We start from the raw sequence: 72,089 nt of genomic DNA, 5'->3' as shown, positions 1-72,089 counted from the left end.
CACTGGTGATGGTGATGTCTGAATGTACTAAGGCTTTCAAGCGAAAAGGTCTACTCTTGGTACACCAGAGAAATCACACTGGTGGGAAACCATGTACATGTTCTGAATGTGACAAGGCTTTCAAGCAAAAGAGTGACCTAGTGAGACATCAGAAAACTCACACTGGTGAGAAACCATATACATGTTCTGAATGTAATAAGTCTTTCAAGGAAAAGCATAATCTATTGGTACACCAGCAAAATCACACTGGTGAGAAACCATATACATGTTCTGAATGTGACAAGGCTTTCAAGCAAAAGAGTGACCTAGTGAGACATCAGAAAACTCACACTGGTGGGAAACCATATACATGTTCTGGGAACCCGGACCCGGTACATCCCCGGTACATCCCCATTCCCATTTGAGACCCCATAGGGCTCAATGGGAATTGGGAGGATGTAAACAACGGGCCCATTGTTTGCATCCTGGCCTGCTTGCGGGACCCACTAAGGACACCTGTTTTTACCAGGCGTACTTAGTGGGTCCCGCAAGGAGACCTCGTAATGAGGCGGTAGGGGGTTAACAGGGCCGGCAGCTCTACCGACCCCGTTAACCCCCTACCGCCAGGGTCGTAATGAGGCGCATTGTCTCTAAAGCTCAGGTCCTCTCTAAGTGGGCTAATGCAACAGCCTCTTCCACAATCTGGCTAAATCCTACATGTGCCCTCTTGAACTAATCTAGAATAGGACTGCAAGATGTATCCTTGGCCTCATGCCCAGAGACCGCATCTCTGAAGCCCTAAAATCTCTACTGTAGCTCCTGATTGTTGCGAGGATCAATTTCAAGACTCTCTGCATCATACCCAAGGCTTTCTGGGACCTGGGGCCAAGCTACATCAAAATCACTCTCCCGAAATACCTTCCTGCCAGATCCCTTCGGTCTTCTAGCTCCAACTCTCTGAAGAATTAATGCTTTTCCAAGCAGAGAGTGAGGCTAGATCTCCCTCTTCCGCAGGAGCCTCCCTCTGTAATGGCCTCCCTGCCCATCTCAGGCTTGAGTGGGATCTCCTTAAGATCCGGAAGCTTCTCAAGTCCCTCCTTTTCAACCTTGACTCTCACCCTCCCCTGCTAATATCCCCCTCTGCCACATTTGAATGGCTGCCTGGTTTTTCTGAGTCTTACAGTGCACCAGGCCCTCCTCGCCCAGTCCACTCCATCACCTCAGTCTCCCCTGACCCCCCCTGCACTTGCTTTGTTGGGCTCCCTCCCCCTATACTAGCATGGCCGGGCCTGTACTCCCACTGAGCACAGCCTGTCCATTCACTTAGAATGTGAACTTTCTTTCCCTGCATTCCCATGGAACTTGTCCTCCTTGCCTCCTCTAGCACTTATCTAGCCCCAGAGGCCCTCTTTCCCCCCCACCCCCCTGGCCTCCTTTAGCACTCACCTAGCCCAGGGGCCCTCTTTCCCAGCCTTCTCCGCCCTTCTGCACTTGCAAGCTCTCCACTCTGACCTGCACTTCCTTTCAACCTAAGCACTATTGCATTCCTCGCCTACTGGCACTCCCCCCTACCCGCTCCCCTGCATTTCCTGTTACTGCACTTGAATGATCCGAATGTCACGAGATCTAGTAGGCCTGTTGTTGTTTTTCTCATACCTGTTCCCCTCCCCTTTTGTCTTGTGGCGCCTTGAAACCCCATTTGCTGTATAGGTCCATTATAAATATCCAATAAATGAAATGCTTACAAGAAAAGGGGTAATATAGTTATAAATCAGAGAAATCACACTGGAGGGAAACCATACACCTGTTCTAATTGTGAGAAGTCTTTCATGGTGAATGATAGTCTTGTGATGCATCAGAGAAAACACTGGAGAGCAACCATATGCGTGGTCTGAATGTAATCAGCCTTTCAAGGAAAAGCATGGCTTATTGATACAGCGGAGGAATAGCACTGAGGTAAAGCCATATATACGAGTCCTCAATGTAAAAAGGCTTTCAATAAAAAGTGTGGCCTAGTGAGAGCTCAAAGAATTCACACTGGGGCGGATGGACATATACATGTTCTGAATGGTATACACTTTCAAGGAAACGCATGGCCTATTCATCTTCAGAAAATTCACAATAGGGGAAGCTATTCTACATGTTCTGAATGAAAATGAGTCCATTGAAACATTTCAGAAATCTCACCGGGTAGTGGCCATAGACATGTTCTTAATGTCAGAAAACTCAACCAAACACGTGACCTTTGGCGACATGGAGGAATTCATAAAAGGTGTTTTACAACTCAGATGCCCAAAAAAATCTGCAACATACTAGTTCTTCTGCAGTGCGCCTTGATTTTTTTGGAGAGTAAACTTACTAAACCTTTTTTTTATCAGACAGGCACTAGTGAAATGAGATTTATGTATCCAATAAAAGGAACATGTTTTATTTGTTTTGCCCTGTTGTAATGTCTTTATGTGTTTATAGATTGTGCAAGTTAATAATTAATTAAATATGCATTTATGAGAAATTGATAACTCTCCAATGAAGTGATTTCTCAAATTTTGTATAAAGCAGAATAAATTGGGCCTCATTACCACTTTGGCGGTAGCCGGAGTCGTGAAATTACCGGCACCCAGCAATGGGCAATTACCAGGGCATTCCAGTCCCGGCGGACCCAGTAATTTCCCATTGCCGGGTGCCTGTAATTATGACTCCCCATTCCCATTGTGCCCCATAGGGCTCAATGGGAATGGCGAGGACGGTAGCACCGGCACTGTTAATAACGTGTTTGTCTGCGAGCCGGTGCCGGTGCTGGCGGGCTGTAAGGAACCTGCTCGCAGAACTCGTAGTATGACGGAACGGTAGCAATGGTGCCGGTAGCTTACCGGCATCGTTGTTGCTGTACCACCATACTTGTAATGAGGCCCATTATCTCACCATAAGAACAAATTATCCATTATGACAAAATTCATGATTGGTGAAACCTAAACCAGAAAGCAACCTGTGCATATGTTTTGCACTTGGGGTGTTTCCTCGGGGAAAACATATTAGATTGTGCAAAATACTATTATTCTTACATCATCATTACTATATATTTAGGGTATTTATTGAGCGTGGACCTAGCTTTTAGCTTTAGGAAGCAACGGAGCACTTTATAATCATATGGGGAAGAACACAGTGAGGGAAGCAGGGAGGAGATTCCAGAGTCGTGACAGAAAAGACCTGTGTTCTGGTTCTTTACTTCCTGCACCATCAGAGTTCACGTTTGCACATTTCTTTACTTCTTGTAGATTGCAGGATGTTGAGTTTCTCAGTGAGGTAACTTGGGCACTTCAGGGTGACAGCCTTGTAGATGATGCTACAGGATTTGAAGATGCGACTGGCTTGCAGCGGGAGCCAGTGCAGTACGATGGGGGTCGGAAGATGTGGTTGAATTTGTGGAGTCCTTCAATGAGTCTTGCTGCAGCATGCTGGACACATCTCAAGGGTGCTAGCGTAGTTGCCCGAACTCCTTCCAATAGAGCATTTCCACCATCCAGATGGGAGACGAACAAGGCTTGGACAGTGGCTCTGCAGTTGTTTTCTGGGATGAATGGCTTGATTTTCCGTAGGAGAGAAAGTTGCTTCCAAGCTGTTGGTGTCTTCCTTGATATGTGCTGTTTGAACATGAGGTGTCTGTCGATGTTGAACCCAAGGGACTTGCACATCTGGGGTGTGACGCCCTGTAGATTCATAATAGAGAGCCAAGTCTGGATGTCATGGTGTTCAGTGTTGTTGGTGAGCAGTAGGAATTCAGTCTTATAGGGGTTGAGCCTGTGGATTTCTTCGATGGAGGATATCTTGAGGTAGATCTGTGTGTCATCTGTGTATTGGTGGATGTGGATGTTGGGAGGAGGGTTCCCAGCGGTTCCATGTAAAGGGTAAAGATCACAGGAGACAGGATGGATTCCTGCGGGACTCCACAGATTATGGGTACAGTTGGTGATCTTGAGAAATCTATTTGTACAAACTGTTGGCCATTAGCAAGAAGTGATTATAACCAGCGGAAGACAATCTCGCTGATCCCCAAGCAGCAATGTAGATTGTCAGTGAGTGTCTGGTCATCTACTTTGTAGAATGACGTACTTGTGACATTCTGTTATAGATTTATCCTTATTAAGTCTATGATCCTCCTCTTGCATAAATGACAGTAACCTGTTTTATGGCCAGACTATAATAACAAAGTTTTCTGATAACATGTGGAACAAGCCTTTTCCATACAGAAATGCTACACTTGACTGAATTCATGAAATAGAGAAGCAATAACAGGTACAAGCAACATTAAGATATAAGTCATTTGGAACACACATTTTCAGGATTTTAGTTTAGACCATAAAATATTATAACTGTCATTTATAATAAGAGGAGGACCATATGATGGAAAGACCTTAATCCCCAAAGGTATTCAGGCTCCTCACTGAATTTGGGCCCCATTACACGTTCAACAGTGCAGTAAAAAAGGTGGTAATTCACTTACCCCCACATCTCTTTGGGCAATAACTGAATTACTGCTGTTTTCACCTGGGTCAGCACTATCATTGAGAATTAGCTCTATTTGCCATTTTCCCTTAACTGTTGCGGGCTGCACAATCATCAAAACAAGAGGCTGGCGTGGTGGCCACATCGTGAGTTTTACTCACCACCTTCTTAAAACCAGGTACTGTTTGTTAACATTTTTTTGCAAATACAACAAAGAGGATAGATTCTCCTGCATAGTTTCTATTGTTATTGTTATTTTTCATTTATATAGCACCTTATATACCATTGGTATGGTCTGAAGGCGCTGGTAGGTTGAACGCCCTTGGGAACCGAAGTTCAGATCAGTAGAGGGAGTAGAGAGAGTCAAAGGTGCGTGTGGGCACCATGTATGTGTGCAGCTTGTGCGTTATTCATGTAATAGCTGCTTCTTAGCGGTAGGTGTGGTGGTTGAGGGGTCAGGAGTATGTGTTCGTTCTGGCAGGATTTATCCAGACCGGATGTGGCTGCATTAGGCCTGAGGAGAACGCTTGGCTGGGGGTGTGTAACCAGCAGTGTTTACATAGAGTGATGTGGAGTATGTGACAGATGTTGGTATGAGAACAGTTATACCGAATGGTGTCATAGTATCTCTGTGTTCTAGTTGAGTGGTGGTGTAAAGGAGAGAGTAAGCATATGGTGGGTTATATGGTCATTCAAATGTTTTCTAAAATGTTCTAAAGAGGCTATTGGGAACACTTCTAAATTCTACTTTCACAAAGAGGCTATCGGGCACACTTCTAAAGTCAGTTTTCACAAAAGGCTATTGGGGACACTTCTAGGTTCAACTTTTCACAGAGGCTATTGGGCACATTTCTAAATTCTACTTTCACAGAGAGGCTATTGGGGACACTTCTACAGAGACATTCCTCAAGGGGGCCTGTAGAAAGACACTGGTAGCTGCTGGGAAATATCAGAGAATGGCTTCACAGCATGTTTTTTTCTATTTCACTCTCTTGTCCCTCTCTGATCAAAATGTGTATGCATGAGTGTCTCCTTGTTCATGAGGGGATGCTATAAATGGAAATATATGCCTATAATATGACCACTCTTCACTCCAAGCCAGGTCACATCAGCATGTAGCAACTTATGAAACATTCCTTTTAATGTTGGAAGTGATAGGTTTCACAGATGTGCATTCCATCTATTGACTTTGTAGCATTCTCTTCTCAAAACAAAATTTCAAAAATATAGAACTTTATTGAAACTATTTAGAATGCATTATAGGTTTAATGGGCCTCATTACGACCCAGGCGGTAAGTTACCGCCTGGGCCGTGACTTTACCACCATGGCGCAAACTACGTTTACGCCATGGTGGTTGGCGGACTTACCGCCCCATTCCGACCTTGGCGGGGCGGTAAGTCCCCAATCCCCATTTACCCTTCCCCATTCCCATTTTTGCCCCATTTTGCCACCATACGGTGGCGTAATTAAAAGCAGGTGTTAAAAGCGCCATGGCGCTAAGGGACCTCGTACTCAGGCGGTAAGGGTCGGCGCTGTTAACGCTGCCGTAAACCCCTTACCGCCTGGGTCGTAATGAGGCCCAATGTGTTCACTAGAAACCGGAAAGGTTGACGTGTTTAGAAAATGTATGTCTTTATTTCTATGCTGCATGCACAATATAAGAGACTGATTAAACAGCAAATTTATCTGCAAAACTGTCAACGTGCATGCGCTAATATTAAAACAAAGCTACAGCGTGCACAGAGAATTCAAAAACATCCACTGAAAAATATGTTTTTTTTTTTAAAAAAGCACAAGTCCTTGTCAACAGTGATCCAATAGTAACAAAGCTTGAATGCTTGGTTATGGCACGCAGACTATAGAACATAGCACTGACATCTTTTAATCATTTGAAAAAAGATAAGTTCCCTATTAGGGAACTCCCGCCCCAAGCACACTATCAAATGCAGCCAAACATGTTCAGGTAATGATTTTATACTTTGTAAAAAGTTCTTTTGAAGGTTATTTTCGTAGCACACATTTATGAAAAAGCAGATAAGTAGTAAGAACACGTTATCTGATTTTGTGCAGAATATATGTATTATTCACAAGAGGGTAATATGCCCAACGTGTTTTGAGATGTGCTCTCTTCTTCAGGGGCCAATACAATTTCAGATTTTTTCAATCTAATCAAAATACAATCAAACATGTATGTGATTAGAAATCAACTGATTTAAAGAGTATACATATCAACATTCAATAATGGCATTTCTCACAGGCATGTTGAACAGACAATCATAAGTTTGGAGAAACGGTCATTCATGGGATCATCATGATATAACAAATAATATCTTAAGAGGTTGTTGATTCATAAAGATAAAGGTGTTTAAGGAATACATATATTAGTTTTGCAAAGGGAAGGATAATGTCATTCTTACCGTGTGTGTGTCTAAAGGATACACATAGTAAAGAGTGGCATGTGTACTCATCCACAATAGTGGCAGCTTGGATCTACAAAGGAAAGTTAAAGGATCCAGATCAGGAATGTTACAGTATTTTAGGTAAAGAACATATTTATAAGTAAAGGAAAAAGAACCTACCAGCACAGGAGCATAGGTGCTTATCAGAAAAATCTGTATTTGTGGACCCAAGATTTTACCCTCGTGTGAATAATAAATATATTCTGCACTAAATCAGATAACTTGTTCTTACTACTTAGGCGCTTTTTCACAAATGTGTGCTACGAAAATAACCTTCAAAAGAACTTTTTACAATGTATAAAATCATTACCCGAACATGTTTGGCTGCCTTAGCCTTTAATAGTGTGCAGGGGACGGGAGTTCCCTAATATGGAACTTATCTTTTTTCTATTCATTATACAGTCCATATGCCAGGGTTGCACTTCTTGTCCCCTGCACCTCAAAATCTCTAAGTAATTCTTTCAACCTATTCTATAGAACAAATAACACTCAAGCTACAAATGGTGTGCAAGTAATGGAGATTTCTCTTGCTATCTTTTAATCATTTAGCAAATGCCAATCTTGTTACAAGATGCTTGTTCATACATACACAACAGATAATAAGATTAGCTACAATTAAAATATGAATAAAGAGAATGTTTTGCTTCAATATTCCTACTGATTACATGACCAACATCATTTTCTGTTAGAATGTGATTACCTAACAGGCCTGTGATTTAGCCTTTAAAAAAATAAGCTGTTTTAGCAGCCTGGAAGGAGTTCCTAGGATTTCACCGAAGGCTACATTCCGCTGAACCACAACGAAGCAGGGCATGGAGGACACTGCTGAGCCACAAGATCTTGGCTTACCTGGGTAAGAAAAGAAAGAAGATTTAAAGAGTAAGCCAAGACTGTAATGACAGTTTTTGGGTTTAAAAGTGGCACCTTGCCAATTCTCCAGAACTCTGATTCATAGTACTTGCTTCAATAGTTTAGAAGAAAAACTATTTTGCAAAGCTAAACTGTCTTGTAAACAAGCATCAAACAACTTTTGCATACCTTAAGCCTGATGCAGTAAACTGCTAATGGTGCAAAAATTGGTACATGGCCAATTTTTCAAAATTCGAATATTTAGATATATTTTGATGGCTGAAATAAGCAATTTTTCCAAACATGTTTTCCATGTGAAGACTATTATGGGGCACCGTTATGTATGTTTGTTATGGTCATCTTTCAATCTTTCCTGTGCTGGTGACACACTGATGTTTTTGTATATGAAAGGATCCACCCCTTTGCCCTACCCCACTACCCTTCCCTTCCCCCCATCACCTATTTCCCTTCTCCTCCCACACGATCCATACATATCTTGGTCAGTATGGAAATTCGCCAACATGGTATTTTATATAATGCTTCTTTTATACTGCACATGTTTTAAAGTGCTGAGCCTTGTCCATGTAGAGAAAACATTTGACCTCACCCAGGAGAGCATTGAGACTGGTCTGCAGGATAAAAAGGAAACTGGTTCAAGGAGAGCAGGAGATGGGAATTCAAGGAGAGGTCCTAGAGACAAAACTATGTAGACTGAACTCAAAACATGTAGGGAAATGAAAACATGAGTTTTAGTCATAGTGGTCGCTGGGATGAACGTATAGTTTTTAATGTTTTGACAAGAAGAACGTGTAATCAAAAGAAGGGACCAGAGCTTCCCTTTTTCGTCCAGTAGAACGATCATGGAGACAGGTGCTGGTGTGGTGGTGATATCACATTAAGTCATGTTGTGGATGTGTGATGATTGAGATATGCCTAAGAGGTCCTGAGAGTTGCTAGGACTATTATTCAGTAATCACATTGGACTCCTTGCTGATTGCCGGAAGGGATTCTGGTAAAGCAGTGACTGACACAATTCCCTCATAGACAACAACTGGAAAACCTTACTATGCAGAATTCCTCTGCTACTTGACTTGCTGTCTTGAAATTACTTGATAAGGCTATCGGATCCTCTTGATTCAAAGCCATCACAATTGATAATGCTTATTAAAACTTCAAAGATTGTTATTCACAGTGATTTCAACCTCCGGTTCAAGGATACTCGGGACTGTATGGTGTGGCGTGATGGATTAAGGAGGCTGACAAGGTGTGCTGGAAAAGGTGGTTCTTGAAGAAAGGTTGCACATTCAGGAAAGTCTCTCCCTATAATAACCTCTTCCGGAAGTCCAGGGATAATGGCTGATGATACTAGCCGGGATACCCCTCTGATATTATTGTAGACCTGTACTCGGGGATAGATCTCGTTATATCTGTGTACACAGGTGACTCTAACCATGGTTGCATGTTCTAGATCTGCCGGAGTGACCAAATTGGCTCTTGTGTCTGTCTGTTTACTGCCAGAATCAATTAATGCTTTCACTACTTTCCCATTTACCAAAGCTCTCTCATATGTAAACACAACTGAGGATCGGCAAAAAAATATGCTAAAGGTGAATTACACCATTACTGCTCTCCCATCTATGCAATTCCGAAAATGTCGACTTTGTTTTTATTTCGACCCCCTTTACACCATATATATAGGTGGGGTAGTAATGGTATATAATGCAAGTAGGGTGAGCTGCAGGGGCTCTCCCCATGCATATATTTGTTGCAGCAGAGCGGAGTTGGAGCTGAGTTGTGTTTGAAATCTGCGTACTGCAAGCATAGTCTGTCCTCACTGTCCCTCATTGTGCTGTGTGAGGAGGTGGTGCAAACCATCAAAACCCTTACCTTCCACAGAGAGGCCAAAGAGTTGCAGCTGAGTTGTGTTTGCAGTCTGCGTACTGCAAGGAGAGTCTGTCCTCATTGTTCTGTGTGAGGATGTGAGGAGGGGGAGCAAACCATCAAAACCATTACCATTCCGCGGAGCGGCCACGGAGTGGCAGAAGAGTTGTGTGTGCAGTCAGCGTACTCCCTGTCCCTCATTGTGTCATGTGAGGAAGTTGAGTAAACTATCAAAACCCTTACCATTCCGCGGCCACAGTGTTGCAGTTGTCGTTGCAATCTGTCTACTGCAAGGAGAGTCTGTCCTCACTGTCCCTCGTTGTGCCATGTGAGGAGGTGGAGCAAACCATCAACACCCTTATCATTTCACGTAGCAGCCGCAGAGTTCCGGCCGAGTTGTGTTTGCAGTCTGTGCAGTTTGCACGGACTGAGAGGATCAAGACTAAGTGGGTATAACATACGACGCACTGGGCTGCTCTGAAGGATTGCCATTTTTGCAGCTCCCACTAATAAACCCCTGAGTCTAGATGCACGCTATTTTGTCCCCATAAACACTGCTGTCCTTCAAGAGTGACTGTGGGCTTGCCGTTGAGCTCTCATGTACAGCAGAACTAAACTATTAGCTGCTGAAACATTTTTAGACAAGTGTTCTGTGACTTTATGCGACTACCATTTCCCTCCTTATATTGTCTGCGATTTCTTTTACAACCCATAGCGACTGAGGGCCCTGGTACCTTTGAGCTCTGTTTGTAAAATTACATATATGGACTCCCGCAGACTAAACCAGGAATAAAGGAACAGCCTGTCATTTGATTATGAGTTATATCTGGAATTACTTTTCACAAAGTTACTGTGGTCGGATAGACCTGATGCTCTGCTTGCTGATTTTAATCAACACTCTCCTTTCCCACTCCAGCGTTCGCTTTATCTCCATTAACTTATTATCATCTACGGAGCTTCAACTGAGTACCTTGAGTGCTCTGTTTCCTGGTTGGTGAGGTGAATCTATTCTGGATCCTTAGCCTCCAGGACTAGCTGGTGGCTATTTTGCTTATTTTATTAATTACAGCAGACAGGACACAAAGGGAATAACCTGGTTCGCCCTATTACGGTTTTCTTCAGCCCTAAAGCTCCACCAGCTATTGTTGTTTCAGAAATTAATATGCAGCACATCACCCCTACTAAAGTAACTATGAGTGATACTCTACACTCCTTCCAATAATGGGTCACTCCTTAACCTCTGGAACAACTTAAAAAGGAATTCATTGGGACCACCCTGTACCGACTTGGACTATATAAAACCAAGAAATGTATCTGCAAGTCCCAATCTGACTGACTTAATATGATACTCAAAGGAAACTGATTATGAAACAGATGAAGAGCTAGATAATCAGAGCCTGAAAGCACCAGTTGTGATTGATAACAATAAATTGGTTAATTTTCATTCAATTATACTCTATGCTTCATTTCAACTTTGCACAAGGCTGGCAGAAGATCAGCAAGACTTCAAATCGTTAGTAGTCAGAAAAGTGGATGGTATGGGTCCCATTGGTGTTTATGCACCCTTAACGGTTAGCCTCAGTAGCCTTGTTGACATTCCTAATAAAGATTCTACCGTAACTACTGAACCACATGTCATACAGTCTTCAGAATTAAAGTCATTGGCTAATAAGAGGCAATCAAGATCTCTGACTAGAATGACAAGGGCTACTGATGAACAGGTGGTAGTTTATGCTGCCAATGTACCGGATGGCATTGGCATTCTATGTCAGGAAATCTCGATGATGGAAAAATCCATGTCACAAAAATCAAGGATTTCCAAGGGGAAAAAAATCGAACTCCTCGTTGTTGCGTACACATCTATCTGCTTTACAAAGAATTCTGTACAGTACTAAAGATCAAATTGTACATGATGGTAATGATAGAGCTGATTCACTTACCCTATTGAAATCATCTAACACTGTTATTACATGAGTCACAGGCAATGGGGAAATCAGACAGATTGACCTTAGAGGCCCTCTGGATAAGTGGGTTACGAATTACTCTGTTTCTGGTAAATCAGCACAACCATTACAAGAGACAGTTGGTAATACTATAGAACAACTACAGTCTAAAGCTGATCTCAAGTTAACCCCCACTCCCGTTGAAAGAACTCTTACAAAAATAGCTAACACAATTGAATCTGGCTCTACAAATACATCTGTAATCATCACTGTTAGGGGTAACAATGCTCAGAATATGTTGAGTCCATTTGCAAAACTTGAGGAAATTAACCCTACCAATGACAGCCCTTTCCTAAACAGAACCTGATTATTAGCCCTATGGAATTCCATTCCTTGCGTCTCTCTGCTTAGAAATGAGGATATTTTGAGATTGGAATTACCTAAATGGGGCAGTAATACCAATTGGGTACTGATGGAATGTTCCTCCTCGTCAGTCACTGTGCTATTGTACTCTTGCTTAGATTTGCTATCAAAGATAGGGTATAATCAATCTTATAACAAGGTATAAAGAGCCATTCACTGGGCATAATGTCTACCTGCATAATATTGAACCCCATAGTGTAAAACAGAAAGATAGGAGTTATATACAGTACAAAGATCAAACTAATGGGAGTGTGCCCTCCTCTTGCACCAACTGACCTTATGATAATATTACATCAATTAATGGTTATGTTGGAACACAAGAGGACATAATGCGGGAGCCCGGGGCGTGTCTACATTCAAGAAAGGGACGACGCGGTTGCCGCTGCGAATGTGCTCAGGGGAGAAACTGGAGGAGTGAGACGGCACCCGATGCTGGACTCACCATGCTCTCGCCGGGGGGGGAATGAGGGCAGAGAGTCACCATAAGGAAAGAAAGGAAGCAGCCGCACTGGGACCAACGGTGCAAGGCCGCGCTGAACATAATGTTCCCCTCTGGGGAAAGCACTGCTTTCACCACTGGAACCCGGCAACAATGCCCTGGCCACAGCCCTGGTCCGACAGGGTGCCTGTGCGGCCAGGAAAAGGGGACATTGGTATACTGCTGCAGGAAATTAATTAATTCCCAATGAAGAAGGAAAGGCCGGGTGCGGCGCCTGCCACAGCCGCATGCGCGGCAGACAAAGGCTCCTTCCTGGGGGAGGCAAAGGGAAGCGGCCGATGCCACCACAGAAATACACGGCTGCCCCCACAGACAAGTACAGCGGCCTCCTGGAAGGAAGGAAATGCGGCCTGCCCCAGCTCCATGATGATTTCTGTGGGTGCAGGTCCAAGAGCTATTGTCCAAGTTGCGGTGAGTCCAGAGACCGCTGAAGTACTTTTGAGAAACGGGATTCCTGCGCAGAGGTGGTGTTCTTAAAGTGGACACAGTGAAGGGTCATCCAGAAACCGAAGCCTGTGAACTACCTGTGGGCTTAATTTGGGCTCAGCAAAAGCAGCATCCGTGAAGCAACATTTTTCCTGGACTAATAAAGTATTTTGTGTGTGTGTGTGTAATGCACAGTGCTCCACTGGCTAGGATTTTAAATGTGCGTGATTAGTGTTTGACACCTGGTGACCCATTGCCTAATAATAATGTATTTACAAGTGTGTCAGTGTAAAATAATGTTGGTCGAACATTTACCCTTGGCATTGGAAGTTGTAACTTAAGCCCCTCCTGGGCTTGTGCGGAGTCACCACGTGCACACACAGTGGCACATGGTAGATGTGTCACAATGTTATTAAAAGGTGTGCACAGCCGCCCGTGCGCCAGTCTTATACCACCCTGACTCCTGCCTGCAGTGTCGTTCTTAGTGCAGGGCCAGCACGCCTCTCAGGCAGCAGACCTTCTCAACGTGGCCCTGCCCATCAAATGCTGGCTTCCCCGGCATTCCAACACGAGGACACTGCCGATCCTTGCGGCTCAAGGTCCACAAGCCTGGGGCCGTGAGCGAGTCCTACACAGGGCTATGCCCCGACACTGTGGCGCTGCCCCGTGTGGGACACGCATGCGGCAGCGTGACGTTGCATGCCACCACCTGCTGCCGCCTGCTGCATAAATAAATGGGGCGTTCCCGGCCACAGCAGAGCGACTGGGAAGCCCGAACTGGAAGGACGTGTGAGTTGTGTGGTCCTTTCAGGGTGGGGGCTTGCGGGCACGCATGAGGCCAAGGACAAACCCCCAACGGGCCCTGCGGTGAAGGCATTCTGGAATTTTTCCCTGAAACGGAACGTTCGGATGTTTCATTTCACGCCGTGGCTGCGGATCGTACACGCGGCTGGCGGCCATTTTGTCTCTGAGGCCGTGGAACTTCATCAAGCTCCGGTTTGGAGGTGAAGGTGATCCAGGTCTAATTTTTTGATATTTTGATATTCTGCTTGCAGGCAGACTAACCTGCACGCCCATGCCTGGTTTGTGAATTTTACTCCAGTTTTGGGAATCCTACGTCGAGTGAAAGCTAGGGGAAGGACTAACATGGCAGGGCTTGTCTAGTCCACTCCACAATTGCAGCTTAATTTTTGGAACATCCACACCCCTGTGGACTACGGCAAGGTGGAAACACAGCATTTTTCTTTGTCCTCTTCATCAACATGACACTGCGGCTTCTTCTTTGTCCCCTTCATCATCACGAGGATGGCTGCAGTGGGTGTCTTCTTCTCCTCCATGGGTCTTGTGGCTGGAAGCTGTCCCAGGTGAGCGAGGGACAAGTCACCACCGCTTTTCCCCCAGGTTGGACTGTTGCTGTGCCTGGAAGAGGGGGGGAGGCTTTTGTCTGCATGGTGGTGGTGGGTGGTTGAGTTGCGGCCCTCAGGACACTAGGTGGGGGTGCCGGTGGCACAGCCAGGTGCTCAGCAAGGACTCCCCGTCATGGCTCAGGCACGAGCCCAGGCTGCCCTGCAGCCCATCCCCGAATTTGATGCATCGGGCCCACCTTCCAGCATGGGGCCCCGGTGGAGGAGGTGGGTTGGCCGCCTGGACATGTATTTCAGGGCTGCTCAGGTGACGGACGACAACAGCATCGTGGCCACTATGCTGTACTCGGCGGGGCCTGCGGTCTAGGAAATTATTGAGTCGCTTACTCCGGTGGACCAATCATATGATGCGGCCAAGGCGGTGCTCCTTGCGCACTTTCTGCCCCTTGCCAACGTGGACTATGAGAGATTTGTTATGCTGTCGGCCAAACAAAAGGACGATGAGACACTGGACACCTTTTATAGTCGCCTGCGCCGCCTCTCCCTGGGTTGTGCATGGGGGGACGCGGAGGATATGATGCGCACGATGCTGATTCAGGCGTGTTCCTCCGGCAAGCTCAGGATGCAGGTCCTGAGAGAGCCGGGCATCACTCTGCCCCGCATATTGGAACTGGGCCGATGTCATGAGGTGGCAGAGGCTCGCGCAAGCAAGATGGAGGCGGGGTCCCGCTCAATAAAGTCGGAGGAGGTGTGTGCTGTGTGGCGAGGTGGCAGAGGAATGAGAAGGCCTGGCAGAGGACCCCGGGACAGAGCAGGAAGATCAGGGGAGTCGTGCCAGAAGTGTGGCTATGACCTTCCCCAACCGACGGAGTGCCCCGCAGCGGGAAGAGCATGTGGTAGGTGCGGCCTGCCTGACCACTTCTCTAGAGTGTGGAAGGCAGCCCTGCCCGTTATGGTACCGAGAGGTCCGGCTCAGACGTGGACTCCGCGCCAAAGCCGACCACCAAATGTGGCCCAGGTAGAGCAAGGTGAAGAGGAGGCCTAGGTGGACGAGGCAGATGAGGAAGAGGAAGAGAACATCTTCTTTGTTTCGAGTGTGGAAGTCCTGAAGGGGAAGAGTAGGAGGCAGCCGAGGTGTGTGGTGGAGGTTAACCACTCTCCGGTCCCGGTGCTGGTGGACACGGGGGCATCGGTCAATATAATGGTCAGGGGGCACTATGACTCCCTTGACCCGCCCCCGGACTTGCCTACGCCGAGAGCCCACATATTCGCTTTTGGAGGACAACCAATACCGCTGGACGGTGCCTGCGTGGCAAGTGTGGAGCATGAGGGCTCCCGGATCAGGGCTCGGTTCTATGTGACCCCTGTGAGTAACAACACTCTCCTAAGCTGTGCTGCTGCCGAGGCTCTCGGAATTGTCAGTTTTGCGTACTCGGTGTACTTGGAAGACATCAATGACCTCCTTGATAAGTACGCTGCCCTCTTCAACGGCATTGGAAAGATGACCGGTGACCCAGTCAGGCTACACATTGATGACTCTGTACAGCCCATTGCCCTGAAGCACCGCAGGGTACCGTTCCATCTGAGGGAGCAGGTGGACAAGGAGTTAGACAACCTGGTGAGTCTGGACATTATCGAGAAGGTCGAGGGCCCGACGCCCTGGGTGTCCCCCATTGTGGTGGCTAGAAAACCTAAACAACCTGACTCTGTCCGGATTTGTGTGGATATGAGGCTGCCCAACAAGGCCATTAAGAGGGAGCGGCATCTCACCCCTACCATCGATGACATTATCGCTGAAGTACAAGGGGCCCGTTTCTTCTCCAAGTTAGACCTTCGAGCAGGATATCATCAGGTTGTCCTCCACCCCGAGTCCCGGTACATAACAATGTTTACCACCTACCGTGGGCTATACAGGTACAAGAGGTTAAGTTTTGGGGTGTCATCGGCTGCAGAAGTATTTCAGAACATTATACGGGGCGCCCTAGCAGATCTGGAGGGTGTCCTTAATATCAGCGATGATATTTTGGTGTTCGCTAGGACAGAGGTGGACCATCTGTTGAGGCTTGGAAAGACTTTTGAGAGGCTGCAGTCACTGGGCCTCACCCTTCATAGTGAAAAATGTGAGTTCCTGCGCCCCTCCATCGAATTCTTCGGGTTTGTGTTCAAGGAGGGGGTGTCGCCCGATCCGAGGAAGGTTCAGGACATTAAGAAGGCGCAGCCCCCCGAGTCGGTGTCCGACGTGAGGAGCTTCCTTGGTATGGTGACATACTGTGGGCGCTTCATTCAAAATCTCGCGTCAAGGTCCGAGCCGCTCAGGGCGTTGACGAAGAAGGAGCCGATCTGGCACTGGGGCCCACTTGAGCAGTCGGCTTTTGAGGACATTAAGAGCGCCCTAACAGCAGAGGACACCATGGCATTCTTCGACCCGGCGCTGGCGTCCGAGATCATTGTGGACGCTAGTCCGTTCGGCCTGGGGGCTGTACTGACTCAGGTGGACCGGGATGGGAGCGTCCTCCCAGTGGCATACGCCAGCAAGGCGCTCTCGGAAACGGAGCAACAATACTCCCAGATCGAGCGGGAGGCACTGGCAGTCCTCTGGGGTTGCAGACATTTTCGACTCTATGTCTTGGGGCGTCCAGTGACCGTGGTAACAGACCACAAGCCATTGCTTCTCATTCTGGCTGGGTCATCCTTGAAGCCCCCGGCTAGGATTGAGAGGTGGATGCTTGCCCTGCTTGAGTATGGAGTTACCCTGGTGTATCGGCCCGGGGCCAATAATGCAGCGGACTACCTCTCCCAGCATCCTGGAGTGTGCAGGGGAGAGGAGTACGACACCTGTGCGGAGGAGGCCGACGACCATGTTCGAATGGTGGTGGAGGGAGCCAAGCCGAATGCAATGCCCCTGTCGGACCTGGAGGCGGCCGCGGCCGAGGATGAGTGCTTCCAGATCCTAAAGCACTCAATGCAGCACGGCTTCAGGAAATCCATCTTGGAGGCTCTGGCAGGGCGGACCCAGGAGGCTAAGACAGGGCTCGAACAATTGTGGAAGGTCAAGGACGAGCTGTCCTTCTCAGAATCGGGTCTCCTACTCCGAGGTGATCGCATAGTGGTCCCCCAATCCAAGATAACGGAGGTAATCACCTTGGCCCACCATGGACATCAGGGTGCCGCCAAGACCAAGGCGAGACTGCGGCTGAAGGTCTGGTTCCCGGAGCTGGAGAGAAGGGTGGATGACTTTGTTGCGGCCTGTGTGTGGTGCCAGGCGGCTTCTCCCGTGCAACGAGAGCCGGCCATAGAGGCGATGCCCCGGGGGACCCGGCCCTGGGAGGTCGTCCATCCGGACTTCGGGTCGACGTCCGTAGGCACCCATTTTCTCGTAATCGTTGATGAGTACTCACGATACCCGGAGGTGGAGTTTGTGGAGTCGGTGGCTTTCGAGCATGTGGTCGTTGCCGCGGAGAAGGTGTTTGCGGCCCATGGTTTCCCCATCACTCTGTGCTCGGACAATGGGTCGCCATTCCAAAGTGAGCGGTTCTCAGAGTTCCTGGAGAGCTGCGGTATTCCGCACAGGAAGATATCCCCGCTGTGTTCCCGAGCTAATGGTGACACTGAAAGACTGATGCGGACACTCAATAAGACCTTCAGGATTGCACAGGGACAAGGGCAGCCACTCGAACGAGCCCTATACCAATTCCTGCGAGTGTACCGCACCACCCCACATGCCTTCACGGGGGTAGCCCCGGCGGAGGCTCTGTTCAGGCGATGTCCCCGGGGCCTACTGCCCGAGGTCCGGGAGAAGGAGCCGGGAGTAATTGACAACCAGCAGGTTGAGGCCGACAGGTGGGTCAGGATTGACCAGGAGAACTTGCAAAGGGGTCTTCGCCCCCAGCGGCTGGAACCGGGAGACGAGGTGCTCATTCGAAACCGACACCCCCATGGGAAGCTCTCGCTCCCCTATGAGCCGGAGCCATTGGACGTGGTAGCCATAAAGGGGTTCAATGTGACGGCCTCGGATGGAAAATCTGCCGTCACCCGAAACGTCAGTTTCTTTAAGAAGCTGGGTGATCCACGAACTGAACCACCACTGGCCCCGGATGTGGCGGAGGTGCCGGAGGTCCCTTGGGCACACTGCATTCCCCTGTCCAGGGAACTGCTGTGGAAGGACTTCCCGTGCCGGAGGTAAGCGGGAGGTACCCCCAGAGGGTTGGGCGAGGAAATCCCGCTTACCTCAGCGAATACGTGCTGGGACATGTGTACAGTATGCCCGAATAAGGGGACCCGGGAGGCTGACATTAAAGGGGTATGGGCGTAAAATGTTGCTGTTATTTTGTGTTCTGTGGTTTGTAGTGTTTAGTAATAAAAGCAGTTGTGTCCTCCCGAAAAAGAAGGAGTGTGGCGCTGCCCCGTGTGGGACACGCACGACGTTGCACGCTGCTGCGTACTGCTTAAATAAACGGGGCATTCCCGGCCGCAGCAGAGCGACCGGGAAGCCCGAACTGGAAGGACGTGTGAGTTGTGTGGTCCTTTCAGGGTGGGGGCTTGCGGGCACGCATGGGGCCAAGGACAAATCCCCAACAGTCACGTCTATGCTGTAGCTGACCCCCCACCACCGGCAACCCAACACCCAGAGCTTCCACCTGCCCTGCTTTTTCTTCCTTCCCTTTAAAAAAAAAATGTTTTTAATTTCTTTTTTTTACATTTCATGTTGGGCTGGGCCCAACCTCCCACCTATACTGTGGCTGTGCCCACCGCCCCGGGGTGGGGGTAGCACTTCACAGTTTGAATACCTCTGCACTAGAGGTTAGCAATACTAGGTGGTGCCACAATCAAACCCATCTGTTTGTACAGCTCATATTCACAGCTTGGCAAGCGAGATAGTACAGAATCAAGAAAATGAACTGCGCATGCGTACAGTAAAGATAGTAATCCCCGCAGCAGGCCCGTGGCCGTGGAGTCTTTTCTCTGAGCATCCGGTTTTCACCGGGCGCCATCAGTGCGCCCTATGATTGGTTGCGCGGCCCAATCTTCTGCGCATGGTTATATGGTGTCTCCTTTCTGAGCATGCGCCTGTAACCCATAAATTGACAGTGCGCATGTGCAAAGGCACATCTTAACTGAGGCGCTTTCAGTGCGCCCTATGATAGGTGCCGCCGCCCAATCTTCTGAGCAAGGTCTTATCAAGTCCCCTATCTGTGCATGCGCTGTTAACTGGTGTATTCACAGTACGCATGTGCCAGACAATCTCCGAGTTTTATCAGTGCGCCTTATGATTGGTTCCCCGGCCAATCTTCCGACTTTGTCATACGTGTCCCCTTTCTGAGCATGCGCCTGTAACGGGTGTATTCACAGTGCGCATGTGCACAGGGTCCCAGCAGACAATCGCCGAGGTGCTATCAGTGCGCCCTGCGATTGGTTCTGCCGCCCGATCTATCTTGCGAGTCTCAGCCACGAAGTCCCGTACTGCGCATGCGCCTAGTGCCCGGCGCTCTGCCTCGGTACTCTATGGTCACTCCGAGACACACTGGACTGGAGCTGGATCAGACGTGTTGCTTGGACCTCGTCTTCTTGCTCATCTCATCCTAAAAAAAATACGTTTCAAATGGAAAATACAGGAGGAATTGGGATTAAATCAGTGCAACCAGATTCCATTCAGGTGAGTGACTGTTGTTTTTGACTTTGTAGTGAGAGTTTCCTGTCCCAGCAGCCCCCTCCTGCGTGTGAATGGGAGTAACTTTCCGCTCCTCTGTATGTGGTGGGGAGGGTCAGTGGGGGGGAGGGCAAGCAGATAATCTAGCTTGAATATGAGTGCCATATACAGCCTCCAACTTGGGTATGTGAATGGGAGGTCCAAGCAGCCTCCTCTTTATGGGAGTGGCTTGAATATCCTCTCTTCTGTATATGTCAATGAGAAGGCTGAGTAGATCTTACGGCATGGAGGTGTGAGTGGGAGGTCCAAGCAGCCCCCCTCCTTTATGTGAATGGGAGTCAGTCTTGCTCAATTGGATACGCACTGTGCTCTCATGACAACTATGTCCCCTTACTTCAGACGTTTTGATGTGAAACACTTGTGTAAGGCGCGTTATAAATGCCATATTTATAGATTTATTTTATTTGCTTTTTTTTTCAAAGCACTCACACAACCCGGGGGCATCGAGGCGCGGTTACAGAATTTTGTTGTTGTCTTAGTTGCATATTTATAACGCGCTTAAATACCCAGCGGTTTCTAAATGCGGACCCGGGGTTTGAACCTGTGTTGCTTCGTGTCGTCTTGCTTCCAAGGCGAGCACGTTGCCACTGAGCTATCCTCCCGGGATGCATATCGTATCATATCTAAATTAAATGAAGAATGAGAGCTGACGCGTCCAAGCAGTATGGTAAGGACATTATGGTGGTTCTAGTGCCCACTGTAAAGAGGGCAAATTGTGTCACTGCCCCACTCCCTGAGTCTCACCCAGAATCCGTTCTTGATGGCCTGCTTCTTACAGCCATTGCGCTAAAACTCTTCTGATCTCCTTATGAGTTTGCAGGTACCTATTGTCGTGGCAATGGAGATTTTTACTGAAACGCCAAATTCCGAGTTTTACCTTGAAGTTGAGGATTTTCCTCAAATACCAAACTGGAGGTAAATCGTCCACTTTAAAGTGAAACATTGGTGAACTGCAATGGAATATCCGCTCAGAGGAGTTCTGCCCAATTCCCCATGGAGACCTATGGGCTCCAAAAAGGGGATTAACACTGCCCTTCCAGTCCTGTAATACCAAGTTAAAGCCACAGGAATGAATGGCGGTTATAGTAAATGAGTTTGGATGTAATTTGGCATATTTACAGCTTAATTACCACCAGACTCCTAATAATGGGCTGTGAGGATTGCTCGGGGGTAACGCACTTGTCTTGGAAGCTAGGTAACTCTGAGCAGCTGCACAGGTTTGAAACCCCGCCCGACACACAGAGGCCGGAATCCAGCATGATGCACATTATAAAAACTATTACATTTCTTTTTCATGATGAGACAAATATGAAGCTGCAAGAAACTGATTAATAAGAGTCTTCCTATGAGAAGAAATTTGACCAACAAGAAAGGTGAGTAAGTGGCGTGGGAGACAACACAATAAAATCCCTTCTATATATTGAGAAGGAGCTGGTGGCGATGAAAGCTAACTGTGAGTACCCCAAAATCAGAAGAAGTTGCAATAAACTATATGTTCATTGCATAATAGAGGGAGCAGAGTGTACATATCATGTTGTGGAAATCACGACAGGAGCCGGTATTGTAAGGCTAAACAATACTTTATTCACTCCACTGAGTTGTAAATGTTCAAAAACATATGAATCACAGATTTTAAGGCAGTTATTTCCCTGTGGTTTAAAGTCTGGGGGTAAGGATACTCCTTTGGAACCTTCTAATCACTCGAGCCCGGGTAGCCCCACCAGTCGCTTCCACTCTCCTCTCCTTTTGCCTGAAATGAGCAACAACAGGATAATCGGTGCAGTTCCTTTTATCCCCCGTAACAGGCTTGTAAATGGGCCAATCAGGACCAGGTCCTCCTACCCCCATCCGGAATGGATGATAATATGGTATCCCTGCCCTTAATATATGTGCTGCCATCACCCTTCCTGTCTTCTCCGCTCCGTTGTCACTGCCAGGACTTCCAATTTGCCTCCAGACTCCACGTGGCAGTCACGCTCAATGTGCAGTCACGCTTAGGGCCCGTCGTTCATGCAGGTAAGGAGTGCGGGTCGCGGTTTGGAAAGTTGGTCCTTCGGGGCATTGCCCCCCCCCCCCTCTGACTTCACGCGGGCCGGGCATGGAACAAGGGTTCCAGAGGCTGGCTGCCGACGCACGCCGGATGGGAAGGGCATCTTCCCAGGTATGTGGGATGCCGTGCGCGGCTTGTGCTGTCGCAGCCCTGCCGGCTCGGAACGCTGGTTGGAATGCTCCGAGCGCAGCTGCTGTTGTGACCGCACCGCCGACTCGGATGTCGGGTTGTCAGGTACCGACAGTGAGTTTCCTGGTACCGCCGCCTGTACCCCAGCAGATCCTGTCCCCTGATCTCTGTCTCCAGCTCCCTCACACCCGTGCAGGTCATAATGACCCTTTCACATCAAGTCATTAAGCTCTTACTAGGCTTTCACCTAGTTCGTTTCAAAAGCACCCTCTCCAAGGAGTAATGGAGAGAGGACAATGATAAGACTGTCTCTGGAACAGACAAAACAAGCAGCAGTGCTGTTGCATCTATGCATCAATGGCAAGTCACCTGGTCACATAGCATGTGGAATGGGTCTTCCAAAAGCACCCACTCGAAGGAGTAACAGTGAAAGGGGCCCCTAGGGGTCCCTCGCGTTGTGGAAACAAGGCAAATCAGCCACACGATAGATACGCCAAACAAAAGGTTGTATTCCCAAAGCTAGGGTTTATTGCAAAGCAAATAGTCTCAGTTGGCCAACTCGGTCTCACGGCCCGCGACGTGTATCTCTAGACCCCGAGGGACGCAAGAGAGCGAATTACGTACACCAGTTACATATATACAAAATGCATATCATACAATCAGCTGTGACATGTTTAACACCGCCCTTTATTGGGTTTCTTTGAACTCGGTTTGATGATGGACAATTTCGACGAACATGACACCTTCAAATATCTATTCTAGCAACAATATGCAACCTTGCAAGTGTAGAGAGATCTTTTCTTTGTTGAACAGAACACAGTGCTTCTGTTCTTGTAAGCGAGCTACATACGGGGGAAGAGTCACATTCCAGACCTTGCTATCTTTGAGGTGCTATTCGTGGCCTGGGAGCCGACACGCTCTACAAAGAACGGGAAAGGGGGGCCGTAAGAAGAGCATAATTCAAGCCTTTAGCTGCTTTTTTCTAACATTTTCTACCATATAACGAGACTGGCTGGCAGCTGTGAAATGATTAGATGCCCTGCGGCTCTCCTTCAAGGCTACATTCGGGAGGGAGCCGGGCATTCCTCTCCGGAGCTGCCTACGTTGTGTTTCAACAAACTCCTTATTAGCCTCGCGCCCTTGTCCTTTCACGTTCGGACTACAATGTTAACAGTTGAGCAGAGTAAGCAAAAATGTGCTGCGAAGCAGTTTGAACAGAAAGCAATGAGCAATCGTTGGAGAACAAAATGGCGATCCTTATTACATCAAAATGGCCGCTGATTGGTCAAACTCGGAAACCTGTATTTCTATTGTTATGTGCATGAGACGGTTGGTCTTCGGCCACCAAAATACGTTTGCCATCAATCGTGAGAGGTGTCCATTTTTCTAGACCGACAAACCCTCCTTTTGGCCATATGCCAAGCGTCTCATTCATTCATTGTATCCTCCTCTGATGACGATAAGTCTGAAGTACCTATGTCTGAATTTTGCATGTTATTATAAGCATCATCATCGTCATTAATATCCATAGCCATTAATTCTTTCACTGTTTTCATTTCATTCGTGTCTCTGTCATCCCGGCTATAAGTTTGTTTTCTTTTTGTTACCATATGCATACATCCCTTAGTGTACATCCCTCAGTTATCTCAGTGCAAACTATTGGTAGGCAGTGTATGCAACAACAGCACGTTATTAATATTCCAAACACTACTACTAATATTGCAATCAACTTCCATACCCAAGAACGCAGTATTCCCCAGAACCAGGACCCTATTACCCAGCCCCCCTCTCCAGTAGGGAGTTCGGAGCTTAGGACATGCATTTTTTTGATTGCTTCAAAAATCGTAGGGGAGTAGTCCTCTATGAATACGCAGCACGCTGATCCACAATCTTGCAAATTACCCCACGATCAACCAGGATTACATCGAGAGCCATTCTATTTTGCAGCGTCATTAACCTAATTCCCTTTTCTTCCAACATCATGTTAAATAGTATATCTGTCGTTGTGTTTATCGTATCCTTTAGTATTCTGGACAGCTGCCTTATGTTATAGGAGTTCACTATCTGGGACAAGAATGGTATGAATGATTTTGCTACGTCCTTCGCTATCAAAACACCTTCGCTACTCCTTTGGTTTCTAGATCTGGATAGCTTGGCTATGTCTGCTGTTTGTAAGAGGAACACTCCCGGGAACAGTAGACCTAGGTAACATGTACCTACCCAGTTTCTGGGCAACCAAGGATATGCTTTTTCTCCACATATAAAATAGACAGGATCTCCCACATATACTGGTTCTATTTCCCATTTTAGTACCGCTGTATTCATGCATCCTGTAAATGTTCCTACTGAATAGGAGCCTTTCTTTAAATTTTAGACAAAAAGGGACAGTTCTCGGGTTGTAATTCACCGCGTAAGAAGGGGGGATTGCATCTTTGTTCCCGTCTGTCCTTACACGAAACGTCATCACAGATGTTTTAACTGGCAGGGACAATCTATCTTGTCTATTTTGTTTTGTTATTTTTCGCGCACTTTTAGGTGTAGGTTCTGGGATCATCACTCGCGCTTTATGGAATATGGAACAACCCACAGGCCTCATAATTATTTCCTCAAACTCATTCATGTTTGTTCTATCTAATTGACCCGTACTACTCTTATTCCACTTCCCATAAAACATTGCACTTAAAGATGCACTGCATGCAGAACTTAATGGTAATGGTTGTACATACCAGCCTATTCCTTTCCCCGCATGCTGCAGTAAATGGGCACACACCCAACAATTATTTTTCTTTAGAATTGCATGCGTCATGTTCATAGTGATTAATAGCGTATTGTTCCCATACCCTTCTCTGTGTCTCTCTTCCATTGGGGACAAGGTATAAGTAATCACCTGAACCGGGCTTTCAGTAGTGGACATATTAACTATTGGTAAGAACACTCCCAATGGGTGTATAGACTCCACATACCATAACACAAAGGCTGTCGTTATTGGTGCTACCACACTCATGAAGCACATGATTATTGTCAAGAGCAGCATACCATTTTTTTTTACCATGCGTTTTCCCTAAGTTTACAGTCTTCATAACTAACTCATTCTCAGCAGTGGTGCAGGAGGAGGCTGAAACCGGCCCAGACATTTTTCTCACCGTCCTTCTTCTTCCTGACAAAGTTCGTCGTGGATATCTCTCTTCGTTGCACTTGTCCGGATGTCAATAAGTTCAAAGGAATTGTCAACAGTTTAGTCTGCCAGCCCTTTGCAGCCTGGGTTGCTTATTCATTCTAGGCAAGATCACTTGTCCTTTCTCACACTGCTCAGAGGACTTCTGAACAGTTCTCTATTGCCTTTCTACCATGTGCGCCCAGCTTGTCCGCTCTGGTTCAGGACACATGTACTTTTTATGATTGCACCGAGGAGCAATTGTCCGACTTGCACAACTCTCACGCTTCTCTCATCTACACCTCTAGTTCCTTCTCATTCCGTGAGCAGAACCAGAGGTTAGCATAAACACCAAAGAACTGTGGATCACTCTGCCTTTCGAGGCCGCAAATCATATCGCCTCACTCCTGGTATTGTGTGATTCGTGAACAGTGCAGGTGCACTTCCAGATCCAGGCTCAGAGTCAGCCTGTGGCGCAATGGCAGGTGCTGGTGTGCGCCGCGACAGTGATGCGGATTCGGTCTTTGGCACTGGCGCAATGCAAAGTGCTGGTGGGCGCCAAAGGGGTACACGGTTAGAGTCTGCCGTTATTTGCAATGTAGATTTCGTGTCGGCCAACAGTGATGTAGGTTCTGCTGGGCAACGTTGGAGCACTCTTTGCCCTTCCCCCTTTTTGGCAATCTTTTAAGGCTTTGTTTCGAGTTTCACTTCTTGCTCGGACAGATTTAGCGGCAGTGGACTGGCAGCAGTTTCTTTCGTTTCTTGGACCGCTGTCTCTTTCCGGTTGTCCGGATTGGGCAAGTCTTTCAGTGAAGATGGGATCTTTTTGGCATGGGTGGCATGGATCCATGCCTTCCTCCCATCCACCTGTATCGCCGTCTTCGTTGCCAGAAGCACTTAATAGGGGCCGCGCCACCTGGGTGCTAACGATGATTTCTCTCAAAGTTCTTAAGCAGTAGCCAGTCTCCTGGCTCCAGCGCCTGCCCCCACCAGTATATCCTACGGGTAGAGCCTCCTGCACCTGCTGATGAATCAAACGCAATTTCTGCATTAAAAGGCCACAATAAGTGCTAAGTACAGAATGCTCTACTTCACTCAGTCGCTTTGGCTGGGGTGCGCACCAAACATTCGCCGGCCTCCCCATCACAATCTCATACGGGGAGAGCCCAGTTTTAGCCGGTACAGACAAACACATGCGCAATAGCGCAATCGGTAATGCATCCACCCAACTCAACTTGCTCCCTGCACAGATCTTGCTAATTTTTGACTTGAGGATTCCGTTGTGCCTCTCAACAAGACCGGCCGAACTCGGATGCCTCGAACTATGAAATCTCTTATCAATCTGAAGACCTGCACATATCTGTAATACCACTGCGCCCACAAAATGTGGACCGTTATCTGACCATATGACACGGGGCAAGCCAAAATGGGAAAAGTATTCTTTAAGCATTACTTTTGCCGTACTCATTGCTGTGCAGTCTTTTAAGGGATATGCCTCCACCCACTTGCTGAATACACAGATCACCACTAAGACATATGTCAAGTTTTGGCACCTCTCCATCTCTATGAAATCAAAATGGATTACCTCAAAAGGCATAGAGGGTGGGCCAAAACTGCCTATTGGAGTCACTGTTCCCTTTCCTACATTGGGCCTCATTACACGGTAGGCGGTAAGGGTTTACCGGTACTGGTATTTTACCGGTACCGGTAAATCCTTACCGCCTTACTACGAGGTCCCTTTGCGGGTTGGGGAATTTAACGCCTGCTTTTTGCAGGCGTTAAAAACCAACCCGCAAAGGGACCAGTGGAGCTAATTACGGTACCGCAATTTGCGGTACCGTAATTAGCGCTTTCCCATAGAGCCCTATGGGGCAAAAATGGGAATGGGGAAGGGCAATGGTGGAAGGGGGAATTACCGCCCCACCAACCTTGGAATGGGGCGGTAATTCCCCTTTCCACCAAGGCGGTGCCGGTATTTTACCGGCATGAATCATGGCGCTAATAGCGCCATGGTTCACCGCCTTCCGTGTAATGAGGCCCATTGTGTTGTAAACACGTAATGCAGTTCTGCACCAACCTCTCTGCATTCTTCTTTATGTTTACATTCTTCCATACCGTAGATAGGTGCTGGATTATTTTCTTGGCACAGATGTGGGTAGGGCTGTGAGCCATTGTGACCATTGCAGTTACATAGGAATTTGGCAACATCCAGTTTTTAGTTCCCTTTTCCACCCAACAACCCTCTAAATCTAACTCAGCAGAGCCCTCTGCCCACGCTTGTATCTTCGGCCTGCATTTCTTTGACAGTGGCAATTCCATCTTCTATCATAGAGGGTACTTCCTCAGTCTGGACTGTCATCATTTTATTATTCAAATCAGTGGCAGTTTGTTTCGCAATTCTGTCTGCAAATGCGTTTCCCTCTCCCACTTTGCATGTTACTTTTTTATGTGCCTCGCATTTCACTATTGCTAGGCGCTTTGGAAACGTGAGTGCAAACAGCAATCGTACAATCAAAGGGCCATGTTGAATTCTGGCCCCATGCAATGTCAAGAAACCCCTCTCAGCCCAGAGTCGACCAAAGTTTGGAACCACCCCAAAAGCATACTGACTATCAGTATATATATTCACATTCACATTTTCAGAAATCTCACAGGCTCTGGTCAATGCTATTATTTCTGCGGCTTGTGCCGAGTTGTAGGGGATTCTTTTACTTTCTACAACGCTCTCTAGGGTAGTGATAGCGTAGGCGGCAGTTGACGTGCCATCAGGTAGTTTAAAACAAGAGCCGTCACAAAATAACTCTCCATCTGGCTCCTTTTGTGGGATGTCACTTAAATCAACTCTCCCCTTCGTTTCTTCCTCAGTGACCATTAAGCAACCATGGGGTGGTGATTCGTTGTCACCAATTCCTTCTGTGGGCAGTGGCATTAATTCTGCAGGATTCAAAGCGCTACACCTCATAATTTGGATATGGGGCGCGAATAAGATAATTTCATATCTTGTCAATTTAGCAGAGGTGAGGTGTTTCCTCTGTGTCCTATTTAATAGGACATCTATGGCATGTGGCACCATCAGAATTAAAGTATGCCCCAATACCATCCCTTCTGTTTGTTTCACCAACGCAGCAGCCGCCGCGACAGATCGCAAACATCGTCGTAGTGCGCATGCTAAAGGGTCCAGCGCAGAAGAAAAATAGCCGCACAGCCTATTTCTTCCACCTTGTTCCTGTGTCAAAACAGCCAATGCACATCGTTCATTCGCGCATACAAACAATATAAAAACTTTTTCATAATTCGGTGTGCCCAAAACTAGAGCAGAACATAATGCAGTTTTCAATTGATCAAACGCTCTCTGACATTCTTCATTCCACTGCAAAGGCATCACCGCATCCTTCTTAGTTAAAAGCACCATTGGCTTCACAATCAGCGCAAAATTACTGATCCACTGCCGTCAATAAAAAGCCATGCCTATTACGGCTCTGACTCCTTTCTGTGTCTTTGGAATAGGCATACAAGAAATACTTTCTATGCGTTCTGGCGTTAGCCTTCTCCCTTCTTTCGAAAGTAGGTAGCCCAAATAAGCTACCTCCTTTTGATTATGTTGAAACTTCTTCAAACTAGCTTTATGGCCATGTGCCGCTAGGTGTGACAGTAGTAATACGGTGCTCTTTTTACAAATCTCTTCTGTATCAGCAACGATCAACAGATCTATGTATTGCAATAGTACACAGCCCACTGGTAATTCTAGCATGTCTAGCTGCTCTTTTAACGCTCTACTGTAAATACTCAGACTTTCCGTATATCCTTTTGGAATGCGCGTGAATGTAAATGATCGTCCCCCTAATGTGAACGCGAGCAAATATCTACTGTCCACCGGAAGGCTAAAGAAAGCATTTTTTAGATCATTTACACTAAAGTATTCTGCTGAGGCAGGTATCATTGTCAATATTGTAGTGACGTCTGGGACCAAGTGAAATTGTGGATCTACTACTTTGTTTAGCGCGCGCAAATCAATTATGAAACAATATGGTACTTCATTTTCTCCTTTGTTATACACTATGCGCTGTTAACTGGTATATTCACAGTACGCATGTGCCAGACAATCTCCGAGTTTTATCAGTGCGCCTTATGATTGGTTCCCCGGCCAATCTTCCGACTTTGTCATACGTGTCCCCTTTCTGAGCATGCGCCTGTAACGGGTGTATTCACAGTGCGCATGTGCACAGGGTCCCAGCAGACAATCGCCGAGGTGCTATCAGTGCGCCCTGCGATTGGTTCTGCCGCCCGATCTATCTTGCGAGTCTCAGCCACGAAGTCCCGTACTGCGCATGCGCCTAGTGCCCGGCGCTCTGCCTCGGTACTCTATGGTCACTCCGAGACACACTGGACTGGAGCTGGATCAGACGTGTTGCTTGGACCTCGTCTTCTTGCTCATCTCATCCTAAAAAAAATACGTTTCAAATGGAAAATACAGGAGGAATTGGGATTAAATCAGTGCAACCAGATTCCATTCAGGTGAGTGACTGTTGTTTTTGACTTTGTAGTGAGAGTTTCCTGTCCCAGCAGCCCCCTCCTGCGTGTGAATGGGAGTAACTTTCCGCTCCTCTGTATGTGGTGGGGAGGGTCAGTGGGGGGGAGGGCAAGCAGATAATCTAGCTTGAATATGAGTGCCATATACAGCCTCCAACTTGGGTATGTGAATGGGAGGTCCAAGCAGCCTCCTCTTTATGGGAGTGGCTTGAATATCCTCTCTTCTGTATATGTCAATGAGAAGGCTGAGTAGATCTTACGGCATGGAGGTGTGAGTGGGAGGTCCAAGCAGCCCCCCTCCTTTATGTGAATGGGAGTCAGTCTTGCTCAATTGGATACGCACTGTGCTCTCATGACAACTATGTCCCCTTACTTCAGACGTTTTGATGTGAAACACTTGTGTAAGGCGCGTTATAAATGCCATATTTATAGATTTATTTTATTTGCTTTTTTTTTCAAAGCACTCACACAACCCGGGGGCATCGAGGCGCGGTTACAGAATTTTGTTGTTGTCTTAGTTGCATATTTATAACGCGCTTAAATACCCAGCGGTTTCTAAATGCGGACCCGGGGTTTGAACCTGTGTTGCTTCGTGTCGTCTTGCTTCCAAGGCGAGCACGTTGCCACTGAGCTATCCTCCCGGGATGCATATCATATCATATCTAAATTAAATGAAGAATGAGAGCTGACGCGTCCAAGCAGTATGGTAAGGACATTATGGTGGTTCTAGTGCCCACTGTAAAGAGGGCAAATTGTGTCACTGCCCCACTCCCTGAGTCTCACCCAGAATCCGTTCTTGATGGCCTGCTTCTTACAGCCATTGCGCTAAAACTCTTCTGATCTCCTTATGAGTTTGCAGGTACCTATTGTCGTGGCAATGGAGATTTTTACTGAAACGCCAAATTCCGAGTTTTACCTTGAAGTTGAGGATTTTCCTCAAATACCAAACTGGAGGTAAATCGTCCACTTTAAAGTGAAACATTGGTGAACTGCAATGGAATATCCGCTCAGAGGAGTTCTGCCCAATTCCCCATGGAGACCTATGGGCTCCAAAAAGGGGATTAACACTGCCCTTCCAGTCCTGTAATACCAAGTTAAAGCCACAGGAATGAATGGCGGTTATAGTAAATGAGTTTGGATGTAATTTGGCATATTTACAGCTTAATTACCACCAGACTCCTAATAATGGGCTGTGAGGATTGCTCGGGGGTAACGCACTTGTCTTGGAAGCTAGGTAACGCTGAGCAGCTGCACAGGTTTGAAACCCCGCCCGACACACAGAGGCCGGAATCCAGCATGATGCACATTATAAAAACTATTACATTTCTTTTTCATGATGAGACAAATATGAAGCTGCAAGAAACTGATTAATAAGAGTCTTCCTATGAGAAGAAATTTGACCAACAAGAAAGGTGAGTAAGTGGCGTGGGAGACAACACAATAAAATCCCTTCTATATATTGAGAAGGAGCTGGTGGCGATGAAAGCTAACTGTGAGTACCCCAAAATCAGAAGAAGTTGCAATAAACTATATGTTCATTGCATAATAGAGGGAGCAGAGTGTACATATCATGTTGTGGAAATCACGACAGGAGCCGGTATTGTAAGGCTAAACAATACTTTATTCACTCCACTGAGTTGTAAATGTTCAAAAACATATGAATCACAGATTTTAAGGCAGTTATTTCCCTGTGGTTTAAAGTCTGGGGGTAAGGATACTCCTTTGGAACCTTCTAATCACTCGAGCCCGGGTAGCCCCACCAGTCGCTTCCACTCTCCTCTCCTTTTGCCTGAAATGAGCAACAACAGGATAATCGGTGCAGTTCCTTTTATCCCCCGTAACAGGCTTGTAAATGGGCCAATCAGGACCAGGTCCTCCTACCCCCATCCGGAATGGATGATAATATGGTATCCCTGCCCTTAATATATGTGCTGCCATCACCCTTCCTGTCTTCTCCGCTCCGTTGTCACTGCCAGGACTTCCAATTTGCCTCCAGACTCCACGTGGCAGTCACGCTCAATGTGCAGTCACGCTTAGGGCCCGTCGTTCATGCAGGTAAGGAGTGCGGGTCGCGGTTTGGAAAGTTGGTCCTTCGGGGCATTGCCCCCCCCCCCCCCCTCTGACTTCACGCGGGCCGGGCATGGAACAAGGGTTCCAGAGGCTGGCTGCCGACGCACGCCGGATGGGAAGGGCATCTTCCCAGGTATGTGGGATGCCGTGCGCGGCTTGTGCTGTCGCAGCCCTGCCGGCTCGGAACGCTGGTTGGAATGCTCCGAGCGCAGCTGCTGTTGTGACCGCACCGCCGACTCGGATGTCGGGTTGTCAGGTACCGACAGTGAGTTTCCTGGTACCGCCGCCTGTACCCCAGCAGATCCTGTCCCCTGATCTCTGTCTCCAGCTCCCTCACACCCGTGCAGGTCATAATGACCCTTTCACATCAAGTCATTAAGCTCTTACTAGGCTTTCACCTAGTTCGTTTCAAAAGCACCCTCTCCAAGGAGTAATGGAGAGAGGACAATGATAAGACTGTCTCTGGAACAGACAAAACAAGCAGCAGTGCTGTTGCATCTATGCATCAATGGCAAGTCACCTGGTCACATAGCATGTGGAATGGGTCTTCCAAAAGCACCCACTCGAAGGAGTAACAGTGAAAGGGGCCCCTAGGGGTCCCTCGCGTTGTGGAAACAAGGCAAATCAGCCACACGATAGATACGCCAAACAAAAGGTTGTATTCCCAAAGCTAGGGTTTATTGCAAAGCAAATAGTCTCAGTTGGCCAACTCGGTCTCACGGCCCGCGACGTGTATCTCTAGACCCCGAGGGACGCAAGAGAGCGAATTACGTACACCAGTTACATATATACAAAATGCATATCATACAATCAGCTGTGACATGTTTAACACCGCCCTTTATTGGGTTTCTTTGAACTCGGTTTGATGATGGACAATTTCGACGAACATGACACCTTCAAATATCTATTCTAGCAACAATATGCAACCTTGCAAGTGTAGAGAGATCTTTTCTTTGTTGAACAGAACACAGTGCTTCTGTTCTTGTAAGCGAGCTACATACGGGGGAAGAGTCACATTCCAGACCTTGCTATCTTTGAGGTGCTATTCGTGGCCTGGGAGCCGACACGCTCTACAAGGAACGGGAAAGGGGGGCCGTAAGAAGAGCATAATTCAAGCCTTTAGCTGCTTTTTTCTAACATTTTCTACCATATAACGAGACTGGCTGGCAGCTGTGAAATGATTAGATGCCCTGCGGCTCTCCTTCAAGGCTACATTCGGGAGGGAGCCGGGCATTCCTCTCCGGAGCTGCCTACGTTGTGTTTCAACAAACTCCTTATTAGCCTCGCGCCCTTGTCCTTTCACGTTCGGACTACAATGTTAACAGTTGAGCAGAGTAAGCAAAAATGTGCTGCGAAGCAGTTTGAACAGAAAGCAATGAGCAATCGTTGGAGAACAAAATGGCGATCCTTATTACATCAAAATGGCCGCTGATTGGTCAAACTCGGAAACCTGTATTTCTATTGTTATGTGCATGAGACGGTTGGTCTTCGGCCACCAAAATACGTTTGCCATCAATCGTGAGAGGTGTCCATTTTTCTAGACCGACAAACCCTCCTTTTGGCCATATGCCAAGCGTCTCATTCATTCATTGTATCCTCCTCTGATGACGATAAGTCTGAAGTACCTATGTCTGAATTTTGCATGTTATTATAAGCATCATCATCGTCATTAATATCCATAGCCATTAATTCTTTCACTGTTTTCATTTCATTCGTGTCTCTGTCATCCCGGCTATAAGTTTGTTTTCTTTTTGTTACCATATGCATACATCCCTTAGTGTACATCCCTCAGTTATCTCAGTGCAAACTATTGGTAGGCAGTGTATGCAACAACAGCACGTTATTAATATTCCAAACACTACTACTAATATTGCAATCAACTTCCATACCCAAGAACGCAGTATTCCCCAGAACCAGGACCCTATTACCCAGCCCCCCTCTCCAGTAGGGAGTTCGGAGCTTAGGACATGCATTTTTTTGATTGCTTCAAAAATCGTAGGGGAGTAGTCCTCTATGAATACGCAGCACGCTGATCCACAATCTTGCAAATTACCCCACGATCAACCAGGATTACATCGAGAGCCATTCTATTTTGCAGCGTCATTAACCTAATTCCCTTTTCTTCCAACATCATGTTAAATAGTATATCTGTCGTTGTGTTTATCGTATCCTTTAGTATTCTGGACAGCTGCCTTATGTTATAGGAGTTCACTATCTGGGACAAGAATGGTATGAATGATTTTGCTACGTCCTTCGCTATCAAAACACCTTCGCTACTCCTTTGGTTTCTAGATCTAGATAGCTTGGCTATGTCTGCTGTTTGTAAGAGGAACACTCCCGGGAACAGTAGACCTAGGTAACATGTACCTACCCAGTTTCTGGGCAACCAAGGATATGCTTTTTCTCCACATATAAAATAGACAGGATCTCCCACATATACTGGTTCTATTTCCCATTTTAGTACCGCTGTATTCATGCATCCTGTAAATGTTCCTACTGAATAGGAGCCTTTCTTTAAATTTTAGACAAAAAGGGACAGTTCTCGGGTTGTAATTCACCGCGTAAGAAGGGGGGATTGCATCTTTGTTCCCGTCTGTCCTTACACGAAACGTCATCACAGATGTTTTAACTGGCAGGGACAATCTATCTTGTCTATTTTGTTTTGTTATTTTTCGCGCACTTTTAGGTGTAGGTTCTGGGATCATCACTCGCGCTTTATGGAATATGGAACAACCCACAGGCCTCATAATTATTTCCTCAAACTCATTCATGTTTGTTCTATCTAATTGACTCGTACTACTCTTATTCCACTTCCCATAAAACATTGCACTTAAAGATGCACTGCATGCAGAACTTAATGGTAATGGTTGTACATACCAGCCTATTCCTTTCCCCGCATGCTGCAGTAAATGGGCACACACCCAACAATTATTTTTCTTTAGAATTGCATGCGTCATGTTCATAGTGATTAATAGCGTATTGTTCCCATACCCTTCTCTGTGTCTCTCTTCCATTGGGGACAAGGTATAAGTAATCACCTGAACCGGGCTTTCAGTAGTGGACATATTAACTATTGGTAAGAACACTCCCAATGGGTGTATAGACTCCACATACCATAACACAAAGGCTGTCGTTATTGGTGCTACCACACTCATGAAGCACATGATTATTGTCAAGAGCAGCATACCATTTTTTTTACCATGCGTTTTCCCTAAGTTTACAGTCTTCATAACTAACTCATTCTCAGCAGTGGTGCAGGAGGAGGCTGAAACCGGCCCAGACATTTTTCTCACCGTCCTTCTTCTTCCTGACAAAGTTCGTCGTGGATATCTCTCTTCGTTGCACTTGTCCGGATGTCAATAAGTTCAAAGGAATTGTCAACAGTTTAGTCTGCCAGCCCTTTGCAGCCTGGGTTGCTTATTCATTCTAGGCAAGATCACTTGTCCTTTCTCACACTGCTCAGAGGACTTCTGAACAGTTCTCTATTGCCTTTCTACCATGTGCGCCCAGCTTGTCCGCTCTGGTTCAGGACACATGTACTTTTTATGATTGCACCGAGGAGCAATTGTCCGACTTGCACAACTCTCACGCTTCTCTCATCTACACCTCTAGTTCCTTCTCATTCCGTGAGCAGAACCAGAGGTTAGCATAAACACCAAAGAACTGTGGATCACTCTGCCTTTCGAGGCCGCAAATCATATCGCCTCACTCCTGGTATTGTGTGATTCGTGAACAGTGCAGGTGCACTTCCAGATCCAGGCTCAGAGTCAGCCTGTGGCGCAATGGCAGGTGCTGGTGTGCGCCGCGACAGTGATGCGGATTCGGTCTTTGGCACTGGCGCAATGCAAAGTGCTGGTGGGCGCCAAAGGGGTACACGGTTAGAGTCTGCCGTTATTTGCAATGTAGATTTCGTGTCGGCCAACAGTGATGTAGGTTCTGCTGGGCAACGTTGGAGCACTCTTTGCCCTTCCCCCTTTTTGGCAATCTTTTAAGGCTTTGTTTCGAGTTTCACTTCTTGCTCGGACAGATTTAGCGGCAGTGGACTGGCAGCAGTTTCTTTCGTTTCTTGGACCGCTGTCTCTTTCCGGTTGTCCGGATTGGGCAAGTCTTTCAGTGAAGATGGGATCTTTTTGGCATGGGTGGCATGGATCCATGCCTTCCTCCCATCCACCTGTATCGCCGTCTTCGTTGCCAGAAGCACTTAATAGGGGCCGCGCCACCTGGGTGCTAACGATGATTTCTCTCAAAGTTCTTAAGCAGTACCCAGTCTCCTGGCTCCAGCGCCTGCCCCCACCAGTATATCCTACGGGTAGAGCCTCCTGCACCTGCTGATGAATCAAACGCAATTTCTGCATTAAAAGGCCACAATAAGTGCTAAGTACAGAATGCTCTACTTCACTCAGTCGCTTTGGCTGGGGTGCGCACCAAACATTCGCCGGCCTCCCCATCACAATCTCATACGGGGAGAGCCCAGTTTTAGCCGGTACAGACAAACACATGCGCAATAGCGCAATCGGTAATGCATCCACCCAACTCAACTTGCTCCCTGCACAGATCTTGCTAATTTTTGACTTGAGGATTCCGTTGTGCCTCTCAACAAGACCGGCCGAACTCGGATGCCTCGAACTATGAAATCTCTTATCAATCTGAAGACCTGCACATATCTGTAATACCACTGCGCCCACAAAATGTGGACCGTTATCTGACCATATGACACGGGGCAAGCCAAAATGGGAAAAGTATTCTTTAAGCATTACTTTTGCCGTACTCATTGCTGTGCAGTCTTTTAAGGGATATGCCTCCACCCACTTGCTGAATACACAGATCACCACTAAGACATATGTCAAGTTTTGGCACCTCTCCATCTCTATGAAATCAAAATGGATTACCTCAAAAGGCATAGAGGGTGGGCCAAAACTGCCTATTGGAGTCACTGTTCCCTTTCCTACATTGGGCCTCATTACACGGTAGGCGGTAAGGGTTTACCGGTACTGGTATTTTACCGGTACCGGTAAATCCTTACCGCCTTACTACGAGGTCCCTTTGCGGGTTGGGGAATTTAACGCCTGCTTTTTGCAGGCGTTAAAAACCAACCCGCAAAGGGACCAGTGGAGCTAATTACGGTACCGCAATTTGCGGTACCGTAATTAGCGCTTTCCCATAGAGCCCTATGGGGCAAAAATGGGAATGGGGAAGGGCAATGGTGGAAGGGGGAATTACCGCCCCACCAACCTTGGAATGGGGCGGTAATTCCCCTTTCCACCAAGGCGGTGCCGGTATTTTACCGGCATGAATCATGGCGCTAATAGCGCCATGGTTCACCGCCTTCCGTGTAATGAGGCCCATTGTGTTGTAAACACGTAATGCAGTTCTGCACCAACCTCTCTGCATTCTTCTTTATGTTTACATTCTTCCATACCGTAGATAGGTGCTGGATTATTTTCTTGGCACAGATGTGGGTAGGGCTGTGAGCCATTGTGACCATTGCAGTTACATAGGAATTTGGCAACATCCAGTTTTTAGTTCCCTTTTCCACCCAACAACCCTCTAAATCTAACTCAGCAGAGCCCTCTGCCCACGCTTGTATCTTCGGCCTGCATTTCTTTGACAGTGGCAATTCCATCTTCTATCATAGAGGGTACTTCCTCAGTCTGGACTGTCATCATTTTATTATTCAAATCAGTGGCAGTTTGTTTCGCAATTCTGTCTGCAAATGCGTTTCCCTCTCCCACTTTGCATGTTACTTTTTTATGTGCCTCGCATTTCACTATTGCTAGGCGCTTTGGAAACGTGAGTGCAAACAGCAATCGTACAATCAAAGGGCCATGTTGAATTCTGGCCCCATGCAATGTCAAGAAACCCCTCTCAGCCCAGAGTCGACCAAAGTTTGGAACCACCCCAAAAGCATACTGACTATCAGTATATATATTCACATTCACATTTTCAGAAATCTCACAGGCTCTGGTCAATGCTATTATTTCTGCGGCTTGTGCCGAGTTGTAGGGGATTCTTTTACTTTCTACAACGCTCTCTAGGGTAGTGATAGCGTAGGCGGCAGTTGACGTGCCATCAGGTAGTTTAAAACAAGAGCCGTCACAAAATAACTCTCCATCTGGCTCCTTTTGTGGGATGTCACTTAAATCAACTCTCCCCTTCGTTTCTTCCTCAGTGACCATTAAGCAACCATGGGGTGGTGATTCGTTGTCACCAATTCCTTCTGTGGGCAGTGGCATTAATTCTGCAGGATTCAAAGCGCTACACCTCATAATTTGGATATGGGGCGCGAATAAGATAATTTCATATCTTGTCAATTTAGCAGAGGTGAGGTGTTTCCTCTGTGTCCTATTTAATAGGACATCTATGGCATGTGGCACCATCAGAATTAAAGTATGCCCCAATACCATCCCTTCTGTTTGTTTCACCAACGCAGCAGCCGCCGCGACAGATCGCAAACATCGTCGTAGTGCGCATGCTAAAGGGTCCAGCGCAGAAGAAAAATAGCCGCACAGCCTATTTCTTCCACCTTGTTCCTGTGTCAAAACAGCCAATGCACATCGTTCATTCGCGCATACAAACAATATAAAAACTTTTTCATAATTCGGTGTGCCCAAAACTAGAGCAGAACATAATGCAGTTTTCAATTGATCAAACGCTCTCTGACATTCTTCATTCCACTGCAAAGGCATCACCGCATCCTTCTTAGTTAAAAGCACCATTGGCTTCACAATCAGCGCAAAATTACTGATCCACTGCCGTCAATAAAAAGCCATGCCTATTACGGCTCTGACTCCTTTCTGTGTCTTTGGAATAGGCATACAAGAAATACTTTCTATGCGTTCTGGCGTTAGCCTTCTCCCTTCTTTCGAAAGTAGGTAGCCCAAATAAGCTACCTCCTTTTGATTATGTTGAAACTTCTTCAAACTAGCTTTATGGCCATGTGCCGCTAGGTGTGACAGTAGTAATACGGTGCTCTTTTTACAAATCTCTTCTGTATCAGCAACGATCAACAGATCTATGTATTGCAATAGTACACAGCCCACTGGTAATTCTAGCATGTCTAGCTGCTCTTTTAACGCTCTACTGTAAATACTCAGACTTTCCGTATATCCTTTTGGAATGCGCGTGAATGTAAATGATCGTCCCCCTAATGTGAACGCGAACAAATATCTACTGTCCACCGGAAGGCTAAAGAAAGCATTTTTTAGATCATTTACACTAAAGTATTCTGCTGAGGCAGGTATCATTGTCAATATTGTAGTGACGTCTGGGACCAAGTGAAATTGTGGATCTACTACTTTGTTTAGCGCGCGCAAATCAATTATGAAACAATATGGTACTTCATTTTCTCCTTTGTTATACACTGGAAGAATCGGGCTGTTACATGTACTGCCTGTAATTTCTTCAATTACCCCTAATTTCAACAAATCTGAAACAATACTTTTCAATCCTCTCTCTCCATTAGCCGAAATATTATACTGGGGAATTCGCGGAAGTGTAACTCCTTCTTTCAAAATGATCCTCACTGGCTCTATCTTCAAGCATCCTACATCGTTATCATGCATCGCTCATATACAGGTTGGCACTTTTCTTAACTCTCCTGGCAAAGTTTCAGACATGAATTCTGACACAGGGGCATCTTGTGGCCAAATCGTCAGAAACACCCCGTCTGACATGCAATGTATAATCGCACCTAGCTTTTTCAACAAGCTTAATCCCAACAGGTTCTCCCCACAATTTTCTATTAGGAGAAAGGGACAATGTTCAGTGAATGGTCCTATTGTAACTGGGACTGGTTGGGACACTGGGTTTATGACTGGTGTACCTGCGAACCCTACGGAAATATTCTTTTGCCCTGACAGTGGTATATCCGGAACCAAGTGATGGTCTATTGAACACTTTTGCGCTTCTGTATCTACAAGGAAGCGGTGCTCCTCATTCCCGACTCTCATTTCTAGGTAGGGTCCTCTCTGATTCACGGGAATAGACACTGATTCCGACCCCTGCCCTGGGCTGTCCTATTGGGGAAGTAACACATCTTCCGATGTGTAGTCACTACTATTACTGTAATACGTATTTGGCTGTGTATTGAAAATGTTCCCATTCTTTCCTCTATTTCCCCCACTCTGATTCCCATACTGTTAGTTTTGCTGGCCCTGACTCTGGTTAGGAGCACTTTGGTCTTGGGCTTGGTTTTGATTACCTTCATTATTGTGGTGCTGCTGCATACTGTTCCTATTTGGTCCATTCGCTCCTTGGTGCTCTCTGTGCTGTCTTCTCTGGCCAGATCCATTTCTATTCTGTAAATGTGGACATTGCGCTCGTCAGTGTCCTTCCTCCTTACAGTATGCACACTGATTTGGCCCCAATGGCCCCCCATGCATATTCGAATTACTCCTCCCTTGTGCGTTCCCTCTTCCTTTATTATGTCCTGCTACTTGCTGCAGTAACACCCTTGTTTTCCATTGTGGGGATACTGGGATTCGACCTCCATTTCAATGCCTCTCGTATACATACTTTCAATTTGTCGCCCCTCTGTACTGACAACATTGAATGTCGTCGCTGTAAATATGGCTCTACCGCTTCCTTCCTATCTCCCCTGATACCTTTACCCCTGTACCCAGGTGCAATAAACTTTCAGCATAATCATTATCCAATTCATTTTTAAGCTAAAAAAGTCCATATACATGTTTCCTTACTTCTTCATCTTTCTCTACAGCGTGCTAATGCATTCAGATCTAACAATCGCTGCGGTGGTAATTTCCCAATTAACTGTTTCCATCTCTCCACCAAATATTCACCCATGCATTCCAACACTACCTGTCTTTCGTTGCTTCTTCGGAAGCCATACATCGAAGCCAATGCTGCCGTCCCATCATTCCCGTCTAGATACATCTCTGCCTGTTGCTGCAATTCCACCTTCCTTTCTTTGCTGATCGCACTGCGAATTACCCTTGTGCATCCACTTTGTTCTGTCCCGCCTCTCGCCCCCATGGTTTCAACTTCAACCCCTGGAGGGACGGACGGTACTGAGTCTGTATCTAAGGCGGGAGGTGCTGATGGGACAATAGGAACGGGGAGTGTCTGCTGTGGGCCTGGTTGGCTAATAGGAAGTGCTACGTGCGCGGTCTGTGGGAGGGCTTGAGCTACGGGAGGGGCTTGAGCAATAGTTACTGGTGTGTTTGGCCTCGGTTCTGATCTTGGGCCTTGTTTTGTATGGATCAATATGTTTTCCATCACTTCATCTGCTATGTCCAATTCCCGTTGTGGGTATATTTTTTCTATGTTTAACTGGTCCCGTCTGCCTGACCTCCTTAGACTCTCCATCCACTCCTCATCCGCCTTTTCTTCCGCTACTTCACCTTTCGATATATGCCTGCGCGCATGCTTCGCTCTACTTCTAAATCAGAGCATTGCTTCCCTTCTCCAGTCCTTAACGATATCAAGTGCCGTGGGACGCGATTTCTTTCTTATCAACACCCTTTCCAGGTTATCTATTCTCGCTATCTCAAAACTACCATTTATCGCCACTGATGGTCTTGTTGCTTTCTGGTTTGCCTATGCCAAGTCTCACAGAATATTATCGCTTCCACACCATACTTGGCATACATCTTATACGCCGGCGTTCCCCCAGGTGGTGCAATTTGGCCACTCTCCAAAGATTGTCTACTGCAGCGGAAAAACCCCGCTAGGGTGGACAATACCCCAGGCATGTTTCAACCTCCCCTTGGTTAATCAACCTTACCCTGGGTGTTTGATTTTGCAAAGTCAACTCTCAACCAATATCAGGGTTATTTTGAATCAGGTTATGACTCGCCTGATAAATGAAATTGCCCTCCAGGACACAATTCGTCTGTATACTGATGCAACCAATGGCGTTGTGTCTGCGTTTCTTGGCTTCTGCCTCGTTTCGGGACCCTCGCCTCCTTGTCCTATGGCCAGATACGTCGATCAGGGATCAGATGTGTGCAGATCTGCAAAGGAATCTCTCATCACTTCTACAGGGCGCCCCGAACACCTCTTGATCCCGGCTCGATCGTCCCGTCCTCGTCGTTCTCCGCCTTTACTCTATTACAACGTACACGATGGAACAAGTGGGGGAGGGTCCCTATTCGGGCGCCATCTTGAAAGGGGCCCCTAGGGGTCCCTCATGTTGTGGAAACAAGGCAAATCACCACACACGATAGATACGCCAGACACGAGGTTGTATTCCCAAAGCTAGGGTTTATTGCAAAGCAAATAGTCTCAGTTGGCCAACTCGGTCTTGCGCCCCACGAGGTGTATCTCTAGACCTCTAGGGACGCAAGAGAGTGAATTACATACATCAGTTACATATATACAAAATGCATATCATACAATCAGCTGTGACATGTTTAACACCGTCCTTTATTGGGTTTCTTTGAACTCGGTTTGATGATGGACAATTTCGACAAATATGACGCCTTCAAATATCTATTCTAGCAACAATATGCAACCTTGCAAGTGTAGAGACAACTTTTCTTTGTTGAACAGAACACAGTGCTTCTGTTCATGTAAGCGAGCTACATACGGTGGAAAAGTCACATTCCAGACCTTGCTGTCTTTGAGGTGCTATTCGTGGCCTGGGAGCTGACACGCTCTACAGGGCTCGGGAAAGGGGGGCCGTAAGAAGAGCATAATTCAATCCTTTAGCTTCTTTATTCTAACATTTTCTACCATATAACGAGACTGGCTGGCAGCTGTGAAATGATTAAATGCCCTGCGGCTCTCCTTCAAGGCTACATTCGGGAGGGAGCCGGGCATTCCTCTCCGGAGCTGACTACGTTGTGTTTCAACAAACTCCTTATTAGCCTCGCGGCCTTGTCTTTTCACGTTCAGACAACAATGTTAACAGTCGAGCAGAGTAAGCAAAAATGTGCTGCGAAGCAGTTTGAACAGAAAGAAATGAGCAATCGTTAGAGAACAAAATGGCGATCCTTGTTACATCAAAATGGCCGCTCATTGGTCAAACTCGGAAACCTGTATTTCTATCGTTATGTACATGAGACGGTTGGTCTTCGGCCACCAAAATACATTTGCCGTCAATCGTGAGAGGTGTCCATTTTTCTAGACCGACAATAGAGAAAGGACAATGATGGTACTCTCCCCGGAACAGATACAACAAGCAGCAGTGATATTGCATGTGTAAACCCGCCTTTCCTCAGGACTAGCACAAGCTCCCCTGCTGGCGGAGATCAGTGGAATGTCCCAGGTGCACTTAAGAGCCCTGAGGGGCTCGGGAGTGAGGAGAGCGCTTGGAGAGAAAAGGAGGGACAGGAACTCCAGACTGACACGGAGGGCACCCAGGCCCTCTGGTGTGTCACAGACGTACCGCCGTCCTAGGCCGGCATTCCTCCCACCCCCATCCAGGGTCGAGAGAGCTTGCTGGTGTACTGTATCGTAAGGAGCTCTTGGCGGCTGTTTCGCCCTGCCGGCCACTGCTCGTTTGACGTAGAGTGGAGGTGGGTCTCTCGCTGCACCTGGGCAGTAAGGTAGGAAAGGGAAAGTGTGAATAAGGGACACCGACCCCTCCGTGTGCCGGCTTTAGGCTGACAAGGGGGCGGTGGCAGATCAGCTGGAAAGTAGTATTTTCTATACCTGTCCCGGTGGCGGTGAGAGTTTTTTTGTTTTCTCTGTCAGTCGCTCCGTGGGGTGTTGGGATATTTAACGTGGCTTATGACGAGGTGGATTTTGGCCGACTCAGAGGACACTACGTGTAAGGCACAGCGGTGCTCTGAGGGGGTTGAATTACCCTGCTGGTAGTGTGAATGGTCCCTCTTGTTGTTCCAAAGGCCCGTCTTGGTCCGGGGTTTAGGTTTGGTACAGTTCCATCCCTCTCTATAACCTCTGCACTGGGGGCTAAAGCCTAGTTCAAGATTAGGTGGATTACAGGATGGTAGCCGGACTCAGTGAGGGGTGATTGTTGTGGTAAGTGTTTTATGTCCTGGTGACAGTCTGCCGCCACCTGTAGTGAGGAGGCGCTGATCCGATGCATTTAAATATTTATCTGATGTGAATGCACTGTTTCTCAGGTGAACCCATTGGTTTATTTAAGTATTTATTTGCCACATGTGAATGTGTTGACTCTCACTGATCTATTTGGGCCAATTCTGGAGAGAACCATTTTCGGTGGTTGGGAGCATCCCTTACACTTCTTAGCTTAATCGGGGCAAGCCTGTCAAGCAAGAGCATCATATCTATATTATAGTTCTCAATAAGGGTGTCTGGGGGATCCAATTAATAAGATTTTGTCATCAGGGCATCCATACAATGGGCCTCATTACGACCCTGGCGGTAAGGGGTTAACGCCAGCGTTAGCTGCGCCGACCCCTTACCGCCTGAGTACGAGGTCCCTTAGCGCCATGGCGGATTTTACACCTGCTTTTAGCGGGTGTTAAAATCCATGGCGCTAAGGGACCATGGAGTTAATTACGCCACCGTAATTTACGGTGGCGTAATTAACGCCTTCCCCACTCCCATTATGCCCTATGGGGCAAAAATGGGAATGGGGAAGGGTAAATGGGGATTGGGGACTTACCGCCCCGCCAAGGTCGGAATGGGGCGGTAAGTCCGCCAACCACCATGGCGTAAACGTAGTTTACGCCATGGTGGTAAAGTCACGGCCCAGGCGGTAACTTACCGCGTGGGTCGTAATGAGGCCCAATTAGCCAAATCAGCAGCTGTAATGGCCTGGTAGTTCCTGCCTAGTACTTATCGTGGCGGCTCATGTTGCGCCCTAAACGGGGTAGGAAGCTGGACCTGACACGTAAAAGAGGAGTGGTCTGACCACACACAGGGTGTAGGGGGTAATCCCTGTTAATGTGATGTTTTCACTGGCTACCCAAATCAAGGGTATTTCCTTTTATATACGTGGGCTCAGAGTTATGAACAACAACATTCTCATTGTTAAAAAGTTTCTCTAATTCCAAAGCTTCCTTATCTTTGGGGTCCCCTTTCCAAAGGTTTAGGTCTACCAAAAGAATTACGGCAGTATTTGTTTTTTGCATGGGGGATAACAAATTAGTGACGTCTTCATTAAACTTGGTGGATTCTCCAGGGGGCCTGTAGAGTACTACAAAATTAATACTAACGTTATGATTGGGAATGATCTTAGTGTGCAATATATCACACCCTTCACGTTCTACTTTGACCTCATAGACCCCAAACTTCTTCTACAAATAATGGCAAGCCGCCACCCAATCCTTTGTCGCAGTGTTTCCCAAAAAATACATAACCAGGGCGTGGTGGGGGGCGGGGGGGTTCACTTGTTCTATAACAGGACCATGTGCATCTGAGAGCCAGGTCTCAGTGATGCACATTATATCCACGTCTTGCTCCAAGATATCATCATGAACATCTAAGGTATGTCTTACTAATGACTGGGTGTTGAGCAAAGCAAGATTCAGATGTTCAATAGGTGCAACTCCGTGGAAGGTTTCTTCGCTTGTAACACACTCTGCTCTGTAATGGGGGTGATTTTGTGGGAGTCGACCAAGTTCATTTGATGATGTAATTGATAATGATCTGCAGTTGTGTTTGATGGCCTTAATGAATTTTGTATCCCATTGACCCAGGTCTTAGTCTTTCCTCTTGTTAGCTTTATAGGCCACCTTGCAGGTGGGGGAGGTCTCTGTGATAGTCTGATGCACACAGTGCTCATTTTCCACGTGCAAGGTATGTTTTAAGATGCTAGGTGTCATTTCACCCATATTGGACCCTACCTCGACTAGAGGCGCTACCTCTACCATCTCTATTAACTGCCCCCCCCCCCCTGCAGGCCTTAATAGCGACCATGAGGTGGGGGGCAGCCCTGACGGCAGGATTTAAGGTTGTGGGAGGACTAGGAATGACTGCAACCTCTGTTTGCATATTCCTAGTGGTCGTTATATGTTTAGCACCATCCACTCTAGAGTCCAACCTATTTCTACCTGACATGTCGAGGGGATTCAAACTTAACTTACTTCTGGTGGCGGCAATCGCTTCAGCAATTCCCATTATGCAAAATTTCGGGGCAGGATAACCTGCAGCACTAGCACGTCCCGACACGGACCACCACGGACCGGCTAGTCCCGTTCCCGCCTGTATTATGCTTAAGAAGTACAGTGGACTAAGAGAATGATGGGAACTGTAGATCCACATACGAACGGTGAGCGTGCAGAGATGAAAACTCTGATTTAAATCACCACCACGTGCAAGTAAAAAAAATAAAGCACGTTAGACCTGATAAGCGTAACCAGAACTATGTTATACACAAAAACTAGAATAAAAGCACAATTAAATGAAATGGATAAAAACAAAGTAAGCACCTAAAAATACAGGTAAAACTGGTAGCAGACTAAAATCTGTGTCAGCAGGCAATCTATGGAAGAAAAGGCGATTAGGTGTTGAGTTGTTCCTGTGTTGGCATACTTATCCCGTTGTGCTCTGAATGGTTAATTAGGGGTGTAGTGATAAACAGTACCCGCACCTCCCTGGGATCCAGCCCTTTGTGCAAAGTAAATCACTCCTAATTACCTTCCCACACAAATAAGGTTTAGGAAGCACGATGAACTCAGTCTGGAAAAAAGCCAATCACACAGAATATGATGCTTGCATTTATTATCTACAATGACTAATGAAAACTAAGCAGCGATTTATAATAATGTGGAAATAGAAAGTGCAAGCTATATAATGCCAATTATCAATCACAGATGAATATGCAATTATTTGGTCTTACGCTCCTAATGAAATGTAGATGAAGGTACGATCTGATCACACCCAGGACCCTCGCCGCTACAGGTGCCCGGCACTCCTCAGAAGAGGAGGGGAGGACTGGCCAAGCCCCCACAGTCCTACACCAGAGCGGGGATGTGATGTTAGGAGTCTCGGCCCAGATAGTGCACAGCTGGTCCTCCAGGCACTGTTCTCGATACGCGCGTCTTTCCAACAGTCCAGGATGAGTCCCCCCTCCCTGGTCCAAGTATAGTTCTCTTATTAGGAGCTGCACGTCAATCATCATGAGGTGTCAGCTCTTCGAGAAGCTTCTAGGCTCTTCCCTCCTGGCAGTAAACATGTTTTTTTGCTTGGAAAGTTACAAGACTGGAAACAGCCAGTCTTGGCTCCCAGGCTTCGGGCACTGTGTTTTTTTTGCATTCTTGCCTTATCAGTGCAGCTGACTCGCAGAGCGAAGACGAGCAAAGCTGTGCCAGGCTCCCACGGGCTGCATAGAGCCTCTTGCAAATGCTAGATGTTTTATGTCTTCAGAAAAGGCCTTTGCAATTAACCCCTTGCAAGCATGCAGGCTCACCCAGTTTGAGAGTCCTGGTTGATGTCAGCATTTTCCTCCACTCTTCGAATAGGCTCTAATACACACAAGATAGCTCAGTGGGTTAGTGCAAACGCAGGTTACTGCAAGCGCCTAGCAGCTTATCACGACAAGGGGTGGAGTTGGTCCTGTGTTAGCACACTTATCCTGTCGTGCTCTGAATGGTTTGATTAGGGGTGGAGTTGGTCCTGTGTTGGCACACTTATCCTGTCATGCTCTGAATGGTTGATTAGGGGTCGAGTGTTCCTGTGTTGGCACACTTATCCTGTCGTGCTCTGAATGGTTTGATTAGGTGTTGAGTTGTCCTCTTGTTGGCACACTTATCCCATTCTGCTCTGGATGGGGTTTCCCTAGGTGTCATGTTGTTCCTGTGTTGGCACACTTATCCCGTTGTGCTCTGAATGGTTTGATTAGCTGTGTGTTGTCCCCTTGTTGGCACACTTATCCTGTCATGCTCTGAATGGTTTCATTAGGTGTTGTGTTATTCCTGTGTTGCAAAACTTATCCAGTCGTGCTCGGAATGGGGTTTGATTAGGTGTCCAGTTGTCCCATTGTTGGCATACTTATCCTGTCTTGCTCTGAATGTGTTCCTGTGTTGGCACACTTATCCTGTCATGCTCTGAATGGGGTTTCATTAGGGGTCGTGTTGTTCCTGTTTTAGCACACTTAACCTGCCATGTTATGTTATGTTAAGATATTTGCACCTGATACCTATATGCTGCTGGGCACAGACTCACAAACAAAAAGAACAGAACAAGAGAAGCAGTCATGACTAGGTTGTAAGAGCAACAAAGAACCACCTGTATTAAGCAAAGAGCAACGTCTTCAGCAACTTTTTAAAAATGACTGTTGAAGCCATTGTTCGAAGGGCGGGCGACAAAGCATTCCAAGCAGTAGGAGCCGCTACTTCAAAAGAGCTCATTCTAGCTTTATTAGAATTCCTCTGAGGGACTCTAAGGATATTGGTGTTTTTGGATCTTAGAGTCCTCGCATTGTCTTTTAAGACAATGACCTCCTTCAGATACAAAGGCATTTGACCCATGATGTATTTGTGTGTGATAAGAGGAGCCCAAATAGGACTCTAGCTGCAATTAAAAGCCAATGAAGGCTCCTTCGAGCCTCAGAAACATGGTCCCTTTTGCCTAGGCCCTTCACCACTCTTACCGCCCCGTTCTGAATCACTTGGAGATGTTGAATCTCTGCTTTCGGGATACCTACCAGGAGACTGCAGCCATAATCCAATTTTGCGCCAATAATGGCTCTGGCCAGGGTTTCTGCATTTTTCTCTGAAATCAGCGGTCGAAGGTGGCGGAAGAGTTTGATAAAATAAGACGAAGATGAAACAAGATTGTTCCCTTGGGCCTTCATGTTCATATGTTTGTCCAGATACACGGGCAAGGTTTTAACCTTGGGCAGGATCTTGATAACACAATTGTCCAGGGTAAAGCACTTAAAGTTCAGCTCCAATTTTTCCAATTTACCGGGAGAACCTACCAACATAAGCTCAGTTTTGGCACTGCTCAGGGCAGGCCCATTGGAGACCATCCAATCCTGAATTTTAAGGTGTAGTTTGTTGATGAAGGCTTCATCTTCTTGATGAGAGCCCAAAATGGGTAGGGCGCATTGTGTGTCATCTGTGTAGTTCGCAAATATGATCCCCCCCCTCCTCCTCCAACATCTGAAAGAAGGGGATCATAAACATTTTATAAAAACAAGGTGACACACACGCGCCTTGAGGAACTCCATACAGTAGGGGGATAGGATCAGCTTCAGCTGTTTCACTAGCCACTCTAATCTGTCTACCATTCAGAAAGGAAGAGATCCATTGGATGGCCGCTTCAGAGAAGGGGGTGTACTCTCTTAACCTGGTGGACAAGATGGAGTGGTCCACCAGGACAAAGGCCGCGGAAGGATCTAAGATCATTAAAAGGGAGATCTTGCCCATATCCATCTCTTGGACTTTATGCAGGATTTCATTTTGTTCCAGATATACATAGATTTGGTTATAAGGAACACGATCCAGGATCTTCAAAAGGAACGCAGTATTTGTAATCGGTCTGTAGTTGGAAGATGTTAATGGGCACAAATTAGGTTTTTCCAAAAGCGGCGTAATCCACAAATTTTTTAAATTATTAGGCACCGAGTTAGTCTGAAAAGAAATATTCACGAATTTAGTAAGTGCCGGGATAAGAACAGGTAGACATTCCTTAATTATGATAGAGGAACAAGGGTCTCCTTTACAACTTGTGCTTTTTAGTTGACTGATAGTCTTGCTAGTTCCTCCTCAGAGACAGGACTGAAGTTAAATATAGCTATGTCTTTATCTTTCACAGTCACACCAGAAATGTTTTCTTGCTCACCCAATATATTCAGGGCCAGTCTTTTTATCTCAATGGTTTCTTTAATTTTTTCTAGTTTATGGGACATAGCTGATTGAATTTCAGTACACCATTCTTTGTTTTTTTCGAACAGGGCTTGAATAGGTCCTGGTGTATGTGATTGTTCTTTCAACACTTTAAAGAGCTCTTTACAATTGGATTTCGCATCAGTGATTCTTACATTAAGTACCTCTTTTTTGCTTTTATCGCCGCTTTTTTTAAACGCAGCAGCAGAGGTTTTATATGTTTCTAAGGGAATGGGTGTGTTGTCCAATCGCCATAGGTGGTAAAGTTTGTTTTTCTTAGATTTCAAATCTGCCAAATCTTTGGAGAACCAGTTATTTTTATGCTGTATAGTATTTAGTTTAGTTTTAAGAGGGGCCAGCTTTTCTGTAATAGTATGCATAGACTTTATCATTCTGGCTGACATGTCTATAGAATTGGTGAGAGAACCGATCTCTGATGAAAGAGCTTGCGCCCAAAGACCTAAAGTATCTTTGTTCAGATGTTTGCAATTTCTGCTAGATACATATTATTTAGGATAATTTTTTTTAACATTTTTTTAAAACTTTTATTTTTGTTGGCAGAGGTTTACAACAAGCACACATGCATCAACGCATACCTGAACAATGTTACAATAACCACAAAGGCAATAGCACAGTACATGGGTAATCAATAAAATACAGTATTACATTGTGATCATGTACTTTCCAAAGGGGACGGGGATGAGTCACTCTCAGATGTTATCGACTCTTGATTGTTAAGGTATCTATTAAATGCAGTCCATACGTTCTTAGGGCGGGAATGGGCAGGGAGCATAGAAATGTATTCTTCCTCACAGTTCCGAGACCATGTGAGCATGTTAAGCCACTTCTGCAACGTGGGGGGAGAGGGGCTATACCAGCTTTGGAGTATACAATTTTTGGCAACTGATATTAAGGAATTTAGCCACACGTTTAACATCAACAGTTTTCCATACCCCGAACAAGACCCCCACTGGGTCGGGGGTCAATTGCAGTATCAGATACCTCAGTAAGTGTCTTCAGGATACTACCCCAAAAGTCTTCCAATTCATGGCAGGTCAGAAACATATGCAAGTGATCTGGGTTCTCCGCCTTGCAGCGGGGACAGAGATGCATGGTAGTGCAGGCAAACTTAGATATCCAGAGAGGGGTATAGTACAATCTGTTCAGTAGATCGTACTGCATAGCTCTGTAACAGAAGTTAAGGGAGACTTTTTTGGTATGCAAGCACATCTTCCCCCGCAGCTGATCGGAGATCTCGAAGCCCATTCGTCGCGCGCCCTGGAAATCTGAATTGGGGCGTCCTCTAGTAATATTCTATATAGAGAGGATACAACACCTCGGGCACCGCCTGAATTGGCAATGTATGCCATTGGCGGAGTGTCGGGTGGTTCATCAGGAAAAGTGGGCCATGCAGAGCGGAATGCCGCTCGGAGCCTATAGTATTGAAAGGTCTCAAGCGCGGATCCAGAATGCCCCGGCTTCCATGTCTGTGGGTCAATGAACCTGCCCTCAGGGTAGAAGTCTGTTAATGCCTGGTAGCCTAGTATCCCCCAGTGTCGAGCAAGAGCGGTGTCGTGTGTAGGCTGCAGCCCAGGGAAGTCCCACACTGGGAGCCATTTATAATATGGAGGAAGTCCGCTGTGTAATGCAGCAGTTGTTGCCAGGCGCCCAAAGTGGTTGCAATTGGGTCAATAGGAGAATCGGGTGTATAGTGCTGATGTACTATAAGGGACATTGGGCCTCATTACAACCCAGGCGTTAAGGGGTTAACGGCGCCAAAAAAGGTGTTGGCGCCGTTAAACCCTTAACGCCTGATTACGAGGTCCCTTTGCGGGTTGCACTTTAACGCCTGCTTTTAGCAGGCGTTAAAAAACCAACCCGCAAAGTGACCTAGGAGCTAATTACGGCACCGTAATTTACGGTGCCGTAATTAGCGCCTTCCCCATTCCCATTGAGCCCTATGGGGCAAAAATGGGAATGGGGAAGGGCCATGGCGGCATGGGGAATTACCGCCCCACCAACCTTGGAATGGGGTGGTAATTCCCCATTCCGCCATGGCGGACTCAGGCATGGACCATGGTGCTAATAGCACCATGGTTTAGCGCCGGAGTCCTAATGAGGACCATTATGTTAATCCCAGTTGCTGCGAGTGTCTCAAGCTTAATATGGGGATGAGTAGGGGAGCTGGGGTACCAGTGAGTGGTGTACTGTGCTTGCGCCACGGTCCAATAGGATATGAAGTTAGGGGCGGTGAAGCCCCCATTCTCATATGGAAGCGTCATGTCGGGCCACTTTTTGTGGACCGCACCAGAGTGCCATAAAAACTGTGCGCATGATGCATGGAGGCGCTTGAAGTTTTTCCCCCCTGGCCATATGGGTACATTACTGAAAATGTGTAACAATTTGGGCAGTAGGACCAGCTTAATAAGGGAGAGCCTCCCGGGGAACGACAGCGGGAGAGAGCGCCATCATACCATTTTCGACTCCACCATCTGCAATGCAGTCAGGTAGTTATCTGCGAGTAGGATAACCTAGTTAACAACACCTGGACTCCCAGATATTTGATACCGCCGGGGGACCAGCGCAGTGGGTATTCAGTGATAGGTTGTTGTGTAAAGTTGGTGAGGGGAAAGACCTCGGATTTGGAATAATTGATTGCGAATCCCGAAAGAGTGCCTATGCACATGATGTCACATAGTATGGGGTCGAGATAGGTGGCTGGGTTCCTAATATATAGGCGTAAGTCGTCTGCATACAGGGATATGATTTCTGGGTCATCTTTTAGCCTAATCCCCCCGTGGGAATGGCGCTCTCTGATGTGATCCGCCATAGGCTCAATTGCAAGAGCAAAGAGGATCGGGGAGAATGGGCAGCCCTGACGGGTGCCCCTGAAGAGTGTGAACAAAGTGGATCTCAGAGAGTTGATCAGGACCCTAGCCACTGGGGAGCAGTACAGCAGCTCGATCTACCCAATCATATTAGGGCCAATGCCCATTGTTTCCAGCACCAGCCAGATGTACTTCCATGACACCATATCAAACGCTTTCTGAGCATCGAGTGCGTGCGCGTCCTGGTCAATCCGAGCCATTACATCGAACAGTTGCCTGATGCTATGAGAGGTGGATCTCCCCGGCACAAAGCCCGCCTGATCTTCGTGGACAAGATGTGACATGATAGGGAGGAAACGGTTCACTATCAACTTGGCAAAGATTTTAGTGTCTAAATTCAAAAGGGAGAGGGGCCTATATGAACCGCACTCATCTCTGGGCTTGCCGGGCAGAGCAACACTGTCATAACAGCTTCCCGTAGAGAAGGGGGGAGGATAGAAACGCTGAGTGATGTTCATCCCAAACATCTAATAGCTTGGGGGCTAGTACGGATGATAGAATTAATCCAAGAGTCCATCAGGACCGGGCGCTTTACCTTTAGGCAGGTCTGAAATGGCCGTGACAATCTTGTCCAGGGCGATCGGGGAGTCTAGTTGAGGGGGAGACACATGTTGTAGGTATTTGATCAAGGAAGTCTCGCATATATTGTTCAGTGTGTTCAGGGGGTTGGGAATATAGGGCCGTATAGAATTCTGTAAATGTATGCAGTATCTGTTGGTCCGACCACTGAAAGAGGCCCGGCCATCACTGATAGAAGTAATCTGGGACTGTCACCATTCCCCTCTCATTAAGATAGGCCTGGGAAAACGCTGGCTATCGCCCTCTCCATATTTTCGAGCAGCCTGTGGACGACTATAGTACTGGACCTCTCTGATGGCATCCGTGTTGAATGTCTGCAGTTCCTCGTTGATAGCATACGTTTGGCAGGGTTTGGTGGCAAGTTTGGCGGGATCAGTCGCGGTCACACTTTCCCGCTCTAACTCGCGTAGTCTGTTTTTGGAATGATCAAGGGCAGCTCTTATCGATTTTAACACTCCTGCTTCTCTGGACATGGACATCCCGCTGATGTATGCTTTGAAGGCATCCCACCGAACACTAATGGAAGTAGTCTGGGTGGTGTTGTGCTCAAAAAAGGACTCAATGTCAGCTAAGATTTCAGCCTCAAACACAATGGGCCTCATCACGAGTTGGGCGGTAACGCCAGCGCTTTTAGCCCTACCGCCAAACCCCCCGGCGCTATTAGCGCTGGATCACGGGTTTGGCAGGAAGGGTTATTGCCCATTCCCCATTGGGCCCATTTGGGAATTCCTCATTCCCCATTGGGTCCAATGGGGAAAATTCATGCTATTACCGCCAGCGGATTTCCCGCCGGCGGTAATCGTGCAGAAAATCATCAATTTTGCTGTAGATTTCCTCCCAGTTCAGAGCTGGGGGAAATCCGCCAAATCCGTGATCTGGCGGACCCTTAAATGCGGCGGTAATAGCGCTACCGCCGCATTTAAGGGTTACCGCCAGACTCGTGATGAGGCCCAATGTCCCTAAGGGCCGCAGACTTAAAGCGCCACATGCAGTGTGACGGAATAGGTGTTCCCAGTTCCACCGAAAGGGTAATCTGGGCATGGTCAGATAAAGTGTGCGTTAGTATCTGTGCACCGTCCACCTTGCCCAGCATCCCACTTGACAATAGAAATAAATCAATCCTGGAGGAACTATCGTGGACAGAGGAATAGTAGGTATATTCACGCCGTAAAGGGTGCAGTATTCTCCAGGCATCTTGGATGTTAAGTGTTGCGCAGTGAATGGCCCTCATTCTGAGGTTGGTGGTAGTCCTGGTGCTATTTGTGCCATGACTGCTACCAGTAACAGTACCGTGTCCGGTTTGGTGCAATGGGGACTTACCGGTCTAGTCAGACCTTGGCAGGACTGGTAAGTCCCACTCACCAAACCATTCCCATTTGAGCCCCTATAGGGCTCAATGGGAATGGGGAGTGCGCAAATAATGGGCCGGCGTAAGCCAAGCCCGTTATTTGCGCCCGTTATTTGCGCCCAGGTCCCTTAACGGGTCCCGTCCATAACACCTGGTCAGACCAGGCACAAATGAAAATAAATAGGATGATGCCCTATCTCAATCCGTTCTAGAGGAACACATAGGCCCTCATTACAAGTTATGCCATGGCTGCCGGCAAAACCGTGTCCGTGTCCTCGGAATGAGGATTTACCGGACCATTCCGAGTCCGGATGGCCCGGTAATTCCTCACTCGAGGACACGGACACGGTTCATCCCCATTCCCATTTCAGCCCCCATAGGGCTGAATGGGAATGGGAGAGGGAGTAAACAACGGGCCATTACGAGATGGCCCGTTGTTTGCTCCCTCTTCCCCTCGCGGGACCCGGTATGCATGCCTGGTTTTCCCAGGCGTGCTTAACGTGTCCCGTGAGGGGAACTTGTAATGTGGCGGAACGGGATGAACAGCGCCGCAGCCTTTTACGGCGCCGTTTAACCCATTCTGCCAGGGTCGTAATGAGGCCCATAGCCTTGCACAACAGTACACAATGACTACCGGCTGCAAACACCCCAGGCCCAGCCAACGGACCCACCGGGCAGAGGCCGCCAACAGCACATCACTGCTCTCTTGCACTTGTCCTGCTTCCTCCCACTAACTCAACCGCCCCTCCTCTTTCAGAGCCACCAGAGCGCCAAGGGACCACTCCGGTGGTGATAGTGCGCGGTACAAATGTCCTTTAACATTAACATCCCAGCTCATCCTTCGTGGTGTGCACATGCCGGTCATGGCATCACTCTTAAGACGCTTCAACAAAGCGCAGCCTGCCGGTCTGCCCCTGCCTTTTTTAATACAACTCCCCAGAACGTTACCTCCCCCCACCCTCGCCGTCCAGTAACATCTGGCGGCACCATTGCCCTCCCTCTTCCTCCCAACAATACCAGCCGCCGTAAGATGAGCACCAGTGGATCGATCCCAACGTGGACCATCTGAAATTTTGGCCCAACAGGGGCTCGTACCATGCAGAGCCATCAACATAGCTCTGTAACTGCAGTGGGGTACACTGCTGCGGACCCAACGGGGGCCAAAAACTAGAACTTCCCATTCAGTGATCATTGCAACCGCAGTGGGGAGTGCTGTTGCTGTGCTTCCGACCATATTGATATTGATTGCACTGAGGCACCGGGAGTGGTGCTACAATATATTCAACAAGAACAGGTTTTACCCATGCCCTGAATGAGCGGTGACAGCAAAGTAGACTCAGAGTGGTTGCAGGCATGAGCCGGCATGATTCGGCTTCGTGGGTGTGGCAAAGAGTAACTATGAATACGACAGGGTTGGAGCGGTACTATGGTGGGTGCATAATGGAGTGAGGTTACAGTATCAGTACAGGCGTCAAAACAAGTGGCAATCGAGGGATAATCATTGTATGTGGGATAGGGGTGACATCTCTACCTCCGTTACTCTCGTAAAAAGTCAGGGGATTCAGAGTGCATGCCTGCAGAGAGTCCGGGGATGGTTGGATGATGTGTTAGAGCCCCACCCCCATACACCATATAGTTATGAAATTGCTACAACCGTGATCATGAGGCCCCTCTTGCAGGCATATCAAACCCCCATAGGTTTAGGATAAAAAAAAACGTTTACTAAAAAATCCTAATTGGGAATGAAAGCAGATACTAAGGTGATCTGACCATGGACATGGCTGCACATCCATCTCGATCAACTGAATATTGAGAGATGCGACCCAGTTTAGCGTATGTCCCTTAATATGCGTGGCCAATCTAACATGGTGGCGAAAGCCTAGGGCATAGAGTTTATTTTCAATTGTCTTCGCAGTAGGGTCGGACTCACTGCCTAACCAAAGGTTAAAGTCACCTAACAAGATCAGTTTGGTATTCGGTTTCAACAGTGAGAGAAGCAAGCTATTAAGGTGGATGGGAAAAGAGGGGTCCATGCTTTGAATGACGTTTCATTAGGTGTCATGTTGTCCCCCTGTCGTGCACTTATCCTGTTATGCTCTGAATGGTTTCATTACTTGTCATGTTGTTCCTGTGTTGGCACACTTTTCCCGGCATGCTCTGAATGTGTTCCTGTGTTGGCACACCTATGCCATTGTGCTTTGAATGGGGTTTTATTAGGAGTCGTGTTGGCACACTTATCCTGTTGTGCTATCAATGGGGTTTCCTTAGGAGTCGTGTTGTTCCTCTGTTGGCACATTCATCTTTATTATCCAGAAAGTGTTCATAACCTCTTGCTGTAAGAGACATTACCCTACGTATGTGCGCAATTAAACAATATTTGTGTGTTTACACTGGAAAAAACAGTTATCCACGATTTTTTGAAGTGGGCAAACGGAATAACCCTGATAAACACAGATCCTGAAACCTTTTGAAAACACTGAAAAAACACCCCTTGAAGTAAAAAATAATAAACCCCTAAAACAGGAAACCCTAGTTATAAGATGCACAAAATATCATTGGCATTCAAACTGTAAGGCCCTTCATTATACGGCCTTCTGCAATTGGTTGGCACGCTTGGACCCTTCTGGAACATTAATTTCTCTAGCAGCACGTAAGCTGGTACCACAGGTGCCAGTGGGGTGGACTTGACCATACCTCCCCACCCAATTAGTCCTATATCGCTCTTCGCTCATGCCTTCTGCCATGAAATTGTCTTTGAACTCAGCCTTGCAACTGCTTCTTGCTCCTGAGAATATAAGGGAGTGTGAGCATTTGCTATCTTCAGTCTGGTGCACCATGCTCTCCATCTATTTTCATTCTTAGCTCACGTGACTAGAGACCGTGAATAGGCCCATATTATACCATTTAATTGTCTTAAATGAAGAAACTTGGCATCCATGGTGTTCCTTCTTTGCAAATTAACAAGAGATACCTCAGCTTCTTACATTCACTGTTCTTCACGGGCTGGTAGCCAATTCGTGGATGCTTCCGGCCTTTGACACCAGTCCAGACAGCCTTTTTGGTCTTGCTTTGAATTCTAGCTTATTATTTTCTATGAAACACGCATAACCCTCGATCCTTCTTTCTTCATGGAGACTCGCCTACTAAAATTGTGATCTCGAATGTCCAATATTCTATATACAGAGACTCCGAAAGGGTAGGCTAATTCCCTGCAGCTTTGAAAGACTTCAGCCGTGTTGTTGGATGCACCACAGACCCAGGCCTGGATGTTGGCCCTTTTCTTGGCGCGGATGGAAAGTCTGTATTGTCCTTGGGGCAGGCAACTGGCCAGTTTGTCAGAGGGTGAGCCTGAGGTCTGCCAATTTCAGTTCCACAGCTCAACCCTTGTGTTTCAGGGCTGCAAGTTCAGAGTCGTCCTGGTGTTAGACTAGAGGCAGGTTTCAGGTGGATACTTATGATGCACACACTCAAATGTATATAAAATGAACATTTCTGAGTATGGGAGAAGCTGAAAGAAACTCAGTGATTGTGGCTCAGTAACTGCATTTCTAACTGAATTTCCATCTGGGTACACATACATATTCTTGTTTTATTAATAAATAAAAACTGCACACAATTGTTCTTCTTAATTATTACATCATCATCTATTCAGTGCAAATGCAGGATTTGGAAGTTTTCATTAATACTGTGGATAAAGCACAGTGATATAAAATCATTTGCCCAGGATCACATGCTTCAGTTAACTGGTGAAGCCGGGATTTGAGACAGGTCTGCAAGTTAAGCACTTTCCAGACACCTTCTACATTCTGGTTGGTAGGTGTATGTGTTAATGTTGGGCTTTTAACAATACACTATTTTCTAAAGAGGACACAACAGTACAGATCTCCTACAAAATGCCGCTAAAATATATGTCCCGATAGAAATATTTTTAAACAAAAAGAGTATTACAATAGAATTCTGCCCAAAACCCCTGAATGGAGGAATGCGAGTCCCAGAATACAACTTAATATGAGCCTAAGATCACCTGCTTATTGGATGCCACAAATCCTGCTCATTTATATACAGTGTGAAGAAAATAATTCTTTGTGTGTGTCAAATAAGAACACATCATGAAAATCAGACCCCTCATTACGTCTCTTCACCCCTCCTGCTGATTAAGGGCAGTGTGGGCAATGCAAATTATACTGTATTTTTAGGATGGACTGTAATTATTTCACCACACTTTTTCCCAAAATGGGCACATTGATTGTTGTTCATACTAATCGCGATTCTGAATCTGGGTCAAAGGGCCTCATCACGAGTTTGGTGGTAAACCTTAAATGCGGCGGTAATGCTATTACCGCCGCATTTAAGGGTCCGCCAAATCACAGTCTTGGCAGATTTCCCCCATCTCTGAGCTGGGGGCAAATCTGCTGCAATTTTGCCGGTTTTCGGCGCTATTACCGCTGGCCGGAAAACCACTGGCGGTAATAGCACGAAAAATCCTCATTGGGCTCAATGGGGAATGGGAAATTCCCGAATGGGGAATGGGAATTTCCTGTTCCGCCAAACCCGTGATCCGGCACTAATGGCGCCTGGGGGTTTGGCGGTAGGGCTAATGGCCACGGTGGTAATACCACTGGGGTTAGCGCCCAACTCGTGATGAGGCCCAAAGCCTCTTACAAGGATTTTCACAACTGTTACAGCATCCGCGCTTCTGTCCTTGTGCTGAACTGCAAAGCAGGTTTCCCTTACCCCAGAGGATAAACCGGAAACACAAGGATTAGCTGATAATTGTATCCATGGAATGAATATTTAAATAGTCTCAATTTTAATTTACCAACTAGTTAATATACATTAGTTCATAAATACAGCAGGGGAAACATACAGCTCATATCTGTGTAATCAGTTGCAACAACCCTATACTCTTATTAGAATAATTTGTGACATTTGAGGTATCCCAAGTCTGGACATGCAATACATGTAACAGACAAATATTTACAAAAGTGCTACAGTGCCAACATGTAAGGACATTCAACAAACCACATATTGGTCTAACACAGCCGAAAATGTGCTGTAGTGCAAATAACATCCTACAAAGAACTCAAATTAGGCCTCATCACGAGTTAGGCTGTATTCCCGGCTGTAATACCGCCGACTGTAATAGCCCTAGCGCTGACCGGTCCGGCGGTATTACCACCGGATCACGGGTTGGGCCTTAACGGTAAATCTCCATTCCTGGATGGGTCCATTGGATCCAATGGGGAATTTTCGGTGCTAATACTGCGGGCTAATGCAGCTGGCTGTAATACAGCCTAAAACGGGGATTTTCACCTGCAGAAAAAATCTGGAGGTAAAACAGCCGATTTAGCGCCCAACTCGTGATAGGGCCAGCCCTTAAATGCAGCGGTAATACCGTTACCACCGCATTTAAAGTCTACAGCCCAACTCGTGATGAGGCCCTTTCTGCTATATTCAATACAGTCTTGGGGCCTCATTACACGGAAGGCGGTGAGCCACGGCGCTATTAGCGCCATGGCTCATGCCGGTAAAATACCGGCACCGCCTTGGCGGAAAGGGGATTTACCGCCCCATTCCAAGGTTGGTGGGGCGGTAAATCCCCCTTCCGCCATTGCCCTTCCCCATTCCCATTTCTGCCCCATAGGGCTCTATGGGAATGGGGAAGGCGCTAATTACGGCACCGCAATTTTGCAGTGCCGTAATTAGCTCCGAGGTCCCTTAGCGGGTTGGTTTTTAACGCCTGCAAAAAGCAGGCGTTAAAAACCAACCCGCTAAGGGACCTCGTAGTAAGGCGGTAATGGTTAACGGCCACCGTTACCATTAACGGTGGCCGTTAACCATTACCGCCTTCCGTGTAATGAGGCCCTTGATCTCAATAGTTCTTGGGTTCACATACATTTAATTTGAGAGGATTTGTCATTGTCCCCATCCCGATACCTTTTTATGTTAAAACCAAATGGTTTCGATGTTTGTACCTGAGTCTGCACGTCTTTGTCAGTGTGAAACTACAAAAAAAATTTGAAAGAAGCAATAATTATCTTTTCACTGTTTGCCCCACCACTGCAATCTCAATTGTGCTACATAAACTATCTAACATATAATTTCTTTTGTAGACTTTGAAACAGAGCGTTAATTGATTCGAACTGTGTAACAATGGTAATCTATGATTAATGACAGAATGCTACGGCCCGTGATATCAAAAAGAAAGGTGCACTCACCACTGATATGCAAATGGCCGGCATCTCAACGGCTCATTGGATAATCTGCAGAGTTACACTGAGCGGCAGGAGAGGGTAGCTAATACCGCAACGTTAGTAAATCACGTGGTTCTAGTCACATGGTCACTTGTGGCCAGACCAAGTAATTGATATGGAAATTCCGAAGTTCAAAAAGGTGGCAACCATCTTATAATGTAGCAGTACACATAGGGGGTCATTATGAGTTTGGAGGTAGCAATGGCGCTATTGGCTACCGGTCTGGTTGAATGGGGACTTACCGGGTCATTCCGACCTTGGAGGACCCGGTAAGTCCCCTCTTCAGTAAACCATCCCCATTCCCATTTGAGCCCCCATAGGGCTCAATGGGGAAGGCGCTAATTACGGGCCCGCAAATAGCGGGCCTGTTATTAGCGCCCTGGTCCGTCAGCGGGACCTGCAAAGGACGTGTGGTCAGATCACACGTCCTTTGTGGGTCCCGCTATGGGAACTCGGAATTGGGCGGTAAGGGTTAACGGCACTGGCATCCTTACCGGTTCCCGTAAACCCTTACCCCCCCAACTCGGAATGAGGCCCATAGAATGGCTATTGAATATATGTTGCTCCTAAACTCCCTATTCACGAAGCCAAGAATTGTAAACAGCATTTAACCCCTTAAGTGGCATTGAATGGCGAAATGCCAAAATCACCAAAAATGGCCTTGGCACTGGGGGGGGTGGGGTGGAGGACCCATGGCAGTTAAAAGGTTAAGGGATACGTTAATGAATTCTTGATGTAATTGATATTTAGATGTGCCATTCCTCCATGTAACTGAGGCCACGTTCTATGGTTTTTAAATTAAAAATCCACATCATTTCTTTGTAAACCAATTTATTGGCAAGACTTTCACTGAAACACAGCTCACTTTCTTAATCGCAAACGAAAAGAAATAATCTGGACTGTGTTGACGCTCAGCATAATGTGCAACCATGGGTGCTGACATAGTATGTGTGGAAATATTGGAGCAATGTTCATTAAAGTGGAAATTCACTGCACAGGATATCTTTCCAAAATACAGGCCCTCATTACGAGTTCGGCCGGTAGCCATGCCGCTATTGGCGGCATGGCTGCTGCCGAAATCGCATCCGTGCCCGGGTCCTCGGAATGAGGACTTACCGGGCCAGTCTGAGTTCGGATGGCCCGGTAATTCCTCCCTCAAGGACCCGGACACGGTCCTTCCCCATTCCCATTCAGCCCCGGTAGGGCTGAATGGGAATGGGAGAGGGAGCAAACAACGGGCCATAACGAGATGGCCCGTTGTTTGCTCCAACTTCCCCTCGCGGGACCCGGTAAGCACGCCTGGTTTTCCCAGGCGTGCTTACCGTGTCCCGCGAGGGGACCTCGTAATGTGGCGGAACGGGTTGAACGGCGCCGTCACCTTTTACGGCGCCGTTTAACCCGTTCCGCCAGGGTCGTAATGAGGCCCCAGTTTCTTAACAGGACACATAATTGCATAAACCACATTTTAGTTTTGCATGTAATCAATGTGCACAGTTGCCAAGTTTTATTTTCATGGGTGAATTTGGTCATCCTTTTTGAAACTGTGTACCCCATACAAGAAGTACATATGTGGAATAGATTAAATTTAATATTTTCTATTTCTAGAAGCCCCCAACTAGTTTTTTTTTTTTTTTTTAGGCTTTTGCCTTTTTTGAATGCAAACCAATGTGTCTCCTTTGTGGCACACTAGCCTTTCCGATGTTTCATTGACATTTAAACTGTGCTCAATAAGCCCCTCTTTTTCCAGAGCTAACCCGAGCTGTAGGCTACCCAAAGGACATACTGAGAATTGGTATGGATGTTGACTGATGGTTGTATGCTCTAGTCAGTGCTATGAGCTCTGATACCTAGGCAGAGGTGACCTCGGCTAACTTTCCACTACCTCACCAGGTTCACAACTCATGTGACCAATTTCCTATTCTGGTCTCGATAACAAGACCGGTCAACAAAATAGGTAAGATTTGCTTTCGGTAGGAGCACATAAGTCAAACTTGTTTGAGGTGTTGACAAGCAATCCGTAATAGTCACATAATTGTGGGACTCAGCGTTTTGTGGTTCCCTGTCATCGGGTATAGGGAGTAGGGATGCAGGGTTCTGTACTGTTTGGATGCATGTCCAAATTCCCCTACTGCAAAAAGGTTCAGACTGTGGAAATCGTATTGACTAACACTTAATGGGAGCAGTTTGTGTTTGGTGCAGCAGAACTGCACATGAGCTACTTGTAGTTTGTTGACACACATTAGATTGTACATACAGCAACACAGAATGAGCAACACATGTATTACTGTTGTGGGTGCAGAGGTTATTGATAGGCCAGTGTATCTGGCCCTGTGACTAGTGTTTTGTATACAATATTAGGTTAGAGTGGCGTGTGTATTAAGGAGAGCGTAGTGGAAGGTAGGAAGAGATTGTAATTGTTTATTTATAACACGCTTAATACCTAGAGTTTTCTAAGCGCGGACATGGGGATCGGACCTGTGTTGCACCGTACCGTCTTGATTCCAAGGCAAACGTGTTGCCCCTGAGCTATCCTCCCGAGACAGATGGAGTCAGTGAGGTCCGGAGACCGAAGTGAAACCGGCTAGGTTGTAATGGCACAAGTGTTGCCATTTTAGAATCATGATACTGACACACAATAAGAATACTGCTGATTCTGATGTGGAGCTGGAGCTTTGTGTTACTTAGGCTCATGATGATGTTCTTCTCCCACCCTGGAAGAGAGAAGTTATGTAGCCAAGGTCGAAGACCACCTCACCCCACAGACTAAAGCCAATTCGGTCCTGTTGCATGATCTGAAACCGCTGAGAAAGGAATGTTCATCCCGGCGAGTAGACTACAGAGGTCCCCTTTTGAAGGTTGAATAGATGGGAATAGGACACAATGTGGTTAGGGTGTTAATAAACTGTGGGCAGATTTAGAGCACTACTGCCCTGACCCAAAGTTGTGGTTGTTCACTTTGAAGTATACATGGATAAACCATTTGAATGCATACATCCCTGAAATTCAGATTTAAGACTTGTGCTCCATCACGTGATCAGTGGGCACCCAGAGAGATGAGGGAGTATACATGTCTGGATCGTTATGTGAATTTGGACGGGAGGAGCAGAGGTGATGCCAGTAAAGTTGGTACAATGATGTAAGAGCAATCTGTGTACCTGAGAGTGGTATAATGAGGAGGCCTGTTGTCTCATTCAGAGCAGGTTTGACCTTTTTCCCAATGTAATGCTGCTCTGGTCGGTGGGATGCTTATCACATGACTATTGAAGATTCATTACTGTTGTCAGGAATCTTGTAAACCGATCATTTACCTAGTTTCGAGTGTGACGCCATAGGCCACGTGTTTTGGGGCAATGGAGTAGTCTAGATGTGGCTAATCGGTCAATGGACCATAGGGGGGCATTGGCATGTATATAGGTGGCAGTCAATGAGGGTGGTGGGATAATACTGTATAGTGCGTACATCACTCATGACGATGCTTTTGCGTACATCACTCATGACGATGCTTTTGCTCCTTATAACTTTGTAACTCAGCAGAAATTGAGAGAGCTCTGTCCGTTTCGTTCTATGGTGCTGTCTGAGTCGTTTGCAGGGAAAACAAAGTTTATTTTGTACAAAGTAGCTCATTGGTTATTTTTACTTAGAGGATTGTTTTTTTTATGGTCTGGTTATGGAAGGTGTCCCTACACTACTGAACACCTGGTCACAGTAGAGAGGTTAAAAGAATACTCTACCAGCAAGGGATATCAACATTTGTTGTGTTTTCGGTTGGAGGAGCAGGGAGACAACTGACTGGGGCATGACCACTTCAAGGCGAGCTTCCAACACAATGTTCTTGCACAGATCTTAAGCAAGAAGGCATGCTTGCAGCATCTGAGACTAACTATTTGGTGTAGTACGCTATTGGTTTATTTAACAAAAGTAGCAGGCGCTCCTCTCCAGAGAGAACATGGCATGATAACCTGTTCTAAGGTGAGAGTTTGCAGCACACACTTTTTGCTCACTGTACCTTTCACAGATGGGAAATATCCATTTGCATATCAGTCTTTGTCCCGCCCACATGGGCAGTCCAGCACCGAAATGCTATGGCAATTCCTCTCTGAACAAGAGTACCGACAGCAACCCCATACACGTGTTTCAGCCTTGTTGGGCCTCATCAGTGACGTGAAGCTGTGCCTCTCTGAGTACAGTGAGCAGGGAGACCACGTCTGGTTGCCCCCAGGTAACTTATGGTGTATGCTATGTTTCAAAACAAGACGGCACACGCAAAACCATTCGGCAACCTTCTGCAGCTACAGGCTCTGTATCTGGGATGTCTGTTGCTCTCTGCTCATTCTTCTCACCCAGCAGCATGACTTCCATCGGGTAGGCGTGATTTGTCCAATATTCTTAGGATGTGCTCAGACTTCAACGACTGCACTTCGCTACACTGTTAATCCTGGCTGTGGGCAGTGGGGCACACCTTCATTGTTTTCTGTGCCAAAATGTGATGTGAGAATGGTCAATGGGTGACAAGTTTCTTGATTTCTGTATTACTCGAGAAAGAAAGGATGGGATAAGCTACCCATTTAGCTCACTGTGCTCTATACAATTCAATAGTTTTCAAGGATTTCATAAAAACATTTTAAGTCAAATATGCTGTTTAGCTTTTCACATATGCTATTTTAAAAAAAAAACATGTATGCATTTATCATCTATGGAATGCTAATACTGTTTCCCCTTTCTTTCAAACAGGGCAACAAAAGCAGAACGCCTGGAAAACAGTGAATTGTTTTTAAAAGGTTCTGTTGGAAAACAAATATTGTTCCTCTGATAATTGTGTCTTGGTAGCATTTTCTTGCTCATGACAGTCACTCCCAACTTGTAGCTTCTTACTGTGCAGCACATATTTCATAGACCCTGAAGACGTTTCTCTAAAAAAAGGACTTCAATGAACAATTTTAGAGGAAACATTGGTTCCTATGTCCAGTCAATACCAATAACTAGTGAGGTCCTCTGATTGCAACCCATGTGATAACACTGTAAAACTAAAGGTGGTTTTGAGCAATCCTATTATGTACACTGATAAGGTTACAGAAATTGAATATAGCATTCTTTGATGTCTTTAATTATCCAGATATAGGAATATCCACACAGGATATACTAATCCTGAGAGTGTCTAAGTAAATGTATTGAATGGGACACAGCCTCCTCTGTAAAGGGGAACACCCACTTTAAAGAATACACTTAAGGGAGGCTAACAAGAAGCACTTTGCAAACGTGATGACATGCCAAAATGTTAATAGAAATCGAAACAGCCATTTAATGACACTTCTTATGTACTGCAATGGGATTTGACTACACAACTGCATTGTTGGCGAGAAGTCTTCCAGGACATAGAGCCATCTAATGGTAGACCACTGAATCCATACTGGAGAGAGGAGAGAAGGTGAATGGATAGAGGAGATTAAAATGGCTGCCACCTTAAAGTAGAGGCTTCATATCTTAATGCTTTGGGACCTGTACACACTCTTTGAAAAATATTGCCTAAGGCAACACACTGGCATGCCACATTCAGTCTGCAACGGTTGCACAACGCCAACTTTGGACTTCATGCTTCATAAACCCTTCTGTGATGCTCTATAGTAGTTGCTGATATTCCAGTGGCATCTGCCAGTGATTAGAACCCCAAAACCCCAAAAGCCATAAGGCTAGGAGCCATGCTATGGACATAGAAGGGTTACAAGCATAAGCTTCCCTCTATTTAAAGTATTGCCTGTGCTAGCTGAGCATTGAGGTACGTTCTTGACATTCATGCGTGAGACTAATGCACCTGACCTTGTGAGACTGAAATATTCAGATTATTTTATAAATATGCTGAATTTGACAAGGAGCACCTTACAAGAATGCACTATTTAAAAATAACAGCCTAAAAATGGAGGTGCTTTTTGAATTTTCTGAATGTGAAGCGACTTTCAGGGAAATGGGTCCCATATGTCAACATCAGAGATGTCTCACTGAAGAGACAGATCAAAAAGGTTCTGAATGTGACAAGGCTGTGAATGAAACAAGTAATCTATTGCAACCTCAGAGAAATAACGCCAGAGAAAAACAATGGGTATGTTCTCAATGTAATAAGGCTTTCCAGCAAAAGCGTCATCTATTGGTACACCAGAGAAATCATAGTGGTTTGAAACCATATACATGTCATCAATGTGATAAGTCTTTCAAGCAAAAAGGTTATCTATTGGTACACCAAAGATATCACATTGGTGAGAAACCATATGCATGTTCTGAATGTGACCAGGCTTTCAATCAAAGGTGTGAACTATTGATACATCAGCGAAATCACACTGGTGAGAAACCATACGCATGTTCTGAATGTAATAAGTCTTTCAAACGAAATGATCATCTTGTGATACATCAGCGAAATCACACTGGTGAGGAACCATATACATGTTCTGAATGTAATAAGTCTTTCAAACGAAATGATCAACTTGTGATGCATCAGAGGAATCATACTGGTGAGGCAATGTATACATGTTCTGAATGTGATAAGTCTTTCAAGCAAAGGGGTCATCTATTGATACACCAGAGAAATCACACTGGTGAGAAACCATATGCATGTTCTGAATGTAATAAGTCTTTCAAGCGAAAGTATGTACTATTGATGCATCAAAGAAGTCACACTGGGGAGACACCATATACATGTTCTGAATGTAATAGGTCATTCAAGCAAAAGTGCCATCTATTGATACACCAAAGAAATCATACCGGTGAGAAACCATATACATGTACAGAATGTGACAAGGCTTTCAAGCAAAAGTGTGAACTATTGATACATCAGAGAAAACACACTGGTGAGAAACCATATACATGTTCTGAATGTAATAAATCTTTCAAGCAAAATGGTCATCTATTGATACACCAGAGAAATCACACTGGCGACAAACCATTTACATGTTCTGAATGTAATAAGTCTTACAAGCAAAAGGGTTATCTATTGATACACCAGAAAACTCACACTGGTATCAAACCATATACATGTCTTCAAGGTGAAGAGAAGTCTATGGATACATCAGAAAAATCACATTGGTGAGAAAACATATAGTGGTTCTGAATTCTGATAACACTTAGAAAAAAAGGGTGAACTATTTATGCATCAGAGAAATCACACTCTGGTGAAACTATATACGTGTTCTGAATGTATGTTCCAGTGTTATGCAGATGACATGCAGCTCTCCTTCAAGCTTCCCTCCTCTGCCTCCTCTTGTTCCTCATTCCTGAGTGTATGTCTGATATTCAGGCATGGTGCGCTCCTATCGATCTATGCCTTAATTCCAGTGAAACTGAGATCCTTCTAATTGGGACCCCATTTCCCCCCTACTATTTCCCCCCCCCCATGCATCCCTGTCCCTTACCTTTTTGTGAGGCAAAAAACCTTGGTGTCATGTTCGACTCCTCTCTCCTTATGTCACGGACCTTGACAAGAAGGCCAATTTCAGCTGCACCTCCTCAGATGCATTCTCCCGTTCCTCACCTTCCCCCAGAACTCTGTGTCTCCAGAGCTCTGGTCCTCTCTAGGCTGAACAACACCCCCTTCAACTAATCCAGAATAGCCTTCAAACCCAGGGACTGCATCTCTCCAGCCCTAAAATCTCTCCACTGGCTCATGGTTGTTGCAAGGATCTGCATCATCCACAAGGCTTTCTAGGGCCCGCTACATCCAAAACACTCTCCCTAAATACCTCCCTGCCAGAGCCCTTCAGTCTTCTAGCTTCAAATCTCTGAAGATCAGATGCTTTTCCAAGCAGAGAGCGGTGGGAGAGGGGAGAGATAAGTCTCTTCCACAGGAGCCTCCCTCTGGAATGGCCTCTCTGCCCCTCTCCGGCTTTCCTCCCCTAGCACTCGTCTAGCCCAGAGGCCCTCTTACCCCGTCCTCCTTCTTTCTCATTCAGCACTTGCACACTCTCCACTCCAACCTGCACTTCCTTCCCACCTAAGCACTATTGCATTCCTCTCCTACCGGCACCCCCCCACCCCTTCCGCACTCCCATGCATGTCTTGTTACTGCACTTGCACATTCCGAATGTCACAAGGCCTAGTAGGACTGTTTTTGTTATTCTCATTCAGTCCCCTCCCTGCCCCCTCTCGTCTTGTGGCACCTTGAAACACCATTTGCTGTATAGATGCATTATAAATACCCAATAAATGAAATAAATAGAAATGTGACAAGGCTTACAGGGAAAGAAAGAGGTAATATAGTGATTAATCAGAGAAATCACACTGGAGAGAAACCATACACATGTTCTAATTGTGATAAGTCTTTCATGGTGAAGGATAGCCTTGTGATGCATCAGAGAATACACTGGAGAGCAACCATATGCGTGGTCTGAATGTAATCAGCCTTTCAACGAAAAGCATGACTTATTGATTCAGCGGAGGAATAGCTCCGGGGTAAAGCCATATATACGAGTCCTCAATGTAAAAAGGCTTTCAATAAAAAGTGTGGCCTAGTGAGAGCTCAAAGAATTCACACTGGGGCGGACGGACATATAAATGTTCTGAATGGTATGAGTCTTTCAAGGAAACACATGGCCTGTTGATGCATCAGAAAATTCACAATAGGGGGAAGCCATTCTACATGATCTGAATGTATTAAGGATTGCAAGGAAAAGCATAAACTGCTACACCAGAGAAATCACACCATGGAGACGCAGTATTAATGTCAATGTGATTAGGCTTTCAAGCAAAATGGGCGACTGTTACGCCATCAGGAAAATCGCAGTTAGGAGAAACTATATACATGTTCTGGATGTGATTAGACTTTCAATGAAAATGAGTCCATTGAAACATTTCAAATAAATCTCACAGGGTCTTGGCCATGTACATGTTCTTGATGTCAGAAGACTTTCAACCCAATACGCGACCTATGACGACATGCATGAATTCATGAAAGGTGTTGACATTGACAACTCAGATGCTCAAGAAAATCAACAACATACTAGTTCTCCTGCACTCCACATTGGTGTTTTTGGAGAGTAACCTTTCTAAACCTTTTTATCAGACAGGCAGTAGTGAAATTTGATTTATGTATACAATAAAAGGAAAGTGTTTTTATTTGTTGGGCCCGGTTGTACTGACTTTGTGTGTTACAGATTGTACAAGTTCAATAATTCATTGAATATGCATTTATGAGAAATTGATAACTCACCAATGAAGTGATTTCTCAAATTTTGTACTAAGCAGAATACGTTATCTCACTATAAGAACAAATTATCCGTTATGACAATATTAATTATTGGTGAAAGCCTAAAACAGAAGCTACCCTACATGAGCATATATTTTGCATTTCAGCTGTTTCGTCAAGGAAATCGTATATTAGATTGTGCAAAATACTATTATTTTTACACCATTTTATTTATTTTGCATTTGTAAAGCGCTTATACATAAAGAAATTGTGTTTCAAAGCACCCACAGGGCAAAGGGGAGGGAACATGGGAACAAAGGCAAATAGAATAGATGGATGACCAGGAAAGGGGCGATCCTATTGGGCCTTGTGAGTATTCAGAACGTGCAAGTGCAGGGAGACAGAGAAGGGACAGGAAAAGGGGGTTCTAGGAGTTCCACAGAAGGAAGTGCCAAGGAGTCGGTTGTATGCAACAGTAAGTGCCTGGCAGAGATCGCTTGGTACGGAATGATCAACTGTCAATAATAAGTGCAGGCCTGTGAGAACATCAGCCAGTGGGTGCCCGAAGGAAAGTGCAGGGATGGGGCGTAAGACTGAGGGTGATTGGGTGGAAAGGCCGGGACCCAGAAGAGCACATAAGGTCCCAGGCCACCAATCACATTGACTGTGGGGTATTAGCACTGGAGTCAGAGTGGGAAGAGGAGAGGAAAGTTTTGAGGAGCTTCCAGAATATTAAGGAAATCCATCTCAAGATTGAGAAGAAGGGGGAGGCTGTTCCAGAAGAGGGAGTCAGCCGAGGAGAGAGATCTGTCACTAACTCGCTGCTTAGAAAGTCACCTGACATGCAAAGAGTTGGAGCCGGAGGAGCATGAATATCTGTATGGAAAGTATTTGGTGAGAGCAAGTTGTAGGTAGATTGGTCCCCAGCCCCAGACAGCATTATGGATGATGCAGAGGGATTTGAATTTGACCCTTGCAGCAACGGGAAACCAGTGGCTGGGTTTTCAGGCCTGGAGAGATACAGTCCCTGGGCTTGAGGCCAAGCATACGTCTTGCAGCCCTATTCTGGACAAGCTAGAGGGGGCGGATAGAGGAAGAGGTTGTTGCAGTAGCCCAGCCTAGAGAGTACATAGCTCTAGAGACATTGGGCCTCATTACAAGGTTGCAGGTCCGGATACAACGGTACCAGTAAGCTTACCGGTACCGTTGTATCCAGACCGGCAAACTCTAAGTTGTCGCAGGTGCCTTTCATTCCACCGGGTCTTCCCTGGCGGAATGAAAGGCACCCGCAAGCACATCAAGACTGTAGCACTGGCACCATTAAGAACGGTGCCTGAATACCCCGGTAATTGCCAATTCGCGGGTGGCGGATTTTCTGGCCGGTATGGAGGTAGCCTTGCCGGTAAAACCAGCAAGGCTACCTCCAACCTCGTAATGAGGCCCATTGAGTTTCTGGGGAAAAGCGAGGAAAGTGAGAATACCTCTGAGAAGGTGGAGTTGAAAATGGACCTTCTTGGCAAAGTCCAAGATGTGAGAGGAGTCGAAGATGACTCTAAGGTTTCTGACTGCAGATGCAGGAGAAGGTGGAGAGCCTATAGAGGGTGTCCAGAGTGAAGGAAAGAGGGAGTGGGAGTCCCAATAGGAAGGATCTCAGTCTTGCTGGCATTGAGGCAGAGATCATTGGAGGCACAACAGGACTGGATAGCAGATTGTCGGGAAATAAGGAGAGCATCATATGGAAGTTTGAAGAAGAGTGGGTGTCCTCTGCATAACACGGGAAGTGAGGGGAGAAAAAGGAGATAAGGTGAGCAAGCGGAGGGAGATAGATGTTAAAGAGCCAGGGTAAGAGGTTAGAACCCTGGGGAACGCCACAGGTGGAGATAGTTAGGAAAGGAGAAAGAGCCCAGGATAACCTGGGAGTGACAGTCAGTGAGGAAGGACAGCCAGTCCAGTGCCCACTCCGAGATACCAAGGGTGTCATGGAGCCTTTTTATGAGGATGGAGTGGCTGACGGTATCAAATGCAGAGGAAAGATCAAGTACAATGAGAACAGCGGGAGAGTTGGTGTCAAGAGATGCAAGCAGTTCTTCACGGGTGTTCAGAAGAGCAGTTTCTGTGCCTTTGGATGCTCGGAATCCAGATTGATGGTTGTGTAGACGACCAA

The 72,089-nt window shown here is 46.5% G+C and overlaps 1 protein-coding gene across 1 annotated transcript; it reads left to right on the top strand.

Moving 5' to 3' along the window:
- Nucleotides 1-29,699: 29,699 nt before the first annotated feature.
- On the top strand, nt 29,700-69,855 carry LOC138516941 (zinc finger protein 182-like). The gene is made up of 2 exons (XM_069632417.1): nt 29,700-29,882; nt 65,491-69,855. The coding sequence occupies exon 2, from the start codon at nt 66,671-66,673 to the stop codon at nt 67,832-67,834; it is 1,164 nt and encodes a 387-aa protein (XP_069488518.1). The 5' UTR covers nt 29,700-29,882; nt 65,491-66,670; the 3' UTR covers nt 67,835-69,855.
- Nucleotides 69,856-72,089: the final 2,234 nt, after the last annotated feature.

Source organism: Ambystoma mexicanum, chromosome 6q (assembly GCF_040938575.1).
Source record: "Ambystoma mexicanum isolate Mex_15411 chromosome 6q, UKY_AmexF1_1, whole genome shotgun sequence".
In the NCBI taxonomy this organism is placed as follows: Eukaryota; Metazoa; Chordata; class Amphibia; order Caudata; family Ambystomatidae; genus Ambystoma; species Ambystoma mexicanum.
The sequence above is the reverse complement of the archived record's forward strand: the minus strand, read 5'-3'. Positions and strand labels throughout refer to the sequence as shown.

Bases quoted from the DNA above. Each gene is read 5' to 3' on its own strand.
- LOC138516941 (XM_069632417.1), top strand. From the start codon at position 66,671: ATGGAGGTGCTTTTTGAATTTTCTGAATGTGAAGCGACTTTCAGGGAA.